At 34.5% G+C, this 61,886-nt stretch overlaps 7 protein-coding genes, 1 long non-coding RNA gene and 1 pseudogene across 9 annotated transcripts; 2 read left to right on the plus strand and 7 right to left on the minus strand.

Moving 5' to 3' along the window:
• Nucleotides 1-8,240: 8,240 nt before the first annotated feature.
• On the minus strand, nt 8,241-9,212 carry LOC110723551. The gene has a single exon (XM_021902900.1). The coding sequence runs from the start codon at nt 9,124-9,126 to the stop codon at nt 8,509-8,511; it is 618 nt and encodes a 205-aa protein (XP_021758592.1). The 5' UTR covers nt 9,127-9,212; the 3' UTR covers nt 8,241-8,508.
• A 2,403-nt stretch (nt 9,213-11,615) lies between these two features.
• Nucleotides 11,616-12,787, minus strand: LOC110723740 (protein NDR1-like). The gene has a single exon (XM_021903110.1). It carries the CDS (start codon nt 12,396-12,398, stop codon nt 11,745-11,747), a length of 654 nt encoding a protein of 217 aa, XP_021758802.1. The 5' UTR covers nt 12,399-12,787; the 3' UTR covers nt 11,616-11,744.
• Nucleotides 12,788-13,357: 570 nt separating this feature from the next.
• On the minus strand, nt 13,358-14,851 carry LOC110723492 (zinc finger MYM-type protein 1-like). The gene has a single exon (XM_021902847.1). It carries the CDS (start codon nt 14,849-14,851, stop codon nt 13,358-13,360), a length of 1,494 nt encoding a protein of 497 aa, XP_021758539.1.
• A 2,741-nt stretch (nt 14,852-17,592) lies between these two features.
• On the plus strand, nt 17,593-20,532 carry LOC110723742. Of its 2 annotated transcripts, XR_002511754.1 has the most exons (4): nt 17,598-18,208; nt 18,311-18,453; nt 19,065-19,179; nt 20,087-20,532. It is a non-coding gene; the product is annotated as an uncharacterized LOC110723742 (long non-coding RNA). The 2 variants fall into 2 exon arrangements; XR_002511753.1 differs by lacking the exon at nt 20,087-20,532 and having other exon boundaries at nt 17,593-18,208; nt 19,065-19,329.
• Nucleotides 20,533-24,843: 4,311 nt separating this feature from the next.
• Nucleotides 24,844-29,995, plus strand: LOC110723552. The gene is made up of 2 exons (XM_021902902.1): nt 24,844-26,392; nt 29,330-29,995. Exons 1-2 carry the CDS (start codon nt 25,130-25,132, stop codon nt 29,864-29,866), a joined length of 1,800 nt encoding a protein of 599 aa, XP_021758594.1. The 5' UTR covers nt 24,844-25,129; the 3' UTR covers nt 29,867-29,995.
• Nucleotides 29,996-36,561: 6,566 nt separating this feature from the next.
• Nucleotides 36,562-38,796, minus strand: LOC110723743 (polyubiquitin). Its single transcript, XM_021903111.1, has 2 exons — nt 38,680-38,796; nt 36,562-38,148 (listed from the first exon to the last, which is right to left on the minus strand). The coding sequence occupies exon 2, from the start codon at nt 38,146-38,148 to the stop codon at nt 36,775-36,777; it is 1,374 nt and encodes a 457-aa protein (XP_021758803.1). The 5' UTR covers nt 38,680-38,796; the 3' UTR covers nt 36,562-36,774.
• Nucleotides 38,797-48,167: 9,371 nt separating this feature from the next.
• LOC110723744 (chalcone--flavonone isomerase-like) lies at nt 48,168-51,382 on the minus strand. The gene is made up of 4 exons (XM_021903112.1): nt 51,169-51,382; nt 50,205-50,363; nt 48,679-48,902; nt 48,168-48,539 (listed from the first exon to the last, which is right to left on the minus strand). Exons 1-4 carry the CDS (start codon nt 51,272-51,274, stop codon nt 48,279-48,281), a joined length of 750 nt encoding a protein of 249 aa, XP_021758804.1. The 5' UTR covers nt 51,275-51,382; the 3' UTR covers nt 48,168-48,278.
• Nucleotides 51,383-54,446: 3,064 nt separating this feature from the next.
• On the minus strand, nt 54,447-58,524 carry LOC110723745 (annotated as a pseudogene).
• A 561-nt stretch (nt 58,525-59,085) lies between these two features.
• LOC110723746 (histone H2A) lies at nt 59,086-60,713 on the minus strand. The gene is made up of 2 exons (XM_021903114.1): nt 60,405-60,713; nt 59,086-59,571 (listed from the first exon to the last, which is right to left on the minus strand). Exons 1-2 carry the CDS (start codon nt 60,612-60,614, stop codon nt 59,332-59,334), a joined length of 450 nt encoding a protein of 149 aa, XP_021758806.1. The 5' UTR covers nt 60,615-60,713; the 3' UTR covers nt 59,086-59,331.
• Nucleotides 60,714-61,886: the final 1,173 nt, after the last annotated feature.

A 61,886-nucleotide genomic window follows, 5' to 3' on the forward strand; every position in this document is an offset into this window, starting at 1 on the left:
GATCTAATTGATCAACTAAATGGTCCTTTTATAACACAAGGAAACCCTAATAAAACCCTAAGATTGTTCCTCAAGTATACTCAAATAGCCGTCATAGAAAAGATATAATTTTAGGAAATATTCCATGAATTATCCTAGAATAACCTAACTACCGAGCTATAGCTCGGCAGCTAGCTCATGCCTGCCGCAAGTCCTCATAGGGCCGAGCTATAGCTCATTCGCCTAGAGCTATAGCTCGCAGCCTCGTTGCAAATTTCCAGCTTCATCAGGTTTTTGTAAAACGCTCATAACTTTCTCGTTTCTTATCGGATTTGGGCATATAACCTATCATTGGAAAGCTCTTGAACCAAGCTATCACCTGCAACTTAAATCACCTCAAAATCAGTTGTAGTTTGAGAGATATAAGTGTTCAAAGTCAGACCACTAGATTTCGAGTCACAATTTAACAAAATTAATACTACCATACCCTTGTTTCTTATTATTTACAATAAAAGGGTATTATTTCTAAGATATATAATATTCATTTGTTGCAAAAAAATTAATTAAAAACAAATGAGATAGTATATAAAATTAATAATGCTAGATGTGAAATGTTAGGGAGTTTGCAACCAATTCCTTGAATGTGATTATAAGACTCGTCAACTTACCTGTTTGTTTCATATGTATAATTATCAAATGATAATGGGCAAAGTAAGTAAGTGAATAGTGTCAAAAGTCAAAATAAAACAAAATGTATGAACGAATTGTTGTAGAAAAGTACGGAGGACGCAAATGTATTGCTTTAAAGAGAGAATACAAATCAATAATAGAACTAATTTACCAAAAATAAAAGACAAACAAAACAAACATGCCAACCAATTGAACACTTCCCATATAATTCCTTCCAACACTAGACGTAAGTTCAATTCCCCACTTAAAGATCGCCCACTTCTTAATCATCAAATCACCTTGATCATTGACTTTGAGGTCAGCTCCTACTTCATAAAGCTCACGTTTGGACTTTCTAAAAAACATTTTATCGTACCTTAACATTGTTACTAACTCCACCCTAAATATTACTGGCGACACGGTAATACTTTCCCATTTTACCCCTCTAACCTCAAAATCACCCTTACGCCAATCACTTCCATCCGACAGTTGGTAAAAGCTTTTAAAAGTAGCATTTCCAATTGGAATCAAGCTACTAATGTTATCATTAGGCTTATAATAGAAAGTAAGGTTTAAAGCATCATAGTAAACGCCTTTCTTTCTTTCTCTATTGTTAAACCATAATTCGAAATGGATAGTGTTGTGACGAGAGGAATTGGTAGTAGAGTTTTCCTTGATTGCAAAAACGGTAAACTCTTCCATGTAAGTTGAAGGTACCATAAAAGCGTTTGTGGTCGTGGGTTGTAGGAGAACAAGGCAGACTGCGACGATATTGGCGATTAAGCCTAACGAGGATACATTACGCCCGTAACAACCACCTTCTTGTATAACGTTTGTTGTCATTGAATTGGTTTTTTTTAAACTATACTTGATTATTTTTTGTTCTAGGAAAGAAATACAAATAAAATTTTGTATGTACTTAGCTTGTATATTATTTTGGTATACCTTTAATGGAGAATGGAAATAAATGTCAAGCTTATTGATCTAGCATTTATATTAATTCTTGAAGAATATGATATGATTATATTGATATAAACACGTAGGTGATCAAACAACTACATGAATATGATATGATTATATTGATATGAAGAATATGAGTAGGAAAGAGCAACTTGTGGATAATATTAAATTGTTATTATTAAAAGCTAATTAACATTGGAGTTTATGTGAAAACAAATTAAAACAAGATAGTTGTACAAGTAGAATTCCTTATTATAAGCTATGATAAGAGCAACTTGAATCATAGCAGCCATCATATGATTCATATCCAAACTACATGGAATAGAATAAAGATAAGTCAAATGTTGAAAGTCTCCTCATATAGTCATGTACCAGCATGATGATGCTACATAATAATATCATATGCTAGTATATAGCGCAACCTTGTTTGGTAATTGATTATTAGTTGTTTCTCTTGACTGGTTTGACCAGTACATAGTTTGTATTGGCTTTTTTAGTTGACTAAAAGACTTTTATCTATTAATATATATGTGTTTTGTGAATATGATTGTTGGTCGCAAATTACCTATAAGAGGGCAAATATTTTTGTAAAAAAATATTTGTAATATACATTTTTATGATCCATCAATAGTACAATAATGTAATGTATAATAGTAATATAATATTAGAAAAAAAAAAGTTTCATATATGGTTGGCCATATTGTGTGCCTAGAGTTACTTATCAGGGGTTATTCGATTGATTAGAGGTTACTTGAATTTATCAGTAGTCATGCAATGGGTTACTTGGTCAGGGATTACTCAATCACGGACTCATGGGTTACTTAATCGATCAGGGGTTCTTTGGTCAGGGGTTACTCAGTCGGTCATAATTTTCTCAATCAAGGATTGCTTGGTTAGTTAGGTGTTACTCAATAGGCGTTACATGGCCAGTATTTTGGTGTGTATATCAGCCCACATGACATGGTTAGCCACACAGTAAACGAGCTAATAAAAATTAATAATAATATTATTACTCTCTCCGTCCCATAATATAATTCTCATTTTTCTATTTTGGAGAACCAAAATGTTTATTTTTTGATAGTATGTAAATACCATTATACCCTCACTATTTTAACTTTATTCATTGTACTTCCTAATTTACCCTTGAATTTTGCACATGCTTTGTACTCCCTCTGTTTTTTTATTTGCATCATTTTGACTGGTACATTTGCCGAGCCACAACTTTGAACATTAATATTTTTAATTGTTAATTGGTAAAAATTATTGTAAACACAAATTTTAAATCTGTAAAATATAGATTTAAAACAAATGCAACAAAGAATTAATTTTATTAATTTGATAATTTAGGGTACAATCTCTAATTTTCTCTTCTGATTCGATCTCCACTTTGACTTTTACGTAATTCACAAATTGACTTGATTCTTGAACGAGGGTCGTCGAGGCTTGATCTCGATCAAAGATTTGATGCGGCAGAACTTTGACTTATGTTGATGTAGACCTTTGACTTGTTGTTGAGGTAGACCTTTGACTTGTATTCTTGATTGAGGGCCGACGAGGCTTGATCTCGTTCAATGAATTTTTGATGTAGAGGCTGAACCGGTGATGTTCTTGATGATTTGAGGTTCTTCTTTCCTTCGTGTTGAGGGTCGTCGAGGCTTGATCTCTTCCACGGGTGATCTTCTAGAGTAGAACGGCATGTCAAATGCTTGTTGTTCTTCTTCTAGGCTTTGAGATGTTTTCTCTAAAATGGTTTAGAGTATTTGATGAGGGGTTTCTCTAGAGAGATTTAGAGTATTTGATGACAAATTTTCTTTAGAGAGATTTAGAGTATTTGAGAGGCTTTTTTTTTTGTATTTGAATTCTCCTTGTTTTCTCTAGGTTTCTCTCTAAATTTTCTCTCTAAGTTTCTCTCTAAGTTTCTCTCTAGGTTTTTCTTTCTGTTTCGTTTTCTCCCTTCAAATGAATTAGAGAGCCTCTATTTATAGAGTGAGTGACTCTTAGGGTTAGGGTTTGATGTACAATGGTGGTGGGCCTGCTTGATTATTATAACCCATTTTTAATGGGTTTTAACTATTAAATAAACAATTTAATTAAAATAACTAAAATGGGCTAATTTAATTTATTCACCCAATTTAATAATTTTAACTAATAGTCAAATTAGCATTAAGTCAATAATTTGATTTTTGACCCATACAATATCCAATGTGGCACTTATGTAATTGTTTTGTGCCTACAATTATAAAAAAAATTATATTATGAAACTAGACGTTATGACGAATCTAATTGTATATTATATAATAACAATTATTTATTTTATAAAGGTGAAAAAATTAAGTCAATTATTGAATGTGAATAGTGCAAAAATAAAAGTGATGCAATTAAAAAAGACGGAGTGAGTACATTTTTTCACTTTCTCTCTCTAACTTTTGTTCATGATTGTATTTTTCACTTTTATTAATGTACTTTATTCACTTTCTCCTCCTATTTCTTAAATACCGTGAAAAATCACAAACAACAACTATATTATGGAACGGAGGAAGTATTATTTATTTTTTTCAGTTATGGTTATATTCAATTATAAATTATTAATCATGAACTAATTGTGTTAAACTTAGGGAAATATTGGAGAAAACGGCTTAACCATTTGCATTGATAATACTCACAAATATATACCCAATACAATCGGAAATACAACTTGCCTAAAACTCCTAACAAGATAAATTTAACGTAAATACAATATTAACAAATATAACCAAGCCGACTCTAATAAATTGTCCATTCCACGCATATCACATTTTACATTCTGCTTTTTTTATTCTACAACGTAAATGTAAAGCCGGCCTCTTATGAAATCCGCCAATGCTTATAGTCGGCTAGCCGCCCCTCTTGTATGGGATCGAGTCGATACCGGTATGAGTTGGACAAAAGCCAGGCCAAGTCATTGCATCACTTTCTTATCAATTCTGGTATCAATTCTTATCATCAACAACAACAACAACAACAACAATAATAATAATAATAATAATAATAATAATATTAACAACAATAATAATAATAATAATCAATAAGTAATAAATAATAATAATAATAATAATAATAATCATCATCAATAAATAATAATAATAATAATAATAATAACAATAATAATTGAAATAATAATACTAATAATAATAATCAATAAATAATAATAATAATAATCAATAAATAATAATAATAATAATAACAACAATAATAATAATAATAATAAATATGAAATTTTGATTTTTACCACCTTCAAATAACGACTTTATTGAATTTACCACCTCCAAAAAAAAAAGATTTACTTTACCACCTCATAAAAAAATAAAACATCAGTTTTACCACCAATCACCTCCAACTAACGGATTCCGTCCATAAATCCGTTAGTGGGGCCTACCTTGCACACATGTCGCCATATTATTGGGTAAGTTTAAAAAAAAAAAAAAATCCCCATTAATCAACCGGTGTTGCTACCACCGTCGGGACCCCCACCGCCGACCGACCACGACCAGCCCCCACCACCTAACCTCTACGACCAGCCCCACCACCGCACCGCACAACCACAACCACCTTTCCACCAATTTTTATTTATTTTTTTGCTCTGTTTTCTCGAAAGCCACAACAATGGCGTCTCTTCCAATGGAGTTAATCACCTCCATTCTTTTCGATTACCCACTAAATCACTACTTCGCTTCAAATGCGTTTCCAAGGCTTGGCATTCCTTAATCAATCAGCAGCACCCATTTAATCAGACTTCATCTCGCTCATTCTCTCTCCTCTGACCGTCGTCTTCTTATCCTCAACCATGGAAGTCACCTGGAATCGACTCCATTGAAGTGGGGTTCTGAGCTTGATGCTAAAAACGATTGACAAGGTTTGATTTACCCAATTCTTTTTCTGGTTTTGAGGTTTCGATTTGTGGGTGTTGTAATGGATTAATTGCTTTGGTTTGTAGAAATGTTGATGATAATCGATTTGTATCCCTGTTGTTGGTGATTTGGCTTCTTAGTTTTTGGCAGCCACCAAATCCCGACCACCCATAAATCCCCTTCTAATTCCGACCACTCTAAATACCCTAGCCACCACCAAATTTCGCACTCCTAAAACCCTAACCACCACCTAATTCCGACCACCTCCCTAACCCACACACCAAATTCCGGCCCCTCCTTAGTCACACACGAAATTCCGACCAACCGAGGTAGTTGATTTCGTTGCTGGTTGGTTTACACGAAAGATCGGGGAAGATGAAGAAGAAACGTCAAAAAGGTGGGCCCTACTAACGGATTCGTGGACGGAATCCGTTAGTTGGTGGTAAAATCGATTTTTTGGAAATTTTGTTGGTGGTAAAGTAAATCTTTTTTTTTTGGAGGTGGTAAATTCAATTAAGTGGTTATTTGAAGGTGGTAAAAGTCAAAATTTCCTAATAAATAATAATAATAATAATAATCATCAATAATTAATAATAATAATAATAATATTGTTATTAATAATAATATGTACATTTGTATATACATATATGTATAGTAATAAATAATCAAAGATCACTAATCCGTAGTTAAAAATCACTAATTAATAAGTTCAGTTCAGTTCAGTTCAGCTCAGTTCAGTTCAGTTCAGCTTAGTTCAGTCAATTGGAATAGACCTTTCTTTTTTCACAAAATTCTGTAAAATAAATCTAACAATAACACATTACATATGGGGAGTTGCCACTTTTATTTACACATTTGTTCAAAATTAACATTATATAAAGTAAATCATTCTGAACCAATTTATTTATTTTTTACAAATCACACCCTCGTACATATCAAAGAATCAACAAATTAAATAATGAACTACGTAAAATATACTTGAAGTGAGCATCAGTAATTATTGAATCTACAATGAAAGAATTAAAAACAAGCTGATAAGTAACATGAACATCAACTGAGAACAATTCATATAGTTCCTTCCAACTCCGGATGTAAGAGGAATTCCTCTATTGTGCTTCCTCTTAATCAAATTACCCTGCCCATCTACGTTCAAATCGGCTCCCACCACGTAACGTTGCCATTTGGACTTAAAAATGAGACTATACTCGTACCTTATCGAAGTTACAAGCTCCACCCTAAACACCACCGGTGGCACCGTGGTAACATTATTACCAAAGTCGCTAGCACCACCCTCAATAGTCCCAACACGGCGTGTAGAGCGTCCCTTGTTAGGTAGGTAGAAGGATTTAAACGTTGCATTTCCAATAGGTAAAATAGTAGCGTTACTTGGTTTGTAATAAAAGGTAAAGTTGAGGGTATTATAGTCAATTGGATAGGGGTCAAAATTTAAAAACTTTATTTCAAAGTTGACCGTGTTTGAGGAATTTGTAACTTCCTTGAGGGTAGTAACGGTAAATTTTTCGATGGTTATTTCGGGTTGAGCGGTTGAGGGCTGGAGGAGAAGGCAGAGGAGGACGGTGGCGAATAAGCCGAATGAGACTATGCCGCCGTAACAACCACCGTGTGTAGGCTTTTCCATTGGTTATTAATAATTTTTATGCTAAATTATGATGAAATGGTTGATGTTTATTTTTGTATTTGTAGTAAGGGATAGCAGCTGTGTATTTGAATTTGTTACATTAAACAATGTCAAGTAGCTAGAGCTAATAATCTAGTCAAACTTGGAATACCTATGAAATTAAACAAGACTATGTCAAGTGTTAATCGCTTAATCAAATTGAAATTATCAATAATTTAGGATGGGCCACTTAAAACACGTTATAATACTGTGATTAGTCATCCATCATGGAACGTATATATATAAAATTATAAATAAGGAAAAGTGTTTGATTACTACCTTTCACACCGCTAATCAACTTTTTTAATGCAAGTTTTAGTTAGGAACAATAACCTTGAATAAATTTGTAATCTATGTAATTCAAATTAATATGTTGTTCATTTGGTTAAATGTATATAAATAAAGATAGCATAATCATTGGGCTAAGAATCTAAGGGTTGAAGAACATAAGATGCTAACAATCTATGTTTGTTACGGCTGAATCCATCACAAACAATGCATGACATGATAAATTGTTTATACATAGTGACATATACATGCCGCATGTATGACACGGTGGCAAATCATAAGTTTTGACTATGTGAACCATCCTCATAAAATTTTATCATGTTATAACTAACGCATAATTTGTGGATTAGATCATGGGCTGAAATCAACCAGCGCCAAATCACGCAGGGTGAGAATAAATAAGGGATTACTCGACTCAACATAACCTACAATCATATTTGATAGAAGTTGTTAATCCTATGTAATTTCATTCACTAATTATTGCAACCTATAAATTATAATTTTTTTTATTGTATCACCAACCTTTACAATAGGTATTGGGTCGTGCAAACTGCATACCTAAAAATAAATGTGCACTTCCTCCACACTTATGAAAAGGCAGCTTATTCCATGCATGTATGTATTGAAAAATAGAAGAATTGAAGTATGAACAATGACAATGCACTCTTTACTAGAAAATTTTGTGTACAGTATTCTCACCAGAGTTTATGTTTTGAACAAAATTGTCATAATTTCTTCATTGAATAATTACTATTACATGTCCTTTTGGCACACACATACCTAACGGGATTTTTAATTAAAGGATGCAAACAAACAAATTAACGTTAAAGTACATAAAAGTGTTGCGTCTTGTAATGCACTTTTATCCACTCTCGTTTTACAACATTGAAATAAATCAAATAATCATTTATTTTGTTTATTCAATTTAATCACTTGAAACATAGTACATAACCATTTACATCATTTTTCAAAAAAAATAAATAAATAAATAAATCAATAAATCAACAAACAAGAAACAAAAAAATTGACAAACAATAATAATCATGTCTACCAAGATTGAAAGAAAAACAAAATACACAACAAAATGCCCATGAACTGAAAACGGCCAATAATATTCATTTTAGCTCTAGAGGTAAGCTGAATTCCCTTATTGACCAAATTACCCTCATTATCAACTTTCAAGTCAGCTCCAACCACATTACTTAGCCGTTGGTACAATCTATTCCTTTTAAACTTGTACCTCATTGTTGTTGCTAGCTCCGCCCTTAGTGTCACTAGGGCGGTAGCATTTTCCCAATTTACCCCTCTAGTCTCTATGTTACCAACAAAGTGGTTATCCCTTAAACGACGTTGGTAGAAAGGGATAAAAGTGGTATTTCCAATGATGAAATTTGTTAGGTTATTAGGTTTGTAATAAAATGTGAGCTTAAGGGCATCGTAGTAAATTCCACTGGAACCCGAGTTTTTGAGCTTAAGGTCATAATGGATAGTGTGGTTGTTATGAGAAGAATTGGTTGCATCCTTAAGGGCATAAATGGTAAAATCTTCAATCGAGCTCACAGGTAAAGCGGTTGAGGGTTGGAGGAGAAGGCAGAGTAAGACCGCGACACTTAAACCTAATGAGAATATACCGCCACAACAACCATCGTGATTAGCCTTTGACATTGAATTGTTTGGATGGTTTAAGAAGGAAATAAAGAAAATGATTAATTTCTAGTTTAGATGAGAATTTGTATTGTAGTATACTTTGATTGTTCTTTGCTAAGAAAAGTGAAATGTTATGATGAGTGAATATATGTCTTAGTTATCGTTATTTATAGTTTCGTAAAGACAAAAAATATATGATAACATGTATATGATTAGGAAAGTGCAATTTGTGAATTTGTCAATTTGAAAAGGTCCATGCAATAATATATAATAAACAAATAAATAAATAATTGAGCTCCTACAAAAATAGATGTAATGGAGTAGTTACTATAAATTCATTATTTTATGCTAGGATTATACATAAATTAAATGTATAAATGTTTGAGTGTTGCACATATTAGTTGTCATTTGTCAAATAAACGTGGAGAAATGCGAGCATTTGTCAAACAAATTGATTAAATTTGGAGTATCTAGGATAGAAAGTTGAGATCGACTGCCATGCACCCCATAATGAACTAGTCAATTGTGATGGGGCTTATTTTAATTTGTTAGTTCCGCTAATTTTTCAAAATGTTTCTGTTTAACCTGGCACATATGTTTAAAGTATGTCAAGGGCAGGTTTTTGGCTTATTATAGCTTTAATATTGATGAAAATTAATTATAAAAAGTTGATATTTGAAAATTATACATTGACATACGATTCTAATAAATAGTTACTCCGTACATTACTACTCCCTCCGTCCCTTAATACAAAGCCTCTTTTTTGTAGCATTTATTACTCACATAATAAAGAGAATGAGATTTTGTATTAAGGGACGGAGGGAGTATAAAATGTTTATGTATAAAGCTTATATTAAAAAGATAAATGGAGCACTTTAAAAAAAATTAAAGATTATTGTTGATGCTTATTAAATTCAAACAAGGAACTAACAACTAATTAACACCATATTTGTTGGAGATTAGAGTGTCGCAAAGGTATGCCCTTAATACTCCGATCCGTAGTACCAACTCATAATAAAGGTCACGCACCAATCACCAAACAGCCTATAATTATGAAGATTAATTACAAACACAATAGGAGAATTAAGTCACATAATAATTACTCAACTCAAAGGCAAGAAAACACAAACTATAATGTGCAATAGATAGAAATTACCTTCATTACAATCGAAGTGAATTACATTTTTGCAACAACGATTCTTCAAAGAAATTGTAGAATTGAATTTGCTAATGTAAACTAGACTAATTAATGTAATTCTAAAATCTTCTAAGGACTGCTATGAAATGGTTATGTGTTTGGGCCTTCTTTGTAATTTTTTGGGCCAACTTTGGCAAAATTTGTAAGATTTTGGGCCAACTTCAAATCTTGCAAATCTTTTACTTCATGTTAGATCCTTGAAAAGGAGGAAGCGAGAAGAATTAGGAATTTTATTTCCAATAACATTCAACTTTTTTAGAGGAATAGATAAGGGATCCTCATTATGCAAGAACGTAATTAGGATAATTCAACTTTTTGTAGTATTTTTCTAACAAAGTACATCCAAGTCTAACTTGATTAATACTTGTATGTAATACTCTGCTCAAATATATAGAGGTGATCATCATCGGTCTGGCCCGCTAGCTTGGTCGGATCCAACCCAAAAATATGACGAGTTTAAACAAGCTCAAAAATGCATTTTAATTACAAGCCCAAATTCGGCCCAAAATAGCCCAAAAATCCATTTTAACTCGACAAGCCCGCTACTTTATTGCGGGTTTGGACATGAGATATCATGTTAAGGCCTAATCCAGCCCAATATTTTTATCACTTCTAACCAATTAGTATTATGTGCACCATGGTGCACCTAGGTGCACCACGACTATACTTTTGAACATTTAGTAAAAAAAATTGAACATTTTACAAAAAATAAACATTTAGTAAAAAGAATATGAACACGTCACAAAAATTGAATATAAACATGCAATTTGAATGTTCATATTTTATCAAGAAATGTTCATTTTGTATACATTAAATGTTCAGTTTATTATTACAAAACTATTGAATTATTACGAGTCAGTTCAAAATTTGTCTGACTCGTAATAATTCAAAAGTTGCGATTGTTCAGATTTTTTTACTAAATGTTCAAAATATTTTATTGTTCATATTTTTTTTACTAAAAGTTCAAAATTATAGACGTGGTGCATTGCAATTGTTCAGTTTTTTTTTTACTAAATGTTCAAAATTGCGATGTTCAGATTTTTTAACTAAATGTTCAAAATTCTTGATTGTTCAGATTTCTTTTACTAAATGTTCAAAAGTATAGGCATGATGCACTGCCATTGTTCAGATTTTTTAATTAAATGTTCAAAATTTGCGATGTTCAGATGTTTTTACTACATGTTCAAAATTTTCAATTGTTTAGATTTTTTTACTAATTGTTCAAAAGTATAGGCGTGGTGCACCTAGAAATAGGTGCACCATGGTGCATCTTAAAATTTGCGACTTCTAACGTCATATCATTTCGTGACACACCAAAAATGCTCTATAACAAATAATACTTGTAAAAACAAGTTACTTAAGTACACCATTGAACTAGGAAAAATAAAATTACAATAAAACAAAAACAATAATTGATGAATACCATCTAATTAATAATCTACCACAAAAGAATAAAAGTCAAAATTCCCAAAATACCCAAGAAATGAAAGTTGCAACACTTACTATTCCTAGCTCCTGACCTAAACTTAACCCCTTTCTTCTTCCTCTTAATCAAAATCCCTTGTTCATCAACGTGCAAATCAGCAAACAACCCGAAACGATGCCGTCGTTTAGTCTTCCAAAACACGATCTTAAACCGAACCGTTGTATTAAGCTCCACCCTAAAAAAAGACGTTGTCGCGGTAGCATTTTCCCATTTTACCCCTCTAGCATCAATGGTACGAATACGATGAGTATTCTTCCCATGCCCTTGGTAGAAAGGGGTAATAGTGTCATTTCCAAGAAGGGTCTTATTAGCTAAGCTAAGATTAAGGGCATCAAAGTAATAAAATGTAAGATTAAGGGCATCATAGTAAACACCCTTATCTTTATTCTCCTTATTATTGAGCTTAAAATCATAACGGATTGTGTGGTTGTTTTTGTAGTAAATGGAATTATTGGCAGTTTTGTTGAGGGCAAAAACGTCAAAATTTTCTATGGAGTAAACAGGGTTTGAAGGCTTAAGATTTAGCCACATAAATAAAGCTGTTAATCCAAGGGTGAATATGAAACTGCAACAACATCTGCAACAGCTGCCTTCTTCGGCTTCCATTTAAGGGTGGTTTTTGCCTTTCGAAAGCGGTTTTGTGGTGGGTTTTTGAGTGGTTTTCCGGTAAGATAAAGAGAGAGAAGTGGTATTTGAAGAGAAGAAAGTGTGAGAGTGAATAGAGTGGTATTGTAGTATATAATTGAGATTGGTGAGTTCGTGTAAATTACAATGAGTCAACGAAGAATGAGACGTTGAATGTAAATAATTAACGCGGTTTAATTTAGTAATTTTTTTAGTTTGATGGAGCCTATGTTTGTGTGTGGATCATAAAAACCCATTTGGGGGGGCCATAAAATATTATGCCTTTTTGGATTATTAAATTTGACTAGTATGTCCTACACTCCCTAGTAGTGGTATCAATGTTTGTATGTAACAAAAGTACTCCATTTATTAATGATGATGAAAGATTGAAAGGTATAATCTATTCGGTTCATTAAGATTGTCTTATTGATTAAAGGAGATGACAATTTTTGTAAATTAGTGTAATAGTGAATTGTCAAGTAATGAACCTAGAAAGTTGAAGATTTTAAAGATTATTATTTTGGATTTTAACGTATAGGAATCTTGCTAAGTGAATACCTCGGTTTACATTTGAGTAGAAGTTCACTTCCCTTTTCCTACTCACAAGTGCATGACTTGTAAAATAAACAAATAAAATAAAAAATAATTAGAATTCTCACTTAAGTATATACAATCGGAAGGATTTGGCCTTATAATGCCAGTGACTAGTATGTCCTACACAGGGGCGGAACCAGGAATTTTATTTAACGGGGGCCAAAGTAAAGGGAACTACGATGACGATAAAAATAATGAACATTTTCACACATCAATTTATTAATCCACATATCACAACAACAAAAATATATTTTATATAAGCAATGAATATAGAGTTATAGAACATATTCCAAAAAAATTACCATAGTACTACATGAAGAAAAACATACCTTATCATTTATCTTATATCATTTTAGTTGTGCTCGTCTCTCTTTCATCATATAAAAAGCATCAATGATGGCATCTTCACTAAGTGTTTCCGCTATCTCCTTTTCTATATACACTATTAAGTAGTCCTTCAAAAAATCGTCCTCCATCTTACTTCGAAGGTTTGTTTTCACTATCTTCATGGCTGAAAAAGCTCTCTCAGTTGTTGCAGTAGATGCTGGAAGAGTTAATACGAGACGAATTAACCTTGAAACAAGAGGATAATCTTTTATTTTTTCTGTAGTCACTAATCCTTGACATAAATCACCAAGAGTAGTTAAGTTCTTCAACACTGGATGAATAGGAATATCAAGCCAATAATGTTGCAATTCATAACTCAAATGATCTTTCTCATGTTCTGTGAAATCAATAGGATAAAAATCTCGAGCTAGCTTGCAAATATGCTCTATATTGAATGACTTGTAACCATCTCTTGGATTCAAGGCCGCACTTAAAATGAGAAGTTCAGTAGCTCGCTCACTAAATCTTGCGTTTAGCTCTTGCAATTGACGATCTATAGCAGCCATAAATATATCAACTCTATAGTGATGTTCCATTGTCACATTGTCTTTTTGTCTTGATTGTTGCCTTATAGATTTAAGCACATCAACATAAGGAGAGTCCATGTCAGGAACTGTAACACCATTTTTCTCACAAAAAACTTTAACATTATGTAGCAAACTCTCCCACCCATCATTCCTTAAAGTTTGAAGTAATGTCTTTGTAGTGCAAACTAAATGCATTGCATTTACAATATCTTGGGTCTTCAATTGTAGTGCTTGACAAAGTCCATCGGTGATGGCCATAATCTCCTTCACAACATGTATGTTAAATACGAATTCAAATGACATTAACAACTTAACTCCATTAAGAGCATCTCCTCTCTGAGCATAAGTTGTTCCTTCACTAGCTATGTTAGCAAGAACTAAGCGAGTAGCACAATACATTCTTAACAAACTAGATATTGACTTGTAATGCGAGCTCCATCTAGTATCACCTGGTCGTTGTAATGTACCGATTTGATTGAGACCTTTTCCCGTCTCAAGCCCCTCAATCTCAACTAGATGTTCAATTTCAGCCAATTGAGTTGCTTGTAACTCGTCATGTCGCTTTGAAGAGCTAGTGACCACATTAACAACAAAAATCAATTGTTGAAAGAAAGTATGAATCTGTGGCACTTCCCTAGATGCAGCAACAAGAGCTAGTTGTAGTTGATGTGCCAAACAATGAATGTAATAGGCATAAGGACACTCCTTCATAAATAAAGCTTGTAACCCATTCCACTCTCCACGCATATTACTTGCACCGTCATACCCTTGACCTCTAATATTTTGAAGGTTAAGGTTATGATGAGACAAGACAGCACAAATTTCCCTTTTTAATGTTTTTGTTGTAGTGTCTTTGACATGGACCAAATCCAAAAATCGCTCTCTTACCCATCCACTTCTATCAACATATCTCACTACTAATGCCATTTGTTCTTTCTTAGAAATGTCCCTAGACTCATCAACAATCAAACAAAACTTTGCATCACCAATTTCCTCACGTATACTATTTTGCACTTTTCTTGCATAAACATGTAGAATCTCCTTTTGGATTAGTGGAGAAGTGTATTTGGCATTCTTTGGGGCATTATCCAAAATAACCGAATCAACATCTTTATTATATGATGCTAAAAGTTCCCTTGATTAATTGAACTAGAACGTTCATCATGCCCTCTAAATGCACAAGCTTGGAAAGTTAACCATTTAACAGCATCTATTGATGTCTTAAGGCTTAAACGATTCTTGACAATCTCCTCTGCAGTTACTTTCTCTACTACTTTCTCAATGTGAGCGGATTGATTTTTGAGATTAAAATAACACTTTGTTGAAAAGTTATGAGCAGAATTGGAATCTTTCCCCATGTGACACAAAAATGCACAATCCTTCCCATTATTTACTTTCTTCCAATTTTTAAAGCCCTTCACTGTGAATGTATCCGAACCACATCTTCCAAGAGGCTTTTTAGCAAAAAGAAAGCAATAGAAACAATAAGCAGCATCCATTGTGGGAGAATACTCTAACCAAGGAAACTTCACAAACCAACTTTTTTGGAACCTACGTGGGTGTTTTTCGGAACCAGAGTATGGATAATTATCAAGTTTAGGTTGATATGGCCCAAAATCAATGTAAGATCTCCTAATCAAATCTTTTTCATCTGAATCATATGTCTCAATTTGCTTACGCAACCCAGGATCACGCATTAAAAAATCAAGACCAATACCTTCTTCATTAGGCATTTGCTCATCAACATTGTCATTATTAATATTACGTTCGACTTCTTCATTATCAATGATAATTGGCTGATTTGGCTCAACAACAGGTATATCTTCATCACCCCTGCCCTTTTTTTGTGGAAGAAAATAAGAAGTGATAGTCCTCTTTGTCATTCCTAAATTACAAAAATTAACAGCAAAAAAAGCATAATCAAATCTAATGATTATTGGGCAATATATCAAGTATAATTGCAATTGTATTAATTATTCTAATTATTCACAATTTTCATATAATTGTTTGGATTTACACATTTACTGATTTACATATACAATTAGAGTATTAAACCCCAAAATTTCTAATTCAAAATCTCACTCTAACTATTTATTCAACACACTAAACCTGTAATTAATATGAAAATTGAAGTATACAAATAAGATTAAGTAGAAATTGATAATTAAATTACCTGAATTAAGGAAAATCAACAATAGCAAGCAAGAAACTTCAATGGTGATATGTACTGTTTGTTTCGTCACTTTGGGGGTTTTCACTGCTTTCCTTTTGTAATTTTGTGTTGAAGTGAATTGTAATGTTTGCAAGTTGTTATTTTTTTATTAGATAATTCTTTTATCTTATATTTTTATTTAGTTGCAATATTTATATTTTGTCTTATCTAACAATATAATATAGTAGAATCTAGAAATATCAAGTACCAAACTCATCACATGCGTTAATATTAGTTCATAAAGTGTGAGTTTGGTTTTGTATTAATTTTTTTTTATTTGTTTGGCGGGGGCCACATGAATTTTTTATACTTTTACTTGTACTAAAATCCAAATATTACCAATGTAAAGCAATTCACTTGAGGGGGGCCTTGGCCCCCTTTGGCCCCTACTATCTTCCGCCCCTGGTCCTACACTTCCTAGTGGTGGTATCAATGTTTGTATGTAACAATGTACACTCCTTATCAATGATGATGAAAGGTATATTCTTTTCGCTTATTAAGATTGTCTCAAATGAACATACGAGTACTAAGTTAAAAGAGACAATTATTTTAAAATAAAGCAATCTTATTAAGATATTGTAATGGTGTATTATCAAGTAATGTACACAGCATGAAAATTGAATATTGTTGGGGATTTTGTGTTTCCAAGGGTCACAAAGAAATTGCAAATGAAATTAGCGGAAAAAAATCTTTGAGGCGTGAACGGGATCATGTTCCCAAAATTATAATTCTGGCCCTATACTACAACCGGGTACAAAATTATAATTCTGGCCCTATACTAAAACCGGGTATCACGAAATTTACTCAGGTTATACAACGAAAAACAATTGCAATCACAAGTAGGATGATTACAATATAATGTAAATAAGATTTTGTGATTTGTGATGATGAACAATAACTTGCAAAAGGTTTCATGAAAATGAGAATAAACTGATTTCTTGAAGTTTCTTTCATCAATATGAACTATCATATTCATATCAAGAGCAATAAACCAAGCAAAACTGGAAAATAACCGTCAAAATTGCCCCCCGCGCCCTGTCGAGCGAGAGAAACTAAGCAACCCAGAAAAATTTGGGTGCTCTAGCTCCCTGCTGAGCGATGACAACGCTTAATTTTTCTTCGCTCTCACGCCCTACTAGGCAAAGACCCGCCCTGCCAGGCACACCACCGGGCAGACTACAGGACGAAAGAACACTTCTCTAAACCGAGATACAAATTGCTCTATTACTTGTTTAATTGACTTGTAACACCCTTAGCCTAAGCAATTTAATCAAACACAAAAATATTAGTCACAATACTAATCAACAAAGATTTCAAAGCTTATTATTTCTGATTCTGAAAGTAGGATTGGAGGGTTTTAATGTTGCCAAGTTAATCAGTAAAAGCCCCCTTATTAGCTTTCCTTTCTTTCATGTGCATGACTCATAATTACTTAATCAAAAACTGATACTCTCACCTCAAAGTATTTACAACTGAATCCAACCTTATGTAATTATGCATTCTTCGACCTAATATGTTCATACCTTTAGTTTCTCTCTCTCTCTAGAAGCGCAGTCATCGGAGACTAACCTCATCACACTAGTAGAAAAAAAAAAAAAGGCACCGCTCAATGGCCACCGATTTTCGAAAACCGGTGGCGTAAAAATTGGGCAGGATTATATATATTTAAATTGCCACCGGTGCAATCCGAACCGATGGCATAAATGGTAAAGGCCACCGGTTTTGAACCGGTGGTTTTGTTAAAAAAAAACGTGCCTCATCTCTACTTCTCTCTTCTCGTACTCTCTCCTTTGTTTTCTCTCTCTTCTTGATTTCTCCGTCTCCTCTCTCTTCTCTCTGCTCAAACCCTCCTTTCTCTCTCTTCACTTGCCTCCTCTTGCTCCATCTACCGCCGCCCCATCTACCGCCACTCCACTCTTTCTTTCTTTCACTTCTCTCTTGGCACCACTACTAGGGAAATTTAGTATTTGAGGATGACGGCGGTGGTGAATGTTGTCGCCACCATCGTAATTGACGATCTTTTTATTTACCAGTGCCAGATCTTTGCAGATGTGGTGGAATTCTTCACAAAGGTATGTGCTCTTCGATTTGAGATCTAGGGTTTCTGATTTTTATTTACTTTTTTGTGATTAATGATGAACAATTGAAATGAATTGGGCGTTTGATTGAATTAGTTGGGGTTATGTTGTGATGAGGTTGATGAACATGTTGTTCTCTTCACGGCGCCAAGGTGATTATGGTGACGGTGGTCGCGATCCGCCAGCCCACTCCATCTCTCTATCTCTTCTTGAGTCCTCTGCTTAAATCCGAGAATAAGGTACTTGCATTTGTAATTTTTTCGATTGTTTTCGATTTAATTTTTTTTTTGAATTGTGTTTTTAGGGTTAGGATCTGGTTCAGATCGGGCTTCAATTTACTGAAATTCTGTTTTTTTTTTTTTGGTTTGAATTGATTTGGAATTGAATAGGTTGTTGTGTTAACGTGTGACAGACATGTTTCGATTTTTTATGGAATTTTTCTGGGTGTTTTTGAGTGTTTAGTGGGTTTTTTTGGGGGTATTTACAACTGATAATATGAATTTTGATTTTGATTTCGATTTCATTGAGTTATAAGGTTATATTTTGGATTTTGTGATGTGGTTGTTGTGTTTGGGTTTGAGTTTGTATGTGATGTTTGATTTTGAGTTCGATTTTGTCCCTCTTGTTAGCTAATAATAGTAAGTTACATGAATGGGATTAAATTGGAATCGGGAGTAAAGGGGATTATGGGTTTGATTGGGTTTTAGTTGTTAGATCTGATCCAGGAGGAGTTATGGTCTGTTATGTTTTGAGAACAAAGATTGGGTTTGTGGATGTTGTTTAACTGTTTGTAGTTTAATCTTTGATGGGTTTTGATGCTTATATATTTTTGATTTCTGGGTGATTGTAGAAAACGGAGGGAAAGATGAAAGTGTGTCTCAACCGAGTTTCACTGAGTTCAAATTGGACGAGATAAGAGCTGCTGCTTCTGGGTTTTCTTATTAATTACTGTTCATATATTTAAGGTCTTATTTCTTGTCCACACCATATACATAAAGGGTTCAAATGTTCAAATTGGTGTTAAGGTTATAAATTACTGCTCATGTTAATTTTATTTTAGATGGATTTTTGTAAAGGATTGAATTAGAATTAGATTTTGCTTTTTTTAAAAAAAATAAATTTATTATTGTTATTATGATTGAGTATCTGGTAAATTATTGAATGATTGGTGTTTTAAGGTTAGAATTTGCGAGCTTCCATTTCATCCAATTAGTTCGGAGGTTATTGGAGGAGTTGGTGGAATGTAAGTTTTTATTTAACCTTTTAATGTAATTTCATTTTTAAATATGTGATATCTGATATAATTTAGATTATTGTTGCTTTTTGTTTAGCTTTTGATTTGGTGCAACTGTGATCTTGGTTGTTGAAATTGTAATACTTTTGGTGTTTCGAATTGGAAGTGCTTGTTTGGTAACTATCATTTTTGTTTGTATTGTGATATTTGTAAGTGCATATTTTGTGAATTCTAAGTGCAGTTCTTTTATTATTGCTTGATCTGTTTTTCTATTTATTTTTTTTATTTTTTTTTGGTGATTTGTTTCATAAGTGTATATCTATGCTTCACTTATTGTGGAGATTGATTCCATAGTAATTAAAAATATCATAGTGTTTTTTTATTCAATTAGTTGTTGAAGAGTTTAAATAGAGAAAGAAAATAGATTCTATCACTAATCTTACATTTATTTGGTGCTATTCTTATTGGTCTCTTTTTCTGTGTGTTTCTTCTTTGCAGGAAAAGTAATTTTCGAGGCGTGTGCTTAATAAGGACATGTTTAGTTTCAATTTTGTTTCATAATTTTTTTTTATTGTTAATTTGTGATTGCAATTTCTGATTGTTCTGGTGCATCTGTTGCTGCAACTGCTGCCTTGCAGGGTGCTGCTTCTGTGTTGCTGCTGTATCTGTGCTACCATGTTGTTGTTGCTTCTGTCTTGTGCTTGTAATGTATCAATAATTCTTTTCCAACAGCATCTATAGAGTTTCTAATTTTGCTATGGCCATGTGATCAGATATTTCCTTGTTTATTGTGATTGAAGGTTGGTAGTATAATAACTATGTGCACAGTCAACACGTTATGCTGTATCGATGTCTCTGATCTCTCTGTCACATTCCTCTTTGCCTTGTCATACTAGGTAATGACAAGGCAAAACATGGTTTTTATCTTCTAATAGGCATAATGGAAGTGAGTGACTCTAGGTTTCATGGTGTAGAACTTGTTATCACACATAATTTGTAGTTTTTTGAAGTTATCCAAAGTTGCTTTCTTTGGAGTTTGCCAAGGAAATAGCTAAATATATGGCCAAAAACATATTCGAATGCACATTGGTGACATATGAGTTGTAGCCTAAACCTCTTAACTTGACTGGAATGTTTTTTGTAGGAGACATTTGAGAAAGAGAATGTTACTATTTAGAGATATTTAGATTATGCATATAGTAGTCTCTCCAAATATTTGAGAGTGTTTCTCAGTGTAAAGAATTCCAATTTGGTTTCATTTATCTTATGTTCTCTTGCTAAGATACATACGAGTATAAAAGAGGAAGGCATTATTAAGAAAAGGAGGCTTTTATTAGTGAAATTGGAGTTCCAGAGTGCCACATATCTTGTGGAACCATTCTTATGTACCTACCTGTTTTGACATGGAAATATGTGTGAACAGTTCAACTTAAGGTGTGCTTGATCATATTAATGGGGAATTATTTATCTTGCTAACCCATGTTGCTTTTTATTTCACAACTATCGAAATATATCTGTATGGTGGTAGGACCATATGCTTTTAATACAAATGTAATGATTTATATCTGAAACATGGTCCAGCAGATGTTATGATGTGGACATTATTGTATTGATTAGTAGACATTTGTTGAAGGGTATTAGTTCTTGTTGCCATCACTGATTAGCTAATTTAAAGATTATTATCTTGGTCCCATCCCACATTATTTCTCAAGAATATTACAGGTTTAGTTTCAATTTTGTTTTTTTATACATTGTTAATTTCTAATTGCAATTTCTGATTGTTTTGGTGCAGCTACTGCCTCGTAAGGCTGCTGCTGCTGTATCTGTGCTGCCGTGTTGCTGCTGCTTCTGTGTTGCAGCTGCTTCTATGCTGCCGTGTAACTTTGTATTTTATTTTATTTTTTGGACGAAAATTGTAATATTACAACATATTTTTTATAAAAAAATATGTAAGTTTATATATATATTAGTGTTTATACATCAATTTAAGTGAAAAAATGCAAAAAAAAAAAAAAAAAAAAAAAAATTGCCATTAAAGGCACCGGTTCTGAGCAAGAACCGGTGCCAATAACCCTTACAAAAAAAAAGCGGGAAAGGTGTTGCCACCGGTTAACCGGTGGCAATACTAGTTTTTGCCACCGATTTTGAATCGGTGGCCTTGAGTCTGTTTATTTCCACCCCCTAAATGCCCACCGGTTCAAAACTGGTGGCATAGGGGGGTTTTGAACCGGTGGCCAAATGATATTTTCTACTAGTGTCACCCGTGGTGATAAGGGCTCCGGGAACTCACTTCCGGCGAGAGCGGGCGTTCTTTCATCTTCATTAGTTTGTTTTTTCATCCTAGTGCAGAGGTTTTAGCTAACTCAAGTATTTTCTCAAATTGTCAAGTTTAAGCCTAGGAATTTTTGTTTTATTCTCAAAAGTAGGTAGTTGTCTAAGACAATGGATTTAACTTCAGAAATGGATGTGGAATCAACGGAGGAACTAGATTTAGTTCACAAATCAGTTAAAAAGTTAAATGAGCAGCATACTCAAACAAGTTCGAGCTTCCCCCAACCTGAATCCCATACTCCTGAAGTAACTTCAGTGGATAAGGAAAGGGACACGATCATGGAGGAGGAGGTACAGCCACAACTCGACAGGGAGACTAATTGTAACCCCATAGTTACTGGTATGGACCCAGGACAAAGTGACAGGGCAATTGGACAGAATCAACTAGCAGTCAAGGTGACCAGTTTCAGGGAGGCAGTGGTTAAGTCATCGCAGTGGTTTGCTAAGGCTAGGAAAATCATGATTAACACATTGGAATGGGAGGACGAAGAGGAGGATAGCACGGTGCATGAAAACTCAGTTAGGTTCCCAAAAGAAAAAAAAATTAAACAATTGCGAAAGCCATGGGAGCTAACATTAATAGGAAAATGTTTGGGAATTAACGTTCGAGCCGAGTTCATAACACAAAGAGTAAATCGTATGTGGAATCCTAAAGGAGTATGAGAAATAATTGAGATGGATAAAGGTGTTTATCTGTTCAGGTTCAGTTTACAAGATGACTTAGAGAAAGCTTTGTTCGGGGGTCCTTGGTTCATCCTTGATCACTACCTCATGTTATCCAAATGGAGACCGAATTTTAGGCCATCAACAGAAAGTTTCCGTACTATGTCAATATGGATTCGATTTCCAGAATTTCCGGTAGAATATTATGATAAAGAGGCCTTGTACGAAATTGCAGGGGTGGTAGGCAAGCCAGTTCGAGTGGATTACTCAACAGACAAAATAAGCAAGTGCAGGTACGCCCGAGTCTGTATCGAAATTGAGCTCAACAAACCCCTAATTACAAGGGTATGGGTAGGAAGAGCATGGCAGAAAGTTGAGTATGAGAAATTCACCTCCTTTGCTTCCAATGTGGACGAATTGGACACACCAAGGAACACTTCCAAGACAACGAAAAGAAGGAGGTGGCTAATCCAAGCAGGGTCACTTTGTTAGGGGTTAGCACGCCATTGCTGGCTGAAGCACATGAAGCGGAAAATATAAAGGAAGCAATAAACAAAGAGGGAGACAAGGTAGATAGACCTTCAGAAGAAACAATCTTGCAGCAAGACAAAGAAACAAGTAAGGAGTCAACAGAGTATGGGCCTTGGATTTTGGCAGCTTCAAGAAAGAAAATTTTTAAAAAAGATGAAAAGGGCAGATTTGGGAAAGGGGAAGGAAATCAAAGGATCACCAAAGAAGATAAAAAGAAGAAATATGGGGAACCATCAAGCCGCCAACAACATCATAGGAACACTCAATGGAATGTTTTACCCATAGAAGAAGAAGCAAATCTGGAAAAAAGCAAGAATATTGGGAAGGACAAAATTACAGCTTTCTACTCTCAGAAATTAAATACCAGAGAAAGAACAACTCCCTCGAAAACCATGAATAATCACTACAAAAAAACAGCTTAATTGCGACGGAAAAATTCCGTTGGAACCACCCTATTTTCCGTCGGAAATCGTGTTTCCGACGGAATTCCGTCGTAACATGTCGTCGGAATAGTATTTGTCGGAAAATCAACCTTTTCCGACGGAATTTCCGTCGTAAACACTTTTTCGACGGAAATTCCGACGGATTTAAGCATCGGAAGAGGTTTTCAAGGTATGGAAAAGTCGGAAATTCCCGACGGAAATTCCGTCGAAAAATCCTTTTTAAAAAACAAAAAAAAAGCCCGCACCACCCCCCACCACCAATAGCCCCCACCGCTAAACCGCCACCTCCACCGCAACAAATTAAATACACAAACTCCTCAAATATTCCCCACAACCACCACCTACCACCCTAAGCGAACCACCACCGACCACCTACACTAAAACTAATCTAGATCCACCCAACACTTAAAACCAACCCTCACCCACCCACCCACCTAAAACCGACCAGACACTGCACCCACACCAAAAACCAACCAGACACACTGCACCCACCCACACGGAATTCCGAACACTAACCAAAACCCCACCAAACCCATACCCAGATCCAAGCACCTAAAACACCCAAACCCTGACCTAGATCTACACCACCGCCACCGACAAGTCCACCACCACCACCGCAATTCAACCACAATTCACTATAAAATTAAAAAAAATCTCAAAAAACAAAAATAAGTAAGAAAAAAGGTACATACCTTGAATTTCACCCAAAAAACCCCAAAATTGGCTCGAATTTGGGTTTTAAAGGTCAAATTCGAACCTGAAAACTCTAGATCTAAAGTTTTCAGGGTCGAATTTGACATGAAAAACCATTTATTTCTAAAAATTGGCGAGAAATCGACTTGAACACCACCAACCAAACTTACCGGCGTCTTGAACACCACCAAACCAAACTCTTCGGCATCATGAACACCACCTACCAAGAACAAAAGAAAGTAAGAGAAGAGGAGAGGCCGACAATGGAGAAAAAGAGAACAGAAAGGAGAGAGAAGAAGAAGAGAAAGGAAAACGAGAAGGAGAGGAAGCAGAGAGAGAATAAGAGGAGATAGGAAGCAGAGAAGAGGAAGGAGAGAGAATAAGAGGAGAGCGGCGCATCAGGGAGAAGGAGGAAGGAGAGAGAAGGAGGAGAAAAGGATAGGAGGAAAGAGAGTGGAACCGTGATATTTTAGGTTTCCTCTAAAGGAGTTTTTTAAAGGTTTTTTTTTAAAAATTAATTTTCGATGGAATTTCCGTCGTAAATTTACGACGGAATTAAATCCGTCGGAAATAGTACTGTACGACGGAAAATTCCGTCACAAAAGTCGAAATTTCCGACAGATTTCCGACGAACTTTTAGAATTCGTCGGAAATATCCGACGGAATAAAAATCCGTCGTAAATTTCGACTTTTGCGACGGAGTTTTATGTCCGTCGGAACGATTTCGTCGCTATTTGTCTGTTTTCTTGTAGTGAATGAAGGCAATAAGTTCCCTAGGACGGCCTCACCTACTCACCCTATTCAAAACCCTACTTCTTTGCCTTCTCCCATTCAATCAATCAATCCTATCTCTGTTCAACCTATCCACCAACCTTCGACACCTCTGAACTCACCTGATCTTCCAAGCAATTATGGAGAATTTTCGAAAGAATCAGAAAGGGCAAACATTCCCCCGAAACCCCCTGCATCTACCATCAATGATCAATCTCAATCAACCCCCCCCAAACATCCACTTCAATTATGCCTCGCCAGTTGACCAGAACACTCAATTCCCCTTACATAGCCCCAACCATTTTACCACAGACTCCAACACAAACCCAAACCAAAATCTTGCAGCCTTCTTCTCTATGCCGGGTCTCACCGCCGTCTCAAACCCATCACCTATTTCCAACCGTACCGACCCCAACACTCTGGCCAGTATTAGCATCGAGGACCCTTCAGGAGGAGTGTCTCAATGTAATGAAGGAAGGGCTGAAGCTAATACTAGCACATCACGTGTTCCCATCCCAACCAGACTACGGGTCGGAACTCTTTTCGCTCGAAATTCCATCAAAAAACCCCCCGAACTTCCCTATACAATTCGCAAACGTCCACATAAATATAATGGAACCGTCAAACCTCCTTGTTGTGCTAATTCCACAGAAGGAAGTAGTGGGAGCATCGCTAACTTTCAATTTTGTTCCAACGGGAAACCTTGTTCCGGAGATCAAATTGAATGCATCGCCCCTGTCGATGGAGGATGTTTGGGCAATGGAGAAGTTACATCTATGGAGGGATTGGATGGATGCCCTTCCACAGATGAATGAAAGAGCGAAAAGACTTGGAATTTTTCCACCCTTCACAATTCCTTCGGTCGATATGAAGATCATTTTATGGAACGTTAGAGGGGCGGCTAGTAAGGAATTTATTTCCCATGCTAGGGAAATAATAAACAATCATAATCCTGATGTGTTTATTTTACTAGAAACCAAAGCCACCAACCAATGTGCTGAATATACGGTTAAAAAATTAGGCTTCCAAGAGCATAGAACTATTGAAGCAGAGGGACTGAAGGGGGGAATTCGGGTTATGTGGAATTGCCCTGCGTCTCTAGTGGATTTTGTCACTGAGCCGCCGCATGTTTTTCATGCCCTCTTCAAATTTTCTCCAACTACGGAGGAAACCCTAATCACAGGAATTCATGCACCAACAACAACTGCAGCTAAAAATAATTTATGGAATGCAATGAAAGATAGCATTCCTCCTTCTACTACGCCTCGACTTGTTATTGGTGACATGAATGAAATCACTCGCCAATTAGAGAAAGTGGGAGGGCGACCTATCACCAATAGTCAAGGTCAAGTGTATGCAGAATGGGTTGAAAGGGAGGGTCTCATTGACCTAAATTTCAATGGTCCGAAGTTTACTTGGAGTAATGGTCAAGAAGGCTTAAACTTGATAAGAGAAAGACTTGACAAGGCTTTAGCAAATGCAAAATGGATGGAAGAGCACCCTAATACTCAGGTAATTCACCTTCCTAGAACTTATTCCGATCACTGCCCCATTGTAGTTGATTCTAATCGTCCTCTTTCAATTAAAGGTAATTACCCATTTAGATGTAAAGAAGCTTGGATTCAAAACCCTAATTTCCATGACTTCTTTAACTATGCGTGGGGATTGGGAAATAATGAGTTCATACGATCAAAAAATTGCTTTATTAAGGAGGTTAAAAGCTGGCATGCAAATGTTTTTAACTCATCCCTTAAACATAAAAAGCTCCTTTTTGCTCGTATAGAAGGCATTCAAAGAGCTCTTTGTAATAGATACTCTAGGTTCCTAGTTAATCTGGAAAAAGATCTGCTTAATCAGCTAAATGAAATTCTTAAAATTGAACGAATCTCTTGGGCTCAAAAAGCGGGGGTTGATTGGCGTAAATACGGGGATTGGAACACGAAATACTTTCACATTTTGGCTAGGGTTAAAAATAATAGAGGCAAAATTGTGAGCCTTAAAAATGATGAAGGGGTATGGGTGACTGACCAAAAGGACTTAGAAATAATGTGTGTTAATTATTTCAAAAATATTTTCACCTCCTCGCAAAGGTCACAGCCTAGATGTGTCAATTTCCTGCCAAATTCGACCATTAGTGAAGCTGATAATCGATTATTAAGCAGCAATGTTTTGGATTTGGAAATATTGGAAGCTTTGAAAGCTATGGCTCCCATGAAGAGCCCAGGGCCAGACGGTATACAACCAATTTTTTAAACAAAATATTGGGATACGGTCAAAGCCTCGGTCACTTCATTAATTTTCTCTTGTTTTGTGTCTGGTAATATTCCTAAAGAGATAAACGAATCTTACATCGCCTTAATCCCAAAAAACTCTCAACCTTCTAGCATGAAGGAATTAAGACCGATTGGGCTGTGTAATTCAATTTACAAATTAATCACGAAAATTAACTCTAATAGAATAAAACCAGTCCTAGGGGAACTTGTTAATCCCGTTCAATCTAGCTTTGTGGAAGGTAGAACCATTGATGAAAACATTTTAGTTATTAAAGAAGTCGCTCATCTTTTCAAAAAAGCTAGTAAAAGAAAATTAATGGCCTTCAAAATTGACATTTCTAAAGCCTATGACAGTTTGGAATGGGGCTTTATCCGAGAAACTTTAATGGGTATGAATTTCCCGGAGAAGCTTGTCAAACTTATTTTAAATTGCATTACTACTCCATCTATTTCCATTCTTTGGAATGGCAATATTACGGAGAGTTTTACCCCCATCCAGGGGAATTAGACAAGGTGACCCCCTCTCATCTTACATTTTTGTTCTATGCCTTGAGAGACTTTCTCTTATGATAGAACAAAAAGTAGGACAAGGCCTTTGGCATCCTATTAAAATAGGGGATGAAGTGAGTCTTTCTCACCTTTTTTATGCAGATGACGTTTTCCTTTTTGGAAAAGCCTCTATTGAAAATGTGGAAGTCATAAAAGAAATCCTTTTAGAGTTTGGCAATAAGTCGGGCCTTTTCATAAGTCCAACCAAGTCCAAAATTATTTTCCCTCCCAAAATGAGCCTCTCTCTCAAACTAACCATCCTTAATGCTACTAGTATTAAAGGATCTCCTTCCTTTGGAAAATATTTGGGTATCAATATAAGTCCTAATTAAAAAGGCTGATTATGTCGATCTCCTTTCTAAGACTAAGGACAGAATTAAAGGATGGCAAGCTAAATTCCTTAACATGGCGGGTAGGAATACCTTGATCAAATCGGTTCTCAATTCATATCCTCTTTACGCCATGCAAACTACCCTCATTCCTTGTGCTATTCTTGATGACCTTGAAAAGAGTTGTAGAAGATTCCTTTGGAACAAGGTTGATAGATCCCACTACCTTTCTAGGACTAGTTGGGACAAAATTTGCCTTCCTTTGAGCTTGGGGGGGGGGGGGGGGGGGGGGGGGGGGCTTGGCATTAGAAAGTTAAGGTTTTGGAATATAGCTTTTATGGCTAAATTAGGGTGGAGAATTATTACCGATCCTAACAAACTTTGGGTAAGAATTCTCAAGGCTAGGTATTTCAAACACTCATCTTTTTTAAATAGCTTCCCTAAACATTCTGATTCCCCCCTTTGGAAAGACATTCTAAGGGGCAAGGATCTCCTCCTAAAAGGGATTTCTTACAGAATTGGAGATGGGGAGGATATAATTAAGCCTTTGGTACCACCATTGGGTGGGAGAGAAACCTATTTACCTCTTGCTTGATACTCCTATTCCAAACTCTTTCGCTCCTTGGACAGTCAGCAGGGTCATAAGGGTTGCTAGGTGGGATCTTGGGAGGGTTAAGCATATAATTCCAGATCACATTTGTAATCTCATTGAGTGTATTCCCCTACCATCGATTGCTTCAGTTAAAGATACTATTTGTTGGGGAAAAGAAAAAAATGGCCATTTTACAATAAAAAGTGCTTACAGACTAGCTTCGAACTTCACTTCTCACCCTTCTTTTATCCCGATTAATTGGGCTAGCATTTGGCGCATTAATTCCCCCTACAAATATAAAATGCTCACTAGGAATGCTTGTCACCAAATCCTTCCCACTGCCACAATCCTAAGTCAAAAAATAGCTAACTTCAACCCAATTTGCACTCGTTGCGAGCTTGGTAATGAAACCCATCTTCACACCTTCAGGGACTGCATCAATTCTAAAGTGTTGTGGTCTCGGATTCTGGAAAGAAATAAGCTTGATACTGACTTTTGTTATCACACATTTTATAATTCAAATTGGGAAGATTGGATACATTACAATCTTAAGCTTAGTGATAATTGGAAAACCATATATGTTGTTGCGTTATGGCATATGTGGAAAGCCAGAAATCAAGTAGTTTTTCGTCTTGCTATGGCACATCCCATTACAATGTATAACAGGTTTATGGCGGATTTGGTGGCCACTCTTAATACTTTCCAGGACAAGGGCAAAAGACAAGGAGAGATCAAACAAAACATTCATTGGGAAAGACCAGCTAGTGGTTCAGCAAAGCTCAACATTGATGGTGCATGGAGAAGCGAAGAAAATGCAGGGGCAGGAGCTGTTATTCGTGACTTATATGCTGGCTGGATGGTAAGAGGCTCATGGAAATTCAAGGCCAGGAACCCAGAAGAGGCAGAATTGTTGGCTATCAAGGGGGGAATGGAACTAGCAATAAAGGAAGAGCTTAGAAAGGTCACTGTGGAAACGGACGCCCAATCACTCAAGAGTACCACCATTGAACACATTGATAAACAGGAGAGGCATGAACTTGCTGCTATCTTAAGTGACATAGGGGAGCTGCTCAAGGGGCCTTGCAAATTTGATTTCAAGTATATTAGAAGGGAAGCTAACACAGTAGCCCACAGACTAGCGCAACTGGCGTTCGTGATGGAAGAGGAGATCATCTTGCACAATTCGGTTCCTGCTTTTGTGAAGAATGCTTATGAAATCGATATGGTGGAGAGTTGTATCTGATTGGTTTGGTCTCATTTATTGTGATTTTCAAAATTGTAAGGAGATAACTTGGAACTCCTGTAGTATTTGGCCTTCTATGTCGGTTGTAGTTTATTTTGCTCAAGCTAACTCTTGGACTTGGTATTTTCTGATGGTTTGATTAAGTAATATATGATTTCCTTTTTTAAAAAACTGAATCCAACCTTACAACGTCAAAGTGAATTCCCAACTAACTATACCAAGTTTTACTTGGAATTTATCCCCCTATATAAAAAGCACATTACCAAAATAAAAATGGAGATAATTTTTTATGCTATGAAAAAATAGTATAAAAATACATTATCAATAAGTACTCTTACAAAATAAGTGGAGGTGATTTTCTATGTAAAAATGAAATAAAACTCAATATAAAATGGGTAATTTTTTCATACTTTCTATTTTGGGTTAATCATTAATCATATCAACAGGAAAGAATGAAAAGCTAAACTACACGTAGCATTCTATGAATTAGCCGATTTCGTGTAGGTTTCTAAGAACATAACCAGAAACAAGACTAAGATGATAGAACTTAGAAACCACTTAGCCGTGTGGGGCTATGGTTGTTTTGAGAATTGGGTTACGCATCCTATGGTAGCCCTCAAAACTCTTATGAATCAATTACATAATTTTCCGCCACTTTTTTCTTTCCAATTTTTTTCTTTTTTATACAAAATTTTCATTAATATTATTTTATATATCCTATGATATTTAACTTTCAATTTGGCAATTATATACGAAATATATTCTATATGCATATCTTTCATATTTTTTATAATAGGTATTTTTGTATAATAAACAAACACATAATAAGGTAATATATTAGAATAATAAAATGTACTACTCCCGTACTTCGTATCATTCTACAACGTATTTTTTCTTTGAAAGTTTTTTTTGCTCTAACCAGGATTTGATACTTTAACTATTATTATATATTTATTGATTTTTTTTATTTTTTTATAATACTCCCTTCGTCCCCTTTTGATAGTCCCTTATGAACATTTTTCACGAGAATTAATAAGCATAAATAAGAATAGTAAAAGTACATTGAAAAAGTAAATTGACATTGGGTATGAAAAAAAGTTGAAAGAGAGAAAATAACAAAAGTACATGTAAAAATAAAATTTACCTAGAAAATTTAAATTGCACAAATATTGTTGCAAATTGGAGAAAATATTGGTAAAAATTAATATTAATGGTTGTTGGAAAAAGCAAATGGGGTGAACATTTTGGGACTAAAATTTGCCCATAATGGACTATCATTTGGGGACGGAGGGAGTAATAACATTAAAATTCAATAACTATAAACACAAATATAAAACAAAATGAAAAAAAAATCATGATTATTATTTTTTATAAAAATTAGTTAATTAAATTTGTTAAACATTGTGTCAGTTATAATATGCTATAAAATATTGTGCCGGTCAAAACATGCCAACAAAATAGGGACATATGAGTATATAATTACATTGCACGGGTTATAATTATAAATTACATTCTCATGTAAAACACTATAATCATTAAATTTTTGTTTTTTTTTTAATGTTTAATAATCAATAACTTTTGATAACAATATAATATTAATTCAAGTTTTTTTTTTTTTGAAAAGAAATTCAAGTATTTGTTTCAATTAAAAATATTGTTTTTTTTTTTTTGAAAAAAAAAAAATTATTGTTGTATTAACATTATAATTTCCTGATTCATAATTTGATTAAGTAAAAATCGTGCATTGCACGGGATTTAAACTAGTTTGAGTATATTAGCAAACTCAGAATTACACATGATTGTTCTATATTTAAGAACATTAGTAGACGTGACGATTGCTAGTTCAAGCCAAGCAAACTGGCCTCTGGGAACGGGGAACCGTAGCCTATCTAACCCACAACAGCAGATGTCTGTGAGCATCAGTACACAACACCAGGACTTGCAAATTTCTGCAAATTATTCCTACGTATCACCTAAGTTTCGCCTAAGTTTCTGCAAATTATTCATTACATTAAAACCAGCCAAATAATAGATATCTAAGTCTTGAAGATCAAGCAGGCTCAGTCTCACACTATCAACAGATTAAATATAATAAAAAGATGGCTTCCCCAACTGCTCTCAACAATAAACCCACGCATGACACAGAGCAACAATACGAAGACATAAAACCCCTCAGAACAGTCCAATAATAATACACTAAATATCCAATAGTGTGTATCAACAAACTAATTCATCCAAATATGACTTGCAGACTGCTAAGAAAAAGATGAAGTGCATTGACAACAGATGAAAATTCTGCGAAAACCATACATATATGACATATTGGAGAAAGTTATCAAGAACTAACTTGAGGAACAAAGACAACATCCCCAGTAGTTCTGGATCCAGTTGAAACATGCACATTCAATGATAAAATTCTGCTTCAACAGATAAAATCATAGAGTACAGGGAAGTTCTCCAATGATGGGGGTTCCCATGGAGATGCAGCAAGAAAATACACTCCCAGATCAAGAAATGTTACTGTCAAACAGTGAAACAGCTAATAACATATCATGCAAGAAAATTACCAACAAACATCAATGAACACCAAGCTAGCTATAGTGTGTAGAAAACTCAGATTTATGACATGATACACAGTTACCAAAGAGAAGCATACAACAGCAACAATAACACACTGAACAAAACATCTAGTTCTTGTTCACAAATCCAACACAAGATGATCTAACATTACCAACCAGTATTACCTGCATTCTTGAAATATTTACGCAGGTCGGTTAGTTTTCACTCCATGGTTGAATAGTCGAGCCTCACATTATTCTGAATATTCATTAAATATAAAGTAACAACCAAAAAAAACAAACCATACTGAACCCCTGAATAACAGCAACCCATATCCAGCAAAAAATTATCATTGACATACATGCAAAGACAACAAATGCACAGGCAAACATCAACCCACGCCTACATCTAGGAAAGTAGAATATACATCATCCTTGCTGTCAAGCACAGTACTTAGACTACAGTCAAAAGAGCTCATCAATTAGATGTTCATTACCACCAACCTAAGGATTAGGAACAAATCTAAGAAGTCCAAAGAAGCAATAGAATAAATGGAGTAATGGACCCTTCCAGACTTCCAGTTAAGGAAAGCTCAACCTGTTAAACGTACAGGCTGATACCAGACTACCCACAGACGGTCCGCAACTCAACTAAATACCACACAAACAAACTGCTTTCAGAAGCCTTAAAACTCCTAGATGAAAGTATTGTTTCTTTTTGCGGACAAGGGGAGTAAATCAGACCTCAAAATTTATCAACAATAACAAAAAATAAAATACGTAGTAAAATAAAAACTTTTAATTCATTGGAACTTAATATACCCACGGATCAGAAAGGGTTTTGTCAAACAGATCAAATTACATGGAAGAAATATCAAAACATAATGAACACTGGTCAAACTTGCTTCTAAGTGATTGCAACGCATACCATATAGACTACACCCAATGAGTACAAGGAAAACCCTATGCATGGAACAGAGTAACAAAAATGAAATGAGTTATAAAAAATTTCCTACAATTAATCACATGAGCTAGATAACAACACAGAGAAAAATAGTAGGGGGTATAAAACAGAAGAAAAAAAGCCAGTTAATGTCTTTGTTTCAAGGCCGTGGCCAAGAGAATTCGTCTTAAGAACCCCCCCCCCCCAAAAAAAAAAAAAAAAAAAAAAAAAAAAAAAACAGCTAAAAAATAACCACTTTCCAAATCTGAGCAAGTGAACAGGGTCAATAACATTATCAGACTGAGTATATTATGCAACTGATCACAAAATCAACAAAGATTAGCAGGCAGCAAACCCGTCAACTAACATTCAAAGCACACAAGCTTCAACTGAACACCCAAAAGACAAACAGGAGGACGGGAATCAAACAACTTCATCTGAATTAATTCAGGTTCAACTGTAATAAATTAAAATCCTTTCTACTGCCACACTAATCAACAGCAAAATCAATAATTCATAATTTTGTTAATTCTCTTTAAAGCCTTAATTCTCTATAACCACTCAGCATCACTAATTATGCCAACAATTTCGTTGTATATTGAATAACTCCTTCCATTCATCATCTCTTTAAAAACAATGGAGGCAACAGCCTAGGTCCTCAAAGCTTAAAAGTCCAGTAGTCTATCCATTTATCTCAAACTCAACAACAAAGTACACTCTGGGAAACATGGCCAATTTAGCAGTCTTCAGCAGAAATCCATAATCACCGCCAAAACTAAATTTCTGCCAGTACTTCTTCCATTATTAATTAAAATAAGTCCTCGGGATTCCCATCAATCATTGAGAAGCCGAACCTCAAACATCTAATAACCTATTCAAATTCAAATCTAGCATATGAGGGAAATAAATAAACCACAGTCCCTGCCAAACAGCCAAAGGCCCAAAAGTGTAGGAGCTTATGCTCCTTAAATGTCTAGTAATGCAAGATAACATCATCTCAATTTCAACAACACTGCCAATGAAAATTAAACCAGTCCCCAGGTGTACATGCTTCAAAGTACCAAGCAAGCCAAAACATACACACATACACACACACACACACTAAAAGCATCTCCAGGATTGACACACTTACAAGATTAACAGTCATGCCCACATCAACACTACCAACTAACATTAGTAAAACTAGAAAAATTCATCTTTGCTGCATGGAGACTACCAATTTGCAATGACACACAGACAACAAGAACAAGAGAAAGAAAAATCAAGTATAGATATCAAATGAAAAATAGTTTTTTTCCCAATGCTAAAATTATCATATCACAATGCCACACTGATATAACCTAGAGAAGTTCAAAAAATAATTCATTCAGAAAATGATAATCGAACTTAATATATGCACATAACACTTCATACCATCCATAAATAGTTGCCATCAGTAGTATCTCCAAAGACAGGCAATAACTACTTTTACACAATCAGCAATACCACATCCACTTTCACATCTCAAGACATTATAAAAAAGTCCAACAGGCCCGCAAGATTTACCATACTAAAATGCATAATACTCAAGAAGGAACATGCAAGCAACCTTTGCAGATCAAAGATTAAACTACTAAGCTTACATAGCCTTAAGTAAGAATGACAGTCTACACTCTACAGTCTTCTACTAGTTCCAAAGAATGCTAATTTAGAACTTAGGACCAATGACATTAGGGCACAGACTTGCTCACTTTCCAGTTTGATTAATTTTCATAGCTCTCAAGTCCCAACCTTCAGCAGTGTATGCCTAAGGGAATAAGAACAGGGTAACAGAAACAGCAAAATGTTATCTTTAACGTATGAATGTATGATTCATAATTGAAACTTTTAGGGTATTCCAAGTGCTGACAATTTCACAAAACACTAAACTAACTCATCACTAGTCAAACACAAATTTCACTCAAGTGATACATAACACAAAACTCCTACAAAACTCAATCATCTTTGCTGCCTACATCCCCAAGTTCAATTAATGGTGATGAAAATCTGGAAGCAACAGCCCAAAGAACCCAGCAGCCGTTAACATGTCCATTCAGTAGTACCAGTGTACCACACACGGTAGGCAACAATTCTATTCAACCTCAAACATTACTGCTATTGTCAACAACTAACATCAAAATCTGCAACAACAAAAAGAAATCGCAATGCTGCCCAGATTCATATGAGAAACTACACTGATGAAATAGCTAATCATAAGTCCCAATTTCTATATCCAGTGACAAATAACTTGAATAATAAGAAGTGCAAGCATTACCAGTTTACCACTCAACACATTATAAAATCCCATGAATATCATTAATAATCAATGACACAAACCAAGCCAACAAATAGAAGGTAAACACAAACAGGATATATATTATTCACAGAACTTCATGAATTCATAAACACTAACCAGAACATAATACCAGAGTGAAACAGATTTCCCATCAAACCCCAACCTCATACCATCTAATAACCCATTCAAATTCAAATCTAGCAAATCCGGGAAAAATTAAACCACAATCCCTGCCAAAAGTTCAGGAGCTGATGCGCCTTAAATGCCTGGTACTGCAAAATAAAATTGACACACTTACGAAATCAAGCGTCATGACCACACCATCAATGCCTACTAACATCAGTACAACTAGCCAACTAGGAACATTCATCTTAATAGCTGCTAACTCATGGAGACTAGAAATTAGCAAATAACACGGAGAACAAGAAAATGTGTTAAAATCATAAACAAACACATCAACTATAGTCAATAGATATCTAATGAAAGATCACTTAATCATCCAGCTAATGATAAGCCCAAAACACTACATACTATTCATGAATAGTTGCCCATAGATAGCTTCTCCAAAGGCAGGCAATAACTAACTTCACACACAGAAAAAATCACATTCACATCTCAACATTCTAAAGCATAATACACACATGCAATCAAAGATTAGAAAACTTCTTAAATATGAACAATGGCATTAGGACACACACTTAATCCCAGCAACAGCACTCAGCAACAATTAAAATGCTCAACACATTTGTTAGGTCCATGAATAATTGAATACATTCCAAACAAAAATTAAATCGCTTAGAAATCAATTATACATGGCACAAAGCATTTGCAGCAATAAAGAAACCAGAGCATAACAATTAAAAATAGCAACAAGAGAATGTAGACACAAACAGAAGATATTTTATTCACAGCAGAATAAGAACTTCATTGAGTTCATAAACACTAAGAAGAAACACAACCAGAGAACTTAATTCATAACAACTAAAATAGAAATTGTTCCAACAAGTACTTAATGCATTCACAATTCATAGAATAGAAACCAAATCGACGACACAAACTTCATGCCAACGACCAGAGAGACACCACCATGAGTTTAGAAACCACCACGGAGACGGAGGACAAGGTGAAGGGTAGACTCCTTCTGAATGTTGTAATCAGCAAGGGTACGCCCATCCTCGAGCTGCTTACCAGCAAAGATCAACCTCTGCTGGTCTGGGGGGATCCCCTCCTTGTCCTGGATCTTAGCCTTCACATTATCAATAGTGTCCGAGCTCTCAACCTCCAAAGTGATGGTCTTGCCAGTCAAGGTTTTCACAAAAATCTGCATTCCTCCCCTCAATCGGAGCACCAAGTGAAGGGTTGACTCCTTTTGGATATTGTAATCCGCAAGAGTCCTTCCATCCTCAAGCTGCTTCCCGGCAAAAATCAACCTCTGCTGGTCTGGGGGGATGCCTTCCTTGTCCTGAATCTTCGCCTTAACATTGTCGATGGTGTCCGAGCTCTCAACCTCGAGGGTGATGGTCTTTCCGGTCAAGGTCTTGACGAAAATCTGCATTCCTCCCCTCAAACGGAGCACCAGATGGAGAGTGGACTCCTTCTGGATGTTGTAGTCAGCCAAAGTACGGCCATCCTCGAGCTGCTTACCAGCGAAAATCAACCTCTGCTGGTCTGGGGGGATACCTTCCTTGTCCTGAATCTTGGTCTTAACATTGTCAATGGTGTCGGAGCTCTCAACCTCCAAAGTTATGGTCTTCCCAGTAAGAGTCTTGACGAAAATCTGCATACCACCACGAAGACGGAGCACCAAGTGAAGGGTAGACTCCTTCTGGATGTTGTAGTCGGCAAGAGTGCGCCCATCTTCGAGCTGCTTTCCGGCGAAGATCAACCTCTGCTGGTCTGGGGGAATACCCTCCTTGTCTTGAATCTTAGCCTTGACATTATCAATGGTATCGGAGCTCTCGACTTCAAGGGTGATGGTCTTCCCTGTGAGAGTCTTCACAAAGATTTGCATTCCTCCCCTAAGACGGAGCACCAAGTGAAGAGTGGACTCCTTCTGGATGTTGTAGTCGGCGAGGGTTCGGCCATCCTCGAGCTGCTTTCCGGCGAAGATCAGCCTTTGCTGGTCTGGGGGGATTCCTTCCTTGTCTTGAATTTTGGCCTTGACGTTGTCAATGGTGTCGGAGCTTTCGACTTCGAGGGTGATTGTCTTTCCTGTTAAGGTTTTGACAAAAATCTGCATTCCTCCCCTGAGACGGAGCACAAGGTGAAGAGTGGACTCCTTCTGGATGTTGTAATCAGCTAGGGTTCGGCCGTCCTCTAGCTGTTTTCCGGCGAAGATCAGCCTTTGCTGGTCTGGGGGAATCCCTTCCTTGTCTTGGATCTTAGTCTTGACATTGTCAATGGTGTCGGAACTCTCGACCTCGAGAGTGATAGTCTTTCCAGTAAGGGTCTTAACGAAGATTTGCATCTATATAATCAAAAATTAATTCAGAAAGATCAGTAATTATTCAACCAAATTAATACCAAAAATTACAAGTAATTATGACAGATCTCAATCCCTAATTGCAGAATTATAGATGATTTACAACCAAATCTTAATCCCTAATTGAAGAAATTAATTAATTCACAATTTCAGATCTAATCGAGCAGAAACAAGCCTAATCGTAAACCGAAAGCGATCAGAAATATATCAACAAAACACAGATCTAATCGGACAACATGGAAATTAATCGCAAATTGAAAACTTTAATTTCAAAATTACGCGACATCTAAAAACCTAATTTGTATAATTTTTTACAACGATTTAATTTCAAAATTACGCGACATCTAAAAACCACAAATTTGGATTCGATTGAAGAAATTGATCGAAAAAACGTGAGAATTATCACCGATTGATCAATTGCTTGAAATATTTTAAACAAAAACTCAAATTGAATGCAAAATCCACAAAATCAGATCAATAAAAAAGAACGAAAGAGGAGAAAATAAAGGAAAATACCTTGAAAAAGGTTGAGAATCGAAGAGAGAAATTGAATTGATGATTGAATGAAGTAGAAATTGTAGGATGAAAGATTATGAGAAGAGGAAGGCCTATTTAAAGAATTAGGAGACCGACTTAATCAAGAAAATACACCTCAATAGTCCCAATCATAAGATGCCACGTGTTAGGGTAATGACGTGTCTTGACCTAGCCCTCACGGCTGCACTACTTTTTGTTTTAGGCGGTTCAACAATTAACGGAGATTCTCACGTTTCCTACCACTTGACAAATTGGGTTTTGATCCTGTACATGCCGACTTATGGTAATTAGACTGAGGTCTTGGTGGGCCCTTGTTTAACAATAACACGCTTTAGATTGTACACCTTCCGTTTTTTAAAATCATTTCATATTTACTGAACTGAGCTGAACTGAACTGATTGGTACTGAACTGAACTGAACTAAGCTGAAATGAATATTTTATGAGAGAGGGAAATTAAGAGCTGAACTGAATTGAACTGAACTGATTGGAGCTAAACTTAACTAAACTGAATTGAACTGAAAATAAGTAAATATGAACAGGCCCTTAGTCTCATATACAATTTTGGGCGTTTTAAAAAACTTGCCCATATTGAATGTATTTCACTTTTAATTTATTTTTTTATTTCTTATTTTATACGGAGTACATATTAAATTCTGATTGGTTAGATCAATTGATAGTGAATTAATGACATGACTCTAAGGGCCTGTTCTCATTGACTGAACTCAGTTGAACTAAACTGAACTGAACTAAACTGAATTGAGCTGGACTGAACTAAACTAAAATGAAATTAATATTTTATAAAAGAAGGAAATTAGGAGCGGAGCTGAACTGAACTGAACTGAACTGAACTGAGCTGAACTGAACTGAACTGAATTTCAACGTAAGAGAACAGGCCCTAAATACGTAATATAGAAATTACCCCTCGATTTATGCAATTATGCTAATGCTTCCTATAAAAAATAAAATAAAATAAGGCGAAACTATTTATGAATTTTATTTTATTTTTACTTAAATAATACATTCCAAATATTCTCCTTTTCTTCTTTTATTGTTTGATTTCATATGGGACTATCATATTAAAATGGATAGAGTACTCCATAAGTGTTTTATTTTAATTTTCTACTTCGTACATTTTATATTTACCCTACAATATTCTCATATTCTTTCTATTTTCCTTAATAATCATAAAATTTGAAAAACGAGTACATTATTTAAGAACGGAGATATAAGTAAAGGAAAATTATATACATAGCTTTTAGAGTTATATAAAAGGAAAAAAAAACCTCTTGAAAATTGTTTAAATTTAGAAAATCAAGACAAAATCACACTAATTACACTGATTTACGCGTGTTTTTGTCACGAATTCCTAATTTTATACCATTTTCAGACCTATTTTTAATGCTTATACATCGCCCTAAAGGCTATATATAGCATTAGCCATAATAAAATTGTTCTTAATATCAAATTTTTATATATTCGCATTTCAAACGTAGCGAGTATGGAGTAGAATAATTGACTTGAAAAAAAAAACTTGACGTATTAGTTAATGTGTTTGCTTGACTTTGACCTTAAGTATAAATAATTACATGTTCCAATACGAAAAATTTCTATTAATACTTATCTACTCTGTACTCCCTCCGTCTCTAAATTAACGGGAATTAAGGAGGAAAAAATAAGACAAATAACAATAATTAGATAATGCAATGGGAAGTACAAAACATTAAATAATGTTTTTGAATAAAACAAGGAAAATTTGTCAAGAATAAGCCAACCTTTGCCCGGTTCGCTTAAAATAAGTCAACCTTTCGATTAACTTAGAATAATCCAACCTTTATAGGGTGTCCACTTTAAATGAGTCAAAACTTGTTGTAACCGGTTATTAATGTTAATTGTGACACGTGTCAGAATGTGATTCGTCATTTTTCTAATAATAGTTAATTAGGAATTATCATATGATTAATTATAAAAAAAAATCTAATAATTATAAATTTAAAAAAAAAAAAAAAAAAAAAAAAACCCCAACCCCCCTCCCCTGCCAGACCGCCGCCCACGATGCCCCCCACCCAACCCTCACTTCTTCCCGTTCCCCTTTCCCATCCCGACCCCCTGCCGGAGTCGACCTTCCCTCCCCTTCCCCACCATCAATCGACACCCCAAAACACTTAAACCCCAATTTTGATTTTGTTAGGATTTCGTTAGGGTGAGTTTAAAGGTTTGGGGGGTGGACTGACGGTGGGGAAGGGGAGGGAGGGGTCGACTTCGGCAGGGAGACGGGGGAGGGGGGTCGTTTTTCGGCAGGGGGTGAAAGGGAGTGGTGCCGTGTCGGGGTGGGGAAAAGAGTGGGGAAAAGGGAAGGGGTTGGGTGGGAGCATCGTGGGTGGGGGGAGAGGTCGTCGGTGTCGGCGCCGGGGAATTTTGTGGTCGCCGGCCACCGGCGGCCTCGTAGGGGAGGGGGGTGAGCTGGCAAGGGAGGGTGGGGGGGGGTTGGGTTGAGTTTTTTTTTATAATTAATAGATTTTTTTAATAATTAAATTATTATTAGAAAAATGTCAAACCACATTCTGACACGTGTCACAATTAACATTAATAAACAGTTAATAACCGGTTGCAGGTCACTTGACTCATTTAAAGTAGATACCCTATAAAGGTTGGATTATTTTGGGTTAATTGAAAGGTTGGCTTATTTTGAGCAAACCGGACAAAGGTTGGCTTCTTCTTGACAAATTTTCCATAAAACAAAGATAGATTAGTGATTACTCATGACGTGTCATCAATCTTTTGCAAAAAAAAAAGGGACCAATTACATGCTCCTAATTGAAAATTTTTAACCAATCATATTCATTGTAATCTGGCACAAAGATTCTGAAAAATTAAAGGCTGAAAAAGTACATTAGTCAACCAAATATTAAAAGTGGAATGTAAATACATTAATTATACATTAAAAGTACAACTGAAAAAGAGAGTGTATTTGGAATATATAGAAAAAAAACTTACTTAAAATAAAAAGGTGGAGTGTAATTTTGGAATACCCAAAATATAAAGGAGTAATGTAATTTAGGGATGGAGAGAGTAATATTTTACATAATTACCCTTCTTTTTATTATTTGCAACGGTTTGACATAAAGTATAGAGTAAAAATGTCTAATCGTTGCAAATAATATGTAACAGATGTAGTATAAATATTAGTAGTAAAAACACTTAAAATGTATTTTGTACAAATGTATGACAATTAAATATATTAATAATCAAGTTATACCTCCACAAATGTGTCAATCTAGGTGATGACAATATTAAGGTCTAACGTATCTATCAATCAAGCACTACAAAAGAATTTCAGTTCCAAGATATTTCGATCAAACGGAGATCATGAGGTTGGAGGATCTGACGGTGATTAAAGAGTTGCTTGTTTAGTTGAATTGGTATTGGTAGTATACTAGTGCGTAGTATATGATTATTGGTCATACTTTAGGTTGCCGTTAGTTGGGCCGTCTAATCAAACAGTAGGTGTGACGATAGTTTGCAAGTGATAGGTGGCCCGTGGGACCCAATAATAATAATGCCGTTGCCGTGACTTTCGAGGATTAAAAATTAAAATAAAATAGATAATTATTAGCCATCCATTAAAAAAAATTTGTGGGATTAGATATTGATTTTCTAAGCTTATATGCTTATCCATATCTCTACTTTTCCTTATTTTTCTATTATGAAAAGGAAAGGTCCAAAATAGGAAAAGAATAAAGCTTTGATGAAGAAAGGAGTATTGTTTGGTAACTTCCCTAACCTTCCACGAATTAACATTATATTGTTGGGCCCATTTATTTAGTTGTTTGCCTTCTACTCCTCTTATTCCAAAAAAAAATCAATAAAAATGGTTGTAAATGATATTGGATTGTGCCTTATATAAAAACTAGGTTAGTTCTCGTGCCTTGTATGGAAATTTTCAATAATCATTTTTAAACTATCGTTATAATTTATAATCAAACAAAATAAAATCTAAAAATATAGTTGACAAATTTTGATCAAAATAAGGGATTACAGGTATAAAATGTATAAAAAGTTATCAAACTTATGTTAAGAATGTCTTTTTTATAGCTATAAAAATATTTTGTGTTAAAGATATGTCAATTTTTTTTTTAATTTTAAGTAATTATATTGTATAAATTTAGAGAGCTATATTTGTATAAGATTTGTTTCTTAAAAAATAAAAGGAAATAAAAAACTAAGGACACACCAAGAGATGACACGTGTCATTGCTGGTGTGTCTTTTAGTATATAGTTATTGATTGATTGATTGACTAGTTTTGTGCCCCGTGCGATGCACGGGTTGTTTATTGAAGATAAATTTTTAATCTATATGTCAAAATTTTAAATATATCATTGATACAAAATTAGTTAGGAATTGATGTGACGATTTGCTATATTTTATCAAAAAAAATTTAACAAAATTATAATTCAATTTGTACCTCTAAAATATTGGTATTTTATTGAAAATAAAACTCTAAACTAACAATTTTATCCTAAAATTATATATCTAAATAGAATTTTAAATTAACTTTTTAATCATCTATTTAAATCCATCCAAGGTGGCGCGACACTTGGCGAAAAGTTGAAACGCCAAGTGTCGATGCCTCGTGAACTGGTTAAAAGTTTAGCTTTATATATTAGTTATATGATTATTGATACAAGCACTTTGAGAATAGCTAAGCTCAACCCAAGAGCTAATTGTTATCCTGAAATTTTTGAAGGGTTGACTCATTATTGGCCAGCTCCATAAGTCCAAAGAAAGGCCCATTTCAAAACCATATAACAATAGGAAGTTTAGCCCCTTATCTTTATTAAGTGTTTGACTCTCTTTTCTTCAACCACAGTGTACCTTAGAGGACCTATTCAACCAAAAAAACTTAAGAGTTAGTTTGGGATCGCTGTAGTTTTTTGTTTTTTTATTTTTAAACTCATATGATTTATGTCATATAATAAAACAAAAATTCGACAAACTTATTAAAATCATAATTTTGAAAACTGACAACAGAAAAGTGGAAACACCTTTTTCTTGTTTCTTGTTTTTGGTTTTTTATTTTCAAAAAAACAAAAATCTAAAAATAAAAAATAAGGAATTTTGTCTAAAACTACCTGTTAATTTAGATGAACTACTACGAGAGGGGGGTGAATAGTAGTAGGTTCCAATCGTGGAACTTAAGCGGAAATAAGCAATTAAAATGTAAAGAAAACTTAAAGCACACAACAAGTTTTACGAGGAAACCATCCAGTGCCTAACTGGAAGTAAAACCTCGGCCCTATTGGGACTTATAAACAAATTCCACTATAATAGGCAACTCTCCTAGTACAACCTATTACACAGACCTTTGCTTTGCAAGTTCCACCACGGACACTTGACTCTATGATAGGACACTTCCTACCAGACCTAAGACACTTCTCAGGACCCTTTTTCTCCCTTTACCCAGGACACTTCCTAGGTGACCCAAGACAATTCTCAGGTTCCTTTCACTCACTGTGCACTCACAACTACCACTCGAATTTTAGAGAATTCAAACTCATACACTTGTGTGAATTTAAGAGAATCCACAATCTCACCCCAAAACCAATTACAACTCAAAGACACACTCTAACACATAAATGGAAAGCTACACATGAAACCCGAAATCAAAATGATAAAGCTTGAACCTTTGGCAAACTTACTCTTAAGCAATAAGTGGTTTTCACGCTTAAAACTCTCATCTTGCTAAGCTGAAATACTTCTATATTTATAGGAGTTTCTCAGCTTCTCAAACTAGGGTTTTCGCAAACAAGATAGATCAAACAGAAATCTGATCTTATCTTCCTTAAAACCGAAACCAAACGGATTTAATTTCGTTTTTATGAAAACAAAATTTTATCAAATTCGTTTTTGTTAAAAGATAGAATTTTATGAAAAAGATAAAACCAAGTTAAACCAGATTTTATAAGATAAAATCAATTAAGTACTTTTTCATAAAACTTATAATTATCTTTTACGAATTAATTAGTTTGCCAAGCTTTATCTGATTTCTAATAAGTTCCATGCATATCTATCATTATATGTTTACATCATCCTACAAAAACAAACTTATCTTTTACACAACTATAAGTTATGAAGTCCATCTTCTTCGGTTGATATCTCGATCTTTGTGTTGATCCTTGATTGTTGAGGCTTGCCCCAGCATTACACCAGAACCAGGTCGTTACAACCCGTTTGAAGTTCCTGTTGAGAAACTTCGGGAAGTTCCATTGCTGGAACTCTTCTTCTGTTCTTTACTTGTCCTCATGGATCTTCTAAAGTTCCTTTATTCCAGTTCCTACTTCAGCCCTCTACGCTTACTGAACCTGCCAACATCACAACACTAGAAAATCCTTATTAAAAGGAAGTTTGCTCAATTCTTAACATCATCATCAAAACCTCATAAGGGTCAACAATTTCCCCCTTTTTGATGATGACAAACTGAGCAAACTTCTGAGGATGATAAGTAAAAAAAAAACAGAAGGTTAATTTTTCATTTTTCAATTTTTTTTTCTTTTTTTCATATAAGCAAAGCAAAGAAACAAAACAGAAATAAATAACAGAATGAAAAGAGAATGAAAAACAAACAGAAAGCAAAGAAAAATTTAGAGAAAAGAACAACCTTTGTTACTTACTCAACTGGAACTAGAACAACTTCAGCTTTCAAGTTTGCTCCTGCTTTTCCCCCTTTTGGCATTATCAAAAACGTGACTTTTCAAAGTTTTATTCATCTACTCACAGCCCCACAGGCAATTCATCGAATGTGGGAAGCTGGAAGCAGCGCTGGCTAGCTCTCTTAAGCTAGTACTTTCACACAAATTTTCCTGTTTATTGTCAACAATGCATGCAAGTATAGACAGAGTTCCATAGCATTTAACAAAACCAACCATCCAGAGTACTTAAAAATATTACAGACCAAGTTCCAAAATATTCAAAAGCTAATGAAGTTCAAAGACATCCATGAAAAACATATCATTGTTCCAAAAACCAACAGGAAATATATTAAGCTAGGGAATGGCTAGGGTAAGCTGCAGAGGCGATTGTGGTTCAGGAATCAAGCGTTTTCAAGATTTTCTCAAGATCTGCTTTGTTGTCATCTTGAGCTTTCTTCAGTTTTGCTTTTAGGCTTGAGATAGCTTTATGGAACTCCTTAGCGACATCAGTCCTCTCCATTGCCTTCATCTTCCCTGCCAAGTCAAGGAGCTGTCCTTCAACCTGCATAAGTCTATTAGACAAATCAGCTACTAGCTCATCAACTCCTCCTTCACCTTCTCTTAACTCCAGAGGATCAACAACACTTGTCTTAGCCTGAGTTCCAACAGAGAGCCTTCTGCTCTTCCTAACAGGAACTCTCAGCTGTGAATCCTCTTCCTTCTCCTTTTTCTTCTGAGCAGCCTCATATCTCACACACTTCCCCCTCACTACAGCAAGACTCAACCCTCTCGGAGTGGTTTCATTTATCACATTTTCTCCTTTCTCCCTCATATGCCCATAAAAATCTCTCAATTGCACACCTAAATCTTCAAACACAGAAGCAAGAATCGCAGCATATCCAACCTTTATTTCCTTTTCTATGCAATGCTCTAAGTGTTGGATCATAAGTGCTGGGAAATTTATTTTAATTTTCTTAGACATGCAAAAGATTAGGGCCATATCTAAATAGCACAATTCATTTTTCTTTTGTGTCCTTGGAACCAAGGACTTCTTCACCAAATTAAACAATAATTTGTGTAATGGAGAGAGATCATTGTGATTCATTACACTAACACCCTTTTTACCACCCAAGTAGTTTATAATTTCAGTTTTAGTGTGCCCTGCCACTTTTACAGTCACAACCCCTTTCATATAGACATCAAATCCCTCACATGGAACTTGCAGAATAGACCCTAGTCTAGCAGCATCAAACTCAACATCAACACCATTAACTTTGCTATAACACACACCATCTTCAAATTCACATTCCTTACAGAATTCATCCATAGCCAACGGATACAAGTAATTTTTTGCTTTAACAGTAAACATGAAATCCCAACCCTGGAACTTAAGCAGATCTAGAAATTCGAAATTCACCTTACTACACCATGCATCATCAATTCTATAGCCTACAACATACCTTTCGGCTTGTTTTCCCAGAGCTTTCTCATCTTCTTCCCCCTCAGAATTTTCCTTCCCTTCTTCAGGCTCCTCGTCTCTCGCCATCATATCGATTTCAAGAATTTGACCTTCCAGCGATTTTCCCGATTTTTCGGCTTTCCTCTTCTTCCATAAGCCAATTCGATCAAGGACGGAGGGTAAACTTCCAGTAGAGGAAGTTGCAGTTTCTTCAAGGGCTTTCGGCTTGGTATTTTTAGGTTCTGAGGTGGTTTGGAGTAGCACTAAAGGAATTTCTTGGTTAATGGGTTGTGGGCTAGGTGATTTTGAAGGTGATCGCTCTTCTTGGTTCTTAGGGTTTTTTTGACGGAAAACGTTAATGGGTAGTGCAACCCAAACGTTTTGTAACTTTCGGGTAGTTCTAAACAAATAGAAAAAATGGGTAGTTGTTCACAAATGACCTTATCTTTAGGGTAGTTCTAGACAAAATTTTCAAAAAATAATGTCAAACAAGCCCTAAGTTGATGGTTGAAAACGCCTAGAGATATAATATTCAAGAATTTAAGTGCATCTTGTTTTCGTACAAATATGATTAAATGTATCTAAGCATTCGGTGTAAATTTTATATGCTTATTGACAACCTTCAATGAACATTTTATGAGCTAGATCGATTTGAGGAGAAGAGAAGTGTTTACAGCCTTACAGGAGAGGAAAATCCTCTTATTGGGCTAGGTCGATTTGTGATTGGCCATATTTTACGTTACTTGAAAGTCTTAAGTCTTAACATGATTTATTTGATTTTATTATGGAGTGGCCCCAAAATTTTTTAACCCAATTTGTATTTGGACACTTCATGTTAAGTGGGATTATTTCAGTTTAATGGCCTAATAATAAAACTTGACCTAAAACATACTATGTGGTTACACAATGTTGATTAGTCTGAAAGGTAATTTTGGTTTAACAAGGCATGGGATCTCTAATCTAGAATTCGTGTGGTTTATGAGTTCATATCTTATCTAACCCTTCATGCACTTTGGAGTTTGTTCAATATGATTGGATCCACTTATCTAACCCTTCATGCACTTCTTAAGTTCTTAGAGCTCTTTTGACAATAACAAATTGGACTTTGGAGTAGACTAGTTTTGGTGATGTTGACCCTTATAGCAATTTTTATTTTCACAATAGATTGATTCATTGATAAAAAAATTCTTTCTTGCAAATACATAAAAAAAAAAAATTTTAAAAAATGCAAAAGTTAGGATTATAGTTGCATATTGACTATTTTTCTTACCGTTTTAGCGATTTTAAAAAACTTGTTTGAAACTTTGACAAAACAGAGTATAAGGGTTCAGAGATGAAAACGTTTTATTTTATTTAGCAACTCAAGTACAACTTCATGGACACTACAATGATGTTATATCCAATATGTAGCATAAGATACATCTCTTAGCTTTATGATTTTATGTCATCTTGTCCGGACAATTTTTCAGTATCCACCTTTGCACTCTTCTCATTTTCGACTCCATTCGTTGCATTTGCTTCTACATTATCTGGATTCAATAATCCTGAAACTCTAGCAGCGATACATTGCTTCGCTTCAGGAGAAACACCATGTTTGCCAATAATGGATTCTAATACAGCCTCCGACAAGTTCTTGTTCTCTATCACAACACTTCCGGCAGTTGGAATGCTATCATGCTTGGAAAATCCTATCTGTTTAACACAAGATATTCGAAGCACACACCAATGTGAGTTATAAAACTTATTAGAGTAAATGATCGACAATTTGATACTCCGTATTAACTTGCTTAAACTTAAATTATTTTTATCGAACATAAGATTTGATACTAACCGTAAGAGATCCATGAGGTGATTGTGTAAACAAAATAGAGTGTCCTGGTGGGAATTTCTCATCCTTAAAGGTCTCAAGGAACTTTTCGACGGCCTTGGCTTCTTCGTCGGTATAGATACCGATGGCCTTCCAAAATGCAACGCAGTTTTCAGTCACCTTTTCTGAATATTGTTGTCCCGTTAATGGCAAAATCATGGTAACCTGAGTTAATTTCTCAAATGGACCTACAAATTGTTTGCAAGCATCAAGTTAATTAAATTCTACACCATTAAGGTGTAATAAAATCGCTAACACGTAACAAGCTAAGGCGAAATGTTTACAAGCGTCAAGTTTACACTTTCAAGGCATAAGTTTATCGCTAACACCAAGGCTAATGTGGGGCGTTGGATAAGCATTTAAAATATCACTTAAAGTAGTATTAATTTAGGAAAGCATGACAAAATCACACATCAATCTGTGTAATTAATGTTAATTTTTACTTTAATCTTTCTACTTTTAGTAGGCTAGCTTATCCAACGCTCCGAGGGCGTTCGTTAGCATTTGCCTTATAATATTGAACCAAAGTTTGCAAGTGAGTTGAGGGGTATTCTTGTCTTTTACAGTTTATGAGTGCGTGCAAGTGAGGTTGATGGTGAGAACATGTTACCAAATAAGGAAATTGAGCAATCTTTAAGAAACATCCAAATGTAAAATATGAAGTAAACAAATAGTAATAGAGAAAGTAGATTCTAATTAAGCTGAAACAAATAAAACCAAGACAACTAAAACATATACATCGTACAAGTAATTTTAAAAAGTCAAAATCAAATATTATAATCGAGAAAGATATAGAGTACAAAGTTTTAAAAGCACATTATAAAATTCCTATAAAACATACTTGTAATCAATTTTGTTACTATATATTGTGAAATATAAAAATTCAAATCACTAAAAGTGCAACCACTAATATAAAATGATTTAATTGATTGAGAGACAAGAAATCAAATCTTTAATTTTTCAATGACTAAAGGTGCAATTTGTTATGGCATTATTATTGGGTGAATGATAGAACAATATAACTCCCTAATTCAAGTTTAAGTGAGCTTGGACTAAATGGTGGTCGTCGTGAGCTACAATTCATTGAACTTACCAATCAAGTAGTCAACCTTAAACAAGGTTGATGATTCGTAGGACTTGCCTCTTGCGCCAACAACCAATAACAATATACAAACCACCTACTAGTCAATCAATCCTCAAACACGATAGATCCATATTCCATAGCACATTTTTGATAACTTTAACTTCATTGCAAGTGTGAACATTAATTTTATAATTTATACCCGAGTGTGAGATTACTATTAATATTTGTTTATTAAAATAAGGGCATTAATTTAATTACAAAACAAAAGGGTTTAAGATGATTAAATTAATATATTTAACAAATCTAATCAATATGTTTGTCTAAGGATGATTATTTCATAGCATAATTGTATTGTGTAGCAAAATTTTCACATAAAATTCAGTAAATAGAGTGAAATATAATTTACCTGTAACAATATCACGGAAAAATTCAACAGATTCGACCAACTCAGTGGAGGTTTTACCCTTCCACTTACTAGCCAAAGCTGAAATTGCAGTCTCCTCCAAGTATACTCCAATTGCTGTGAACTTCACAAAATTCCCTTGTATTTCTAATCCTCTAACCCCTACACAAGTATATATTAAGTTATTAACCATATAAACATCACAAGTTTGTTTTTAAAAAAAAATTACGAGTTATATAATTCCACATTAGGAAGTAGTTACATGTTGATTCAAGTATATTTGTTAGTTACAAAAATAGTTAGTAGTTAAATTTATATACGTAGTAGCTTAGTTAAAATGAAATTAAATGTGTCAATTTTTTAGAAATTGAGAGTGTATACAATATGGACAAAATGTAATTTTAGCTGTAAATACAAGTCTTTTCTTTTGAAAAAGAAGGTATAAGCAGTTTTTTTTAAATCAACGGATTGGGCCAAATCCCCCCTTTCAAACTACTAAGTGCTAATTACCAAACACCTCATGTTAGCGGGTTGAGTGGTCAAACCTCTAATTTGCCATCAATCCGCTAAACATTGCCCAACTCGATTGATACCAAACAAAAATACACGATGGTCGATTTTGGGTTGATCAATTATATTTCCGAGTTAAAACTCTTAAAAGTGATGCAATATGCTTTCTTGACCACACTTCACAATTAACTTATTGGTTTTATTATTGGGTCAATAAGTTAGCTTGATATAATTGGTAAAGTGCATTTTATAAGCAACATTTCTCTCGCTTTTAATAAGCTTAAAATCAAATTAAATTCAAAGTATATGCTAGCCATTTTATATTATTTTTAGCTACATCAATAATTTGACAAAAATGCAAGATTACAACAAAGTCAAAACTCAATACAAATATTGATTATATCTCATATCTCTGACAAAAACTAAATATCGATATTTCAGGCGTAGGATAACTAACCTGCGCCACCGAGGAAAAACGACTTATCGGAGCCCGGAGCCTTCACTGTCGGCGGGAAGACGTAATCCTCCACCTTGACTTCGGTGACAGGCGTTGATGTAGCCATTTTTGACAGACCAGTAAGATTATTGATATTATCAAAGGTGAGATGAGAGAGATTTGTGATATTTCTAACTTCCTAAGTAGAGCAATATGGAGTAGAACCGCATTTATAGCTAGGAGGGTGGTGATGGGAAGAAAGTCACAGTCAATGCTATTACGTTTTTACTGTCTTTTTATTATTTCGTCCATATACGACTAGCACTCCATTTTGGAATCTTACAAAAATAAATTAATTTTTAACATGTGTATAAAATAAAGTAAGCAATAAAACATTTCAGTTATAATTATATCTAATCTAATTCTATTTGACTAATTACTACTCCGTATAAATTAATTTGATGTTCATTTCATTTCAAATTCTAGATCGTCAACACCAAGGATTTTTTATGTTAGTTTAAGTAGATTTCAATGATACACCATCTTGTATACTTCCTCCGTTTTTTTATTATTGCACCATAGGGGTTGGATACAAATATTTTGGTAGTGGAAAAAAGTAAGAGAGAAAAAGGTAAAAATACAAAATTGCCCTTGTGACATATTGATAAATTAAAAAGTAAGTGAAAAAACAAGGGTATGTTGGGTATTTGTAGTGTGAACACAAATAATTTTTTTCCTAAAGATGAAATGGTGCAATATTTGTGAAACTTCCTAAAAAGGCAAGTGGTGCAATAATAAAAGAACGGAGGAAGTATATGATTAGAAGTTGAGTTTAAATTAATGATTTAATTCTAATTTTTAGAACTTTTAACGCTATGATCATAAAAATAAAAGTGTTTAAAAACGAGATTTCCAATTATTCCCTCCTATTATATCTTTGTATAAAATGAGCTTTTTGGGCTAATAAACTTTTTTAATAGTTACTGCAGTTGTGGTAAAGTTAGCTTTATCATATGCGAAATTTAATGAATTCGTGAATTGATGCTTGGTTTCTTCTGCTCCACTCGTTACACAACAACCCCTAACCCCATCCACCAAGTAAATCATAAAATAGGCAAAACAGAACAAATGGCAAAATGCACAACATCCCACAATCATATTATATACTTCCTCCGTTCTTTTTTATTTGACCCGCTTTGATTTTTACACTATTCATCACCTCTCCTTTGACCGTCTTTTGTGAATGATATGTAAGGAAAAATATATTCATATGATATGTTTTTGAATTCGTTTCAATAAGTATTATCACAATATACAACTTTTATAATTTTTACTTATGAAGAATTAAAGTTATTCATCGTTAAAGTTCTGCGTTGGCAAGCGTGATAAAAGAAATAGGTCAAGTAAAACAGAACAGAGGAAGTAATTCGTAATACAATTCCCTCAAAAAAAAATTACATTTGCATCAAAAAAAAAAATACATAATACAATTACAAAGGCACAAAATTAGGATAAACTCTTATATATACGTAAATTACAATTTTAACTTGTTTTCATTTTTCAGCTATGCAAAAATTACCTACATGAATATGTCACTCGTTACTATATACAGAGTACAATAAACGTACGAAATCATGTGGTATTGGGTACGCTTTATAGTTGGATTTTGATATAGTATTGAGGGTAATTTTAACAAGCGAAACTTATTAACCAAAATACATCTCTTAATCAATCAACATAGATATTTTGTAATTGAAATGAATTCGTGGTGCCATTAGTATTTGAATTTCAATAGGTATCTTTAAGTCAGTTGGTGGTAGCATGCATTTTGCATTACGGCAGTACATAACGCCTATAGCACTCCAAGGCAAAAATTTAAGTTGCGTAAGACACTACTATTATTATGTACAATGTTGTTGCAATAGATATTTAAGGTGGTGGACAAATTTATAGGTCAATTTAGAGCATGTTCGGCAAAAGTAGTTGTTGTGGTCTTATAAACAGAGAATTAGCACTCAAGTTGTCATATAGTGATGGTTAAGTACAAGTGTTTAAAAGTGATAGGTAAGTAGCTGTATTAAGTTAGTAAAAAATTGGATATGTTTATTTATTTGCAATTACTTTGTAATAAACTACTACATATTATTATTTAATTGGTTAAAATACAATAGCTACATCTAAAATTTTACATTGTGATGCATTTTCCTTTGTAAAAGGATGAAATTTGTACATCTACTAGCAATATTCCTAACTAAAAAAATAATGAAGTAATATACTCCAAACTTGACTAAACTGCAAAGAAAATTCAGTGCCCTGCTATGAGCAAAAGCAGACATCTGGTGCAAACTTCAACTTCAAAAATTAAATCACTACAAAGGCGTAGTTTGTAAAATAGGCTTTGAGCATTTCACCTTCTTGTTCTTCTGTAGTACTCGTGTGTATATCTGGTCACAGTAATACGATTATACGAGTAGTCTCTAAACTTTCTTTACCATTTTAACTGATGAGAAGTCTGCTAAGCTGCACTCATTAACAAGTGGACACAAGTAAAATGGACAGTGTCAGGCCTTTAGAACCTTGATAGTTGCTCACAGAAGAGGATTAACTTGTCGCGGCTAAGCTGTGGATCAGAGAGCCTAACTTATGTTGAAAATGTAACAGTTTCGTATAGCCAATATGTCTGTCCTTAAGTGCTATGCTTGTTCACTGCTTGCTGATGGTATCTTTCCAGGATTCTAGAAGTGGTGGGAGAGAACCAGAGTTCCATTTTCGCCTTAGATTACATTCTTGCCAATAAAACTAAATCATGTGTGTTTAGCAAATGATATGATCCCAGGGCTTGTTCTCTTCCGTTGAAATTCAGTTCAGTTCAGCTCTTAATTTACGTCTAATGATATTGCTAATGATATAAAGCCAAATTTCATTCTTTTAAGCTCTTATTACAACGACGATGACGACGACAACAACAACAACAATAATAATAATAACAATAATAATAATAATAATAATAATAATAATAATAATAATAATAATAATAATAATAATAATAATGAATAAGTAATAAATAATAATAATAATAATCAATAAATAATAATAACAATAATAATTGAAATAATAATACTAATAATAATAATCAATAAATAATAATAATAATCATCAATAAATAATAATAATAATAATAATAACAACAACAATAATAATAATCATCAATAATTAATAATAAAAATAATAATAATAATATGTACATTTGTATATACACATATGTATAGTAATAAATAATCAAAGATCACTAATCCGTAGTTTAAAATCACTAATTAATAAGTTCAGTTCACTTCAGCTGAGTTCAGTCAATCGGAACAGGACCTTAGTCTCGTATGAGTGAATCTAAATTGCTTCCTGACAGCGCTCAACCTCAAAAAACCTCCTTTGCATTGTTGTGGGATATTTGGGAGATTGACACTCTTGTCCAGATAATTGACATCTTTTCGTAACTCTTGTCCAGAAAATTTTGCAGAATCCGACTTTGCACTCTTCTCATTCCCGACTCCAATCGTTGCAGTTGCTTCTGATTTTTCTGGAATCAATAATCCTGCAACTCTAGCAGCAATACTTTGATTTACTGCAGGAGAAACACCATGTTTGCCGATGATGGATTCTAGTACACCTCTGCCAAGTTTTTGTTCTCTATCACAGCATTTCCAACAATTGGAATGCTATCATGCTTGGAAAATCCTATCTGTTAAACACACGAAATTCAAGATACACGCCAAATTTAGTTCTAAATTCTTAGACTAAAACATCCACATTGCATGAACTTAAATTAATTTTATCGAAGCATAATATATGTTACTAACCGTTAGTGATCCCAGAGGTGATTGTGTAAACAAAATAGAATGCCCTTGTGGAAACTTCTTGTCCTTAAAGATGTCAAGGAATTTTTCAACCGCCTTTGCTTCTTCATCGGTGTAGATTCCGATGGCCTTCCAGAATGCAATGCAATTTTCTGTCAGTTTATCTGAATACTGTTGTCCTGTTAATGGGACGATTGGTAACCTGCGTAAATTTTTCAAATGGACCTACAAATTGTTTGCAAGTTATTGAAGTCATAAGGTTATAAATTATTGAATCATGAACCAAATTTAAAAATAATAGAAATCAAACGTACTTCACTCGTTCCTTTTTGTTTTAATTATGCATACGTACCTATGCTACCTCAAGCACAAATTTTATAACCTAAATTAACATCAGTCTCACGAATTCACAATATCAGCCATATAGGGAAACGCCATAACTGATTTATTAAATCATTGTTTGTAATTTTATTTACATCTTTTTCATGTTATTCCTCATAGCTCATGCACAACTTATAATTAAAAGGCGAGAAGATAGTAAAAATCATGTAATTTTACACTCGAATGTAATATGAACATTAGCATATAAATTACCTGTAATAATATCATGGAAAATTTCAACAGATGCCACCAACTCAGTAGAGGTTTTACCCTTCCACTTACTAGCCAACGTAGAAACTGCACTCTCCTCCATATACACTCCAATTGCCGTAAACTTTACAAAATCCCCTTGTATCTCTAAACCTCTCACCCCTGCACGAGTACATATTAACCACATAAACATCACTAAATCGTTCCGAACATACTCTATTGTAAATGTAAAGAAAGAACCTGATATATTCGTCATATCTACAATTTCTGAGTTTAAATTAAGGAATTTTCCATTGTATATGTACAAGTACATAGTGTTAAAAATCATATAGCTTTGGGTGTTTTAAGAGTTTTAAAGATCGAAGAGTGTGAGAAGGGTCTTTAATTAACCAATTGATTAATCACTAACTACCAATATACTCACAAGTCACAACTAACGAGGATAACTAACCTGCACCAGCAAGGAAAAAAGACTTATCAGAGCCGGGAGCTTTCACCGTAGCCGGGAACACGTAATCCTCCACCTTCACCTCACTCACAGACGTTGATGTTGCCATTCTTGACAAATCAATAAGATTATTGATATTGATTAACAATCAGATTAACAGAGAATTAAGATATGTCAGAAACTCACAGTCAATTTTTTATTTTCATTATTTTTAGAAAACACCATCAATGTTATTAATACGTGTTAAATTGTAAAATCTTTGTCGTTGAGTATTTGTAGAGTTCCGAACTTAAGATGATAGTAGTGCTAATAAACCCAATAGGATTAGAAATTATTAACATAAATACAGAAGTTCTAATTTTTTACAAAATACAGAATTTCTTTTTCGACAGGGGAATACAGACGTTCTAGAAAACAAGGTTTAAATATTTTTATGTTAGGCAGGCGAAATTTTGAGAAAGGTTAAACTGGAGCGCTGGACTGCTACTCTGTGGCTTCGACAACGATTTAACATGAGGCCAATTATCTAATTTTCGTGTCTGAAGGTTCACAAATTTTGATAGAAACAATTAATTAAATTTAAGTAAATCAGAGACCCAATTCAAATAAATAAATAAAATATAAAAATAAATCAGAGCAAAATATTGCAATTTGAGAAATAGTCAGAATAGAGGAAGTCAAATCCTAAGAAAGATTATGAAAAATGCAGTGATGCAGGCCCAGAGCATGGAAAATAACTTGGTCATCTGCTAGACTGTCATTAAAAATTTGTACTCAGTAGTTTTTGTTAAATAAAAATCTTAAGCATTTAAAACTACAATTAAATGCATACGATAATATAAAGAACACCCAATGGATATGTAAATCTCACGTGAAAAAGTTTTCATCATACCTGAACTTTTGGCTTTTTAAATCAGTGTTTTCTTGCTTCCTTTATAAAACCTGTACTATAAAGTCTACAACAGTTCCCTTAAGATGTACCAATAATTCTTCAGGAGATTGGAGTCTACAATTCCCTTGAGTATTGCCTATGCAAAATCTTTAAACAACTGATGAGCTGATGAGTGGGCTGATAAGTTACAGTGTTGTAGAGAAACCCGAGCAGAGCACGAGAAAGGGTCATTGAAATTATCTAAACTATGTGTAAGTTTCCATAACTCAAAAGGCTTTAGAAAATTCTGCATACCTGAGGCTGTAAGGGCTATACCTCCAATTGCACAGCATTAAAGGAATTCACCAAAGACAAATGGATGAAACCAACTGGATTGGAGGTTTGGAGCAATCAGACTATCCAATCCATGATATAATAAAGATTCAGCTTACTCACTTCCAGTGTTGTAACAAGCAAGAGTAACCTTATCAATCTAAGAAAAAGTGCAGTGTTCTATGGGATACAAGAGTACAGTCTTAAAAAACCAGAAGCTCATCAACAAATTTAATCCATGTTGGCCCATTTTTTATGAAAGCAAATTGGTTTGAGAAAGTCGGATGACTTGAAAAGGACTGACAGGAAAAGAAGGTTGTTCTTGTCTTCTTGATATGGAAGACGAAATCAAACAAACAGAATAGAACTTCCTAAATCAAACTGACTCATTTTTCATTGAAGCAAAAAGGCCCATTGAGGGTACCTAGTGAAAGGGTTATCAGTTTATCACCAATTCACCATCAAATTATGAGCGCTGCTATGTGCTATCTAGCATGTTCAAATATGAAAAGAAAGAAAAAAATTCAAGGTATTGATACGTCAGCAACATTCATCCCAAAGCAGAGACATCTTGCAGCCTCAAAGTTCTAAACCCCAACAATACGCATCAGGAGTATAAGTTTAAGTTTTCAGATAATTAGCAGACAATTCATACACAATTCATCACTTTAGAACAAAAGCATGATCTTAAATGCAAAAAATCTAACTTCAGCCTTAAAATGCTACATTGGACAAAACACCAAGCTGAATCAACATTGGCATGGACAACATTCATCCTAGAACATAACCTCAAGTCCACAAGAAATGTTGAACAACCCAAGAGATAAAATTTTTAACACGATCTGTGAAGCAGATGGTTAATAAGACATACTGTATCGGCATCTTCTTCACCATCAATAATCAAGTCTGCAAGCTGGTCATTCGCTATCCTCTGGCCAGGACCTCCAATCCTTCATAATGGCATAATCATAATTGCTTCTGGCCAGGAAACAAGATGTGTAAGAAAGTTTTAAAATCATGCAAATGAAAATAGATCACCCAACGCAGAATTATCTTACTACAAAGTCACAAACCCAAACATTTCAACTCAACTTTTATGTACTTGCTCAAATTACCAGACAGCTTCACAGTCTAAAAGACTTGATGCTCTAAAAATCTACCGCCTTCAAAAGTTCAGATACACCACGTTCCTTGTATCTATTAACAGAGCAATGCTTTACCTTGAATTTCGTTGCCCTAAGTCCTGACATTAACAAAAAGCACACCTAAAAGAGCCATAGAGGTAAGCAATATACAAACAATACAGTATGTAATTTGTTTACTAAAAGCCCCTAACGAAATACGAATAGTTATAATTAGTTTACAAGGTGCAACTGGGTGCAAGTCAAGTATACTCAAAATTTATACAAATCTTACCCATAACGACACAAGAAGTGCCAAGAGTACTCTTCATATTCACACTCCAGCAGCTGCCCTTCAACAATCCTCTACATATTCTACTTCAATGCAACAAAAGTAAATTAACTTTTCACTTGTACTATACCAGTGACATTCTTGCCTAGCAGATGAAACAAATTTGAAACTATAATCAAAGAAATGCTGCTCAAAAATGGCTTCTGTATTGTATATTACGGAGTATCATTTAGACAGGCAAACTGCTAAAACCCCATCAGATGAACATGATATCTTCACCAATTCAAGCTTGCACTCAACAAGGAGATTCAAGTTCCAAACACCCATTTCTCTCAGACATGTTTAAGTTGAATTCAGAACAAAAATCACCAACATATTCAGCTTGAGATACTCATATTTGTAAGATTTGGATTGCACAAACTTGCAAATTAGAGACAAAAGGATATGAAATTTAGAATATTGTCATTGATACCAACAACATTACAAAGAACAGTGAATCTAATCAAATTATCCTGATTTAATTCACAGATGAAACCCTCAACTACAACCCTCCCATCATCCCATTTTTTTCAAATAAAAAAGAAAGAAAACCTAATTAAAAACATCTACTGACATTACATACAGAGATTCCAGAAAACACAAACTAGAGATGGGAAAGCCCAAACCCACTAACAATTCTAAGCCTTCTTAGGGGACTTGGTAGCCTTGGGAGATTTCGGCTCCTTTGGAGACTTCTCAGCAGTCTTCTTTGGCAACAATACAGGGTTTATGTTCGGAAGAACTCCTCCATGTGCAATGGTGACTCCGGCGAGAAGCTTTCCGAGCTCATCGTCGTTCCTCACAGCAAGTAGAACATGCCTTGGGATGATTCTGTTCTTCTTGTTGTCTCTTGCAGCATTTCCGGCCAATTCCAACACCTTTACAATTTGAAAAACAAGATGTATTTAGCTTTCAAATTTAATTATTCAATTATCCATTCTATGTTTTCTAATATTGAACATAATTGCTATTTATGAAATAACTGAATTGGGATTTTGTCTGAATTGGCGTAATTGACATGAATAGAGCTCAAATTGTAGCTGAATTTCATAACATGAGATTCATCGAGCTAAATCGCAAGGCTAATCAGAGAAAATAATGAAATGGATCTAAAATCATGAAACCCTAACACATGCAATCAAATCTCAAAAATGAAAGCAACAAAAAAAAAACATATTGATTCCAAAATCAGGCTACACTCATATGAAATTTCAACAAACAAAATCCCAAATTCACAATATTTATACCACAAAACAAACCCTAACATTAAGCATTCCAGATATCATCGCGCCTAAATCAACAAACCAATTCCCAAATTCAGCCAGCAAAATACAGATTATCAAACCAAAAACCCCCAAATCACAACCTCCAGAATCAACCCCAACCTCATTTCACACCAAATTACAAAAGTCAAATCAAAATGAAATTGAATCCATGATCAGGCAATAGAATGCAAAACCAACAAACAAAACCCCCAAATTATATGATACAATTCAACCCAAACCCTAACATTTCCCATCCCAAATCTCATGACCAAAATCCAACCCCCTCAAAATCAAACAAAACCCAGACAAACAAAATCATCAACCAAAAAAAACCCCAAATCAAAACCTCGAAATCATCACAACCACATCACACCAAACCCCGAAAATCCCAAAAACAAAAGGTCAAATCAAATGAAACGGTCAAAAGAGAGAGAATTGAATTATACCTCAGCAGCAAGGTACTCAAGAACAGCAGCCAAGTAAACAGGGGCACCAGTACCAACACGTTGAGCATACCTTCCTTTCTTCAAATACCTTCCAATTCTACCAACTGGAAATTGTAACCCAGCTCTAACCGATCTTGTAACTGGCTTCTTCTTCGGCCCACCTCCTTTCCTTCCTCCGGCTCCCTTCTTCGCTTTTCCTCCTGTATCCATTTTCTCTGTCTTACTTTCTCTCTCCTAATTTATGAAGATGAACAAGAAGATTGAAATGAAATGTGTAAGATTTTCGAGTGTGATGGGGTGGTTAATTGTGAAATTGTTGTTTTTATAGTGGGCTTTACTTTTTTCAGAGATTTTTAACCGTTAGATTTGATGAAAATCGACGGATTTGGATGGGTTTATGACAGTTTTGGTGGTGATCCGTGTGCTTTTATTTGGACCAATGAGATGCGAGCTTAGCCGAACCTTTTTTTTATTTTATTTTTTTTGGGAGAGAATATGTTTTTCTGTGCTTTTTATGCTGGTCCCTATAACTCACAAGTCTACGAGCATTTTTATCTCCAAAAAATATAAAAAGTCTACGAGCATTTTTATGATTCGTGAATCCCATTAAAAAAAAAATTAAAAATAAATAAAAATTTACAAAAAAAACTATTTTCATTTTTACAAAATGCTATACATAAACCACCTTAAGGATCTGTTCTCATTGACTGAACTCAGCTGAACTGAACTGAAATGAATATTTTATAAGAGAAGGAAATTAGGAACTGAATTGAATTGAACTGAACTGAATTTTAACGTATGAGAACAGGCTCTAAATATGTTCTTTTATCTCTGAAATCACCCCCATTTCATTTCCCCACCCCAAATTTTTTTTTTCTCATTCTCAAAATCGATCATACAAATATGAGTATGGAGATTTAGAGTAGTTTCAAGGATAAATAAGATAAGTGGTTTTGGAGATGAAAGGAGAGGTCTAAGGTGGTTTTGATGCCTAACTAATCAAAATTCACTCATTTTATTGTCATTTGGGTTATATAGTGAATTTTAGTATCAAATTAGAAGTATATGGTAAATTTGAAAATTTTCATGATGGTGAATAAATAAAAAACTCAGGAGTATATGGTGAAAAAACCGTAAAAAAACATGTACAGAGTATTTTATTTACGTGATTAACTACCCTTATCAAAACTTATCCGAGTTTATATTTTCTAAATTTATTTACTATATCTTATTTAGAGATTAACCCTTATTATAATTAAGTTTTCCTAAAGAAAGGTGAACAACAAAGGATATAAGGTGACTTTAATCATCCCTTTAATTGGAATTTTTAATTTTCTTGTAGATTGCTTATAACAATAACTTTCAATTCTTGTTGGCCGGATCAAATTGCATTTATTAGGAAATCCTCATATGTATGTGAAAGGAATATTAGCCCACATCAAAAAACAAATTGGTAAAATGGTAACAAAATTATAGGTTTGC

This window comes from Chenopodium quinoa, unplaced genomic scaffold (assembly GCF_001683475.1).
Source record: "Chenopodium quinoa cultivar QQ74 unplaced genomic scaffold, ASM168347v1, whole genome shotgun sequence".
NCBI lineage: Eukaryota > Viridiplantae > Streptophyta > Magnoliopsida > Caryophyllales > Amaranthaceae > Chenopodium > Chenopodium quinoa.

What these genes read in the sequence shown, in the direction of transcription:
- LOC110723552 (XM_021902902.1), top strand. Translation starts at nt 25,130, where the DNA reads ATGCCTCGCCAGTTGACCAGAACACTCAATTCCCCTTACATAGCCCCA. An exon ending in AAGAGCACCCTAATACTCAG is followed by an intron (nt 26,393 to 29,329) that starts GTAATTCACCTT and finishes AATACTTTCCAG; the next exon opens with GACAAGGGCAAAAGACAAGG.
- LOC110723551 (XM_021902900.1), bottom strand. Translation starts at nt 9,126, where the DNA reads ATGTCAAAGGCTAATCACGATGGTTGTTGTGGCGGTATATTCTCATTA.
- LOC110723492 (XM_021902847.1), bottom strand. Translation starts at nt 14,851, where the DNA reads ATGGCATTAGTAGTGAGATATGTTGATAGAAGTGGATGGGTAAGAGAG.
- LOC110723746 (XM_021903114.1), bottom strand. Translation starts at nt 60,614, where the DNA reads ATGGATACAGGAGGAAAAGCGAAGAAGGGAGCCGGAGGAAGGAAAGGA. An exon ending in TTGAGTACCTTGCTGCTGAG is followed by an intron (nt 59,572 to 60,404) that starts GTATAATTCAAT and finishes CAAATTGTAAAG; the next exon opens with GTGTTGGAATTGGCCGGAAA.
- LOC110723743 (XM_021903111.1), bottom strand. Translation starts at nt 38,148, where the DNA reads ATGCAAATCTTCGTTAAGACCCTTACTGGAAAGACTATCACTCTCGAG.
- LOC110723740 (XM_021903110.1), bottom strand. Translation starts at nt 12,398, where the DNA reads ATGGAAGCCGAAGAAGGCAGCTGTTGCAGATGTTGTTGCAGTTTCATA.
- LOC110723744 (XM_021903112.1), bottom strand. Translation starts at nt 51,274, where the DNA reads ATGGCTACATCAACGCCTGTCACCGAAGTCAAGGTGGAGGATTACGTC. An exon ending in GTTTTTCCTCGGTGGCGCAG is followed by an intron (nt 50,364 to 51,168) that starts GTTAGTTATCCT and finishes ATACTTGTGTAG; the next exon opens with GGGTTAGAGGATTAGAAATA. An exon ending in TTTCCGTGATATTGTTACAG is followed by an intron (nt 48,903 to 50,204) that starts GTAAATTATATT and finishes AACAATTTGTAG; the next exon opens with GTCCATTTGAGAAATTAACT.